The sequence below is a fragment of the Aegilops tauschii genome, chromosome 5 (genome assembly GCF_002575655.3).
Source record: "Aegilops tauschii subsp. strangulata cultivar AL8/78 chromosome 5, Aet v6.0, whole genome shotgun sequence".
NCBI classification, from domain to species: domain Eukaryota; kingdom Viridiplantae; phylum Streptophyta; class Magnoliopsida; order Poales; family Poaceae; genus Aegilops; species Aegilops tauschii.
Window position 1 is genome coordinate 509,497,116 of NC_053039.3, and position 72,089 is coordinate 509,569,204.

At 45.2% G+C, this 72,089-nt stretch overlaps 3 protein-coding genes and 1 pseudogene across 6 annotated transcripts; 2 read left to right on the plus strand and 2 right to left on the minus strand.

Moving 5' to 3' along the window:
- The first annotated feature begins 16,681 nt into the window (after window positions 1–16,681).
- On the plus strand, window positions 16,682–18,588 carry LOC109746672 (uncharacterized). The gene has a single exon (XM_020305783.4). It carries the CDS (start codon window positions 17,050–17,052, stop codon window positions 18,307–18,309), a length of 1,260 nt encoding a protein of 419 aa, XP_020161372.1. The 5' UTR covers window positions 16,682–17,049; the 3' UTR covers window positions 18,310–18,588.
- A 295-nt stretch (window positions 18,589–18,883) lies between these two features.
- Window positions 18,884–23,979, plus strand: LOC109746665 (alcohol dehydrogenase 3-like; annotated as a pseudogene).
- Window positions 23,980–24,211: 232 nt separating this feature from the next.
- On the minus strand, window positions 24,212–28,697 carry LOC109746677 (uncharacterized). 4 transcript variants are annotated; one of them, XM_045229247.2, is made up of 8 exons: window positions 27,288–28,697; window positions 26,684–26,751; window positions 26,554–26,603; window positions 26,298–26,394; window positions 26,149–26,226; window positions 25,899–26,063; window positions 25,441–25,618; window positions 24,212–25,133 (listed from the first exon to the last, which is right to left on the minus strand). In XM_045229247.2, the coding sequence occupies exons 1-2, from the start codon at window positions 28,544–28,546 to the stop codon at window positions 26,745–26,747; spliced, it is 1,266 nt and encodes a 421-aa protein (XP_045085182.1). In that variant the 5' UTR covers window positions 28,547–28,697; the 3' UTR covers window positions 24,212–25,133; window positions 25,441–25,618; window positions 25,899–26,063; window positions 26,149–26,226; window positions 26,298–26,394; window positions 26,554–26,603; window positions 26,684–26,744. The 4 variants fall into 4 exon arrangements, with proteins under 4 accessions (XP_045085182.1, XP_040246939.1, XP_073354409.1 ...); XM_040391005.3 differs by having other exon boundaries at window positions 24,212–25,148; XM_073498308.1 differs by having other exon boundaries at window positions 24,212–24,514; window positions 24,713–25,618.
- Window positions 28,698–39,900: 11,203 nt separating this feature from the next.
- On the minus strand, window positions 39,901–41,094 carry LOC109746646 (uncharacterized). The gene has a single exon (XM_020305761.1). The coding sequence runs from the start codon at window positions 41,092–41,094 to the stop codon at window positions 39,901–39,903; it is 1,194 nt and encodes a 397-aa protein (XP_020161350.1).
- Between the last annotated feature and the right edge of the window lie 30,995 nt (window positions 41,095–72,089).

Here is a 72,089-nt window from a genome sequence, read left to right on the forward strand (position 1 = left end):
CATCGGCGGAGGCACAATACGGACATGCCTACAAGCACTCCCATAGCCTCCTTTTCTTTTCTAACTATTTTTTATCTTTTAACACAGGTGGCTCAAAGGCTGGTCATCTCACGGACTCTTTCAGAGTTCGGCTTCGTACACTTACCCAAAGGCTATTCCTGTTAAGGAGTCCTTTTACCGAGGCAAGGCGGCGTAGACATGCGACAGGAGGTCCAAATAATTTTAGACCGCACTCTCTATTTCGAGCCTGTAGAGTGCCTTTTCCCTCAGCCTTCGACCCCCGGCATGTCAAAAAGCCTGGGTTGTGGCGTTATTATCTGTAAAATGGCGATTGGCATATCAATCAGGTTCCAGTGAACATAATCCGTATTCAGCACTCGCTTTTTTCTAAAGAACTGAATTTTGCTTCTTCGGTTGTTTCACAGATGCACCTCGGCACAAATTGTCAGGGGCTCGATATGGGAACAAATGAGTTGCCGACAAGTCCGAACAGCTTTATAGCACACTTCGGCGTCACGGGTTTGGCCTTATATGCATCAGCTCCGAATCATGTGTTTGGTCAATAGTTGGGTTGCCCGGCTCCTGTGCTTACTACCTTACGTTTCGCTCTATCGGCTAGGATAGTAAAGGGAGAACTACTACGATTGTGTTTCTGGTTCATCTGGTCAAGCACCTCAGTAGAGAAAGCCGGAAACTGACTGTCATGATGCGGGGAGATCTGGTCAACCACTCGATGACTTATCAGAATCTTTCGCGATTCCTTCTGTATTACATGAAGGACCGTTCTTAAGGTCACCTATGTAACGCACCGTATTGGGATAACCGCGTACATACCAGGGGCTATATCATAGACCCACCGTCAAACTCCTATGTCTAAGTGAAAGTGTTAAAGCCCTATAGTCCGATTGCCTAGTTCGCTGCATTGACACCTCCTTCACGGACCAAGACGTTGGGTCAAGAGTGATCAAGTGCTTTTCCGAACACCCCCGCATTTTATGCGAGGGGGCCGAAGCCGACGACTAGAAAACTTTCAAATTATACAAAAACGGCCGCACAGGTGGAACCAAAACTTTTAGGCAAAAGTATAAAAAACATAGCCTTAATATATCATAATATTGTTTTTACAATTTCGGTACATTCACTCAAAGATCATATCCTTCGAGCACTGACCCTCTATCAAGCGGGCACCCTCTAGGACATCTTCAAAATAATGTTCCGGTGTGTGTTTGTCCTTGCCCACGGGTGGACTCTTCGCTGCAATATCGCTGGCCTTCATCTTCGCCCAATACATCTTGACATGGGTGAAGGCCATCCGTGTACCTTCAATGCACGCTGATCGCTTCACGGCATCGATACGCGGCACCACATCAACAAGTCGCTGCACCAAACCGAAATAACTATTCGGAACTGGCTCAGTCGGCCACAGCCAAACCACGACGTCCTTCACGGCAGATCCGGACATCTTGTGGATCTCGTCCCACTGGGCCATTTGTTCATTCAACAACAGCGGACGCTTCGACGTGCTAAATTGTGACCAGAAAAGCTTCTCCGTTGCTTGCCCTTCTTGCGCTTGGAAAAACTGCGCCGCATCGAAGACACTCTTCGGCAAGTCCAAGAATGCGTCTGGAGAGCTCCACATTTGATTAAGTGGGGCATATTTCGGATCGCCAAATTTAGTCTGTAACAGAAAGGGCTTACCGGCCGCTATCTCCCCGGCTTGCCGGATCTCCTCCCAAGCCGCTCTAGACTTGGATCGTGCTTCTCTCGCCTCTTGTAAGGCCTTCTCGAGTTTGGCTACTTTGGCCTTGTTCTCCTCTTCGAGTGCTTGGCATTTCCCAGCGGCATCCTTTAGATCTCGCTCTATGGAAGATATTCTCTCCTCGCACTGGCGCCGAGCAGCCTGTTCGGCCTTTAACTACTCAGCTGCCTTCCTGGCAGCCACATTACTCATCCTGGCTTGCTCCTTGGCTCGGGCAAGCTCAGCCCGAAGGGTCTCAACCGCGGCAGCACTATCTGCAGTTATGCATGTCTCAGTATGTAATTCTCAGCTTCGTGCTCATGTTATTATACATACATATACTGACCGCCCCAAAACATACCTTGCGTCTCGTCGAGTCGCCTGTTAATAAGGGTGATGTCGTCATCTGCCACGTCAAGTTTCTGCTTCAGACCTGCAACCTCTGTAGTATGGGCAGTCGCCATGGATGTAACAGCTTGTGTTCTAATTAATTAGATTATCTCCTGGGCATTTCTTTTCGATCCTCTGATTGCCTCTCCTTGGACACCAACCAGAGTCTCAGGGGCTACTATCTATACACAGATGCATTTTGCGCGTATAGAGCACAATTGAAAATATTACACTATGTACCTCGAAGCCTCTTAGTAGGCCCATGAAGGCTTCATTCAATCCGCTTTTAGCGGACAGAATCCTCTCAACTGCCATACCCATTAAGGTACGATGTTCCTCCGGACGCATGTTGCAGCATGTCCATCAATGTATCCGGCGCCCCCGGATTCCCGGAAGCGGCTGCAGGAGTACGGACTCCCTTTGAGGGGATATGCTTACTCGACCCTAGGGTCGTCTCCAGATGTTAACCGGCTAGTCCGGGGCCTATATTGTTGGTCCCCGTTGGGGCCGCATACCCCGAACCTTGGGCGACCGAAGTTTCACCTTCGGGCGTTGTCTTCATTGTCCCCCGCACCACTTGATGATCGGGAGAGATCCTCCGGGACGACACTTCAAAGTCGTCCGCTCTATTGGGAGAGGAGGCCTGCAGAGGCGTCTCGCTTTCCATCATCTCCGGAAGCAGATCCCCCGAGGAGGAGGACTGTTGAGGAAGACTGCGCGCCGGACTGCAAATGTATATTAGATGTTACCCTTGTAACATGATAGGAATGGGATATGTTTAGGATATCCTTGTTCACTTACGATTCGGCTAAAGGCTTGCCCTTGCGGAGGAATTGTGCTACAATGTCGTCTTCCGAGCCCGAACCGCCTGACAGGGGCATTTTCCCTCGCTTAGGAGCCTTTACCTCCCAACCTTCGGAGGCGGCCCTTTTCTTACCATGAGGAGAAAGGATGTCAGCTTCTCCTTCTCTTTTCTCTTTGGAAGGGGAAGCCCTAATCTCCTCGGGCACAGCACCTGGTGTACCTTCAGAATGGATGCCACCTTTGGCCTTCCTGCTCTCCTCCTTGTCCTCTTTCACTGGCACCTCGTATGGTGCCGGGACCAGCATCCTTGTTAGCACGGATCTAGCTGAGTCTTCGGGAAGAGGGGCCGAACACCTAATTCGCTCCGCCTTCTTTATCCAACCCTAGAAGAAGATGGTTTTCTTAGTATCTTATTACGGGATGTTTAACTAAGTTGTGTTCGGGAGTCGAGTGCTTACCGAGGTATCCGGATGGTTGCAGTCGAGGCCGATGTCCTCGGTGGTGTCCGGCCACTGTTTTCGTGTCCCAAAAAATAACTTCCACATTCCTCTGTGTGTCATGCCGAAGAAGTGCTGAAGGGTTCGTGGTCCTTCTGTATTAAACTCCCACATGCGGAGGGGCCGTCGCTGGCACGGCAGGACTCGGCGGACTAGCATTACTTGAATCACGTCGATGAGATCGGTGTCCTTCTCAAGGAGACTCCGGATGCGGCTCTGTAGAGTCTGCACTTCGTCAATTGATCCCCAGTCCAACCCCTTATTGATCCATGATGCGAGTTGAATTGGAGGGCCAGATCGGAACGCAGGTGTAGCTGCCCACTTGGTACCACGGGGTTCAGTGATGTAAAACCACTCCCGCTACCATAAGTTGGAGGATTCTGTGAAGGATCCTTTTAGCCAAAGAACGTTGGTGAGCTTGCTCACCGTGGCACCACCACACTCCGCTTGCTTCCCCTCGATCACCTTCGGCTTCACATTAAAGGTCTTGAGCCATAAGTCAAAGTGTGGGGGAATACGGAGAAAGGCCTTGCACATGACGATGAACGCCGAGATGAGAAGAAAAGAGTCCGGGGCTAGATCGCGAAAATCTAGCCTGTAATAGAACATGAGCCCGCGAACAAAGGGATGGAGAGCGAACCCTAGCCCTTGGAGGAAGTGGGAGATGAATACGACCCTCTCGCCGGATCTGGGGGTAGGGATAACCTGCCCTTTAGCAGGGAGCATGTGGAGGATTTCTGCGGTCAGGTATCTTGCCGCTTGGAGCTTCGCAATATCCTCCTCTGTGACAGAAGAGGCCACCCACCAGCCTTGAAGGCTAGATCCGGACATGACTGAGAGGCTCGTAGCAATTAAAACCTGGGCACTGGAACTCGAGGTTAGAGAGGTTGAGGAAGAGGCATGTGTAGAGGAGAAAGACGGGTTTGTACCCCTTTATAAAGGCGGTGAATATCAAACGCCTCCTCATGGGCCTTAAAACTTGCCTGTTCCCAAGGAATCATGCCAACGGGACGGTTGGATTATCCACGCCCGTATTGATGAGAATCCCGTAATAAGGGGACACGATCTCTGCCTTGACAAGACGTGCCAATGGAACCGCATCTCAAAACGTGAAGCGGCAGCCCGAAAAACGGTTCGAAATAATGACCGGGTGGTGACGTGCATCACGCTACAAAAAGTTGTTAGTAGATTGGACTCGTGAAATAGTATACTCTCTGCGGTTGTGTGAGGTACTTGTTTTGCAGAGCTGGACACGCTCTTTGTGTTCGAAGGCTATTTTGGAGTATTCGGAGGAGGAACCCGCCTTGCAATGCCGAAGATAATCTGCGCACTGGACACCTCGTCATTGAAGCCTGGTTCAGGGGCTACTAAGGTAGTCCTGGATTAAGGGGTCCTCGGACGTCCGGCCTGTTGGACATGGGCTGGACTGATGGGATGTGAAGATACAAGACCGAAGACTCTCACCATGTCCGGATGGGACTCTCCTTGGCGTGGAAGGCAAGCTTGGCGTCCAGATATGAAGATTCCTTTCTCTGTAACCGACTTTGTACAACCCTAGTCCCCTATGGTGTCTATATAAACCGGAGGGTTTAGTCCATAGGGACAATCATAATCATACAGGCTACACTTCTAGGGTTTTAGCCATTACGATCTCGTGGTAGATCAACTCTTGTAATACTCATATTCATCAAGATCAATCAAGCAGGAAGCAGGGTATTACCTCCATAGAGAGGGCCCGAACCTGGGTAAACATCGTGTCCCCTGTCTCCTATTACCATCAACCTTAGACACACAGTTCGGGACCCCCTACCCGAGATCCGCCAGTTTTGACACCGACACCTTTCTAGGTCGCGCCGTCGTCCACCACCTTGGTGCTCTCGGGCGGTACGGCGTCGTCAACGCGGTCAACAAACGACAGCCATCAGAAGAGGACTGTAAGTGGAGAGGCTGACAGCTGGGTCCATGGCCGCACGCAAGGAAGTGCCTCCTTATTACGCGTAAAATAATGATTCCTCCACCTGACACCTGGGACCTACCGGAAGGGCCTCTGTATTTCGTGAAAAAAATGTTTCCCTCTTACAGCTGGGACCCACCGGCTTTATCTTCGCACGGAAGGAACTGCCTTCTTACCCCCTGACAGCTGGGACCCACCAGGTTGAATTGAAGGTAGCGTTATATGTCCGGCCACGAACGTGTACGTACATAGCAGTTGATCAGTGTCTCTGCAGCAACGTACCGTGGCTGAGTAAGGAGCGGCACGTGTTGAAGTAGAGGCGCCGACGTAGCATGCCACGCAGTCCCGTCTATATCGTGTACACGTATGTATGGCCACGCTGCAACATAGTAAATACGGCTATGTACGTACATATGGGCGAGGTCTCGAACGCCTACTCGTGCATACGTACGGCCAGGTCTCGTGTACATGGCTGGGTCGGAACGGAGAAACTGTGTCGTCGTGTTCATGGGGAGGCAACGGAATGCGTCGTGTTCATCGGGAGGCAACAGAATACGTCGTGTTCATCGGGAGCCAACCGGCTTGGACGGAACAGCTGATCGAAACGAGGCCTGGCATACCGCAGAATGGAGGAAACGGCCTTGTGTTCAACCGGCCACGGTCGAAAGGGGATCCTGTTCATCGGGAGGGGTCTGGCGTACCACAAAATGGAGGAAACAGACTTCTCTTGGACCTCCTACGGTCAAAACGGGGTCCTGTTGATCGGGAGGGGTGTGGCGTACCGCAAAACGGAGGAAACATACTTGTGTTGGAGCGCTACGGTCAAAATAGGGGTCCTGTTCATCGGGAGGGGTGTGGCATACCGCAAAACGGGACTCCACGGGATATTGTTCATCTCCACCGTTGACCTCCTCCAGCCTCCACCTGCGACTGTTCATCCACGGGCTCCTGTTCATCCAGCCTCCACCGCTCCTCCACCGGCTACTGTTCAACCAGCCCTCTCCACGGGGTCCTGTTCAACCACCCCTCCACGGGCTACTGTTCATCCAGCCCTCCACCGTCTACTATTCAACCAGCCCTCCACGGGGTCGTCCTGTTCATCCAGCCCTCCACGGGGTCATGTTCATCCACCCCCAACCGACTCGATCAATCGGGGTCCTATTCATCCAGCGGCAACGGCCTCTACTACCACAGGGTCCTGTTCATCCACCCCCCACTGGAAACTGTTCATCCAAACCCCCCCCCCCAACAACGCTCACTGTTCATCCATAGGCAGCATCGATCGGCTTCAGTTAGCAGCAGTAGCGAAGGAATCGCTCGATCAGGTTCAGTTAACAGCCATCGATCGATCGCTCGGGTTCAGTAACGCGTAGCCTGCAGTGCAATCGCTCGGGTTCAGTAGGCGAACGCCTCGCTCGGGTTCAGTTAGAGCCCAACGCCTCGCACCCACGCGCGTACGTGTACGAGAGAAACTCGCATTGCTCGGCCCCCGACCACCCACCGTACCCGGGAACTCCCCGATATTTTCCTCGCCCTCGCTTCTACCACGGGTTTTTCCGTCATGGACGGCCCAAAGAATGTCATGCAGCTGCATCTCCGGCCCGCCCAGGACGAAAAGCCCATTTTCTGTCATGATTTTTTGTCATAGAAGTAGGAGCCCACCACATCTATGATGATACCGGGGTTTGTCACAATTATCGTCATAGAAGTGTCATAAGCATGACAAAAAAATTCGTTCGGCCCAAAATGTCACGGATGTGTCTTTTTTGTAGTGATGCTTGACCACTTGGGTGATTATATGAGTAGAACTGTTAATGATCTTAAGCTTATTAGTAAACATGCTTCCATGGTTACAACTCAAGTAGAACAAAGACTTAAGGCACATGATGATTTGCTTAATGAGTTGAATAGTAAGAATAATGATAATGATGTTAGGGTTATGACTAGAGGTGGTAAAATGACCCAGGAGCCTTTGTATCCTGAAGGCCATCCTAAGAGAGTTGAGCAAGATTCTCAGAGAACTAATACTGATGCACCTAGTCCTTCTAATAAAAAGAAAAAGAAAACTGATATGACTTTGCATGCTAGTGAACCTACTATAGACACGCCTGAGAATCCCAATGATATTTCTATTTCTGATGCTGAGACACAATCTGGTGATGAACATAAACCTAGTGATAATGTTAATGATGATGTTCATGTTGATGCTCAACCTAGTAATGATAATGATGTAGAGAATGAACCTGTTGTTGATCTTGATAACCCACAATCAAAGAATCAACGTTATGATAAGAGAGACTTCGTTGCTAGGAAACATGGTAAAGAAAGAGAACCATGGGTTCAGAAACCCATGCCCTTTCCTCCTAAACCATCCAAGAAAAAGGATGATGAGGATTTTGAGTGCTTTGCTGAAATGATTAGACCTATCTTTTTGCGTATGCGTTTGACTGATATGCTTAAAATGCCTCCTTATGCTGCTAAGTATATGAAAGATATTGTTACTAATAAAAGAAAGATACTGGAAGCTGAAATTTCCACCATGCTTGCTAATTATACTTTTAAGGGTGGAATACCAAAGAAACTTGGAGATCCAGGAGTGCCAACTATACCATGCTCCATTAAAAGAAACTATGTTAAAACTGCTTTATGTGATCTTGGAGCCGGTGTTAGTGTTATGCCTTTCTCTTTATATCGTAGACTTGAATTGAATAAGTTGACACCTACTGGAATTCTTTGCAAATGGCTGATAAATCAACTGCTATACCCATCAGTATTTGTGAGGATGTGCCTGTTGTGGTTGCAAACGTTACTATCTTAACGGACTTTGTTATTCTTGATATTCCCGAGGACGACAGTATGTCAATTATCCTTGGTAGACCCTTTTTGAATACTGCAGGAGCTGTTATTGATTGCAACAAAGGCAATGTCACTTTTAATGTTAATGGTAATGAGCATAGAGTACACTTTCCGAAGAAACAACCTCAAGTTATAGTATCAATTCTATTGGAAAATTTTCAACTATTACTATTGGAGGTTTTGAATTCCCTCTTCCTACTGTCAAAAAGAAATATGATATTGTTATTGTTTGGGACATGCATATCCCCGTTGAGGTAACCTAGTGTTATTCAAAAATTCTTCGGTTTCATGTCATTCGGAAGAAGTTTGTTAATAAGACTTGATCAACCTTGTTAATGGATTCCTTTTGATGAGCAATGAGATGGATGAATTTAGAAAGCACAACTTTCTATAGCTACCTTTTACTTTCAGTTATTTAGAATAAATAAAGCAAAAATAGTATTTTCTGTTTGTTTTTTGAATAATTCATGCAATAAAAAATGTCCCGGAAATAAAAGTTCTCCAAATGCCTTGAAAATTTAGTATGATTTTTTATAGAATATTTGAGAATTTCTGGCACTAAGAACACACCAGGGGGATGCACCAGTGGACCACAAGGGTGGAGGGCGCGCCCTACCCCCTAGGGGCGCCCCCTGTCTTGTGGGTCCCCTCCACTTATTCCTGCACCCATCCACTTCGTCTTCCTCTAGAAAAAATCATCCCGTAGCTCAAACCCATGTTCTTGCTCATTTTGCTGCCATTTTTATCTCCCTGCTCAAAGCCCCATTCACAAAACTGCTTTGGGGGATCGTTCTTAGGTATGTGACTCCTCCAATGGTCCAACTAGTTTTTGTTCTAGTGCTTTATTTATTGCAAATTTTTGCTGCTGTGGTGACCTTGTTCTTGAGATTGCATGTCAAATTTATATGGTCCAAAGTAGTTTTGATGCATGATATAGCCTCTAGGCACTTGTAGGAGTAGTTGCTATCAATTTTGTTGAGTTTGGTTCACTTTTATTTTGAGTCACTAAAAATTTCATAAATTTTTCAGAGGAAGAAAAATGTCTAGGAAAATGTACCAAGGTGGTTCTTCGAGGAAGCAAGCACCGAGGCTCGCGATACGTGAGACGGACCTTGAACCACCAAGGGAAGCTCAAGTGCGGCCTTGTGAATGGCCGTCAGATGAATTCATGGTCCATGCAGGCTTCAAGGATGAATTTGATGCGTATGTACGGAATGCTGATCTTGAGGACTTCATATCAGATAAGTGCCAACAATACAATTACCTTACCGATTCCTTTGTGCGGAGGTTTGAATTTTCATCCAAGCGCAATACGCATACTGTTTTATTTGATCTTTATGATGAATCATATACCATGGACCTTGAAGATTTTAATACTGCTTGCAAAATCCCATAGTGGGGCCTTCTTAGTGAGCCTCAAAAATCTGAATACAATGATTTCCTTGCTAGCATCACTGTGGGAGAAACTAGAAATATCACACAAGCTACCATAAGGACCATTCACTTTCCTGCCATACATTATTTTGCTCTCTTTATAGGTAGATGCATTAACGGTAAGCATGAGCATAGCCACCTTTGCGTTTCAGATCTTAGTGTCCTCAAGTGTGCGGTGTTAGATGATAAGCGATATAACTTGGGGGCCATTATTGCGAGGAGGTTACACCTTAATGCTAAAGATGGAGATTTATTTGGTGGGATTTATGCAACTCGTTTAGCTAATTATCTTGGTGTATCCATAAGAGGGAATGACATTGAGTTGCCACCTGCTTTTCTAGATTATAATGCTATGGTACGCTACCACTTTCTTGAGAGGAACGAACAATCCCTCCAGTACCGATTAATCTTTGACAGACGGTGTGCCATCCATATTACCCTTCCTACTCCTGCCTTCTTTAACTTTCAGGTAAATGAGAGATATTTTATAACTAAAGAGGAGGCAAACGAGTATGAGAGAACAGCGGAGGCTGCTCGCCTCCAGGAGGCAGCTCGCCAAGCGGTAGCTGCCGCAGCACAATACGACCCCAACTATGATTTCGGATATCATCCGGACTAGTGGTGGCCCTAGACCAACTTAGGCCAAAATCCTAAGCTTGGGGGAGTACGTATTTCTCACTGACATTACACTCATGTTCACACACTCATTTCTGTCGGTGTTCCTACTTTTTCATTGTAATATCCATGTTAGTTCATTTCTTTTTCTCGCTTTCTTTTTGTGTGTTTGAAAAACTCTGAGAAAAAAATAGTTGTAGTTAGTTTACTTTCCATGCTTGCTTAGTAATAGTATTAAAGAAAACCCAAAAAGATTTCTCGTTCTTCTTTTGCTTGTTGGGAGCTTTCCTGTGTAAATAGTTTTTCTCGTTCTTGTTTTACTTCCTTCAGAAAAAAACAAAAACTCCAAAAACATTTCAGTGTGTTTCTTTGAAATTCTTTTCTTTTCTTTGTGGGTCGAGAGGAGAAGACCACGATGAAAATGTTGAGTCGCTCTCATTTGCATTATTGTTGATCTAACAAAGAGCCCATATTACCTTGTTTTCTCCTTTGAATAAATGTTTGCAGATTCCAGCTTAGTCCAATGCACATGCACTATTATTATTATCTACACCGTTCGGTCGTGCAAGTGAAAGGCAATAATGACGATATATGATGAAATGATTGAGATGAGGAAAAGCTAGTATGAACTCGACCTATCTTGTTTTTGTAAATATGATTAGTTCATCGTTCCTGATTCAGCCTATTATGAATGAAACATGTTTGCAATGACAATTAGAGATTATAGTTACTCATGCCATGCTTAATTAGCTAGGAGTTTATAATGGTTTACCTTGCATGCCAACATGCTTTTAAAATGGTTGTGATGTAGTATGATAGGATGATATCCTCTTTTTAATGATTCGAGTGGCTTGACTTGGCACATGTTCACGCATGTAGTTGAAACAAAATCAACATAGCCTCCACGATATTTAAGTTCATGGTGATTTATATCCTACTCATGCTTGCACTCAATGTTGGTTAATCTCAATGCATGTTTATGACTGTTGTCGCTCTCTAGTTGGTCGCTTCCCAGTCTTTTCGAGCCTTCACTTGTACTTAGCAAGATTACTGCTTGTGCATCCACTTCCATAAACCCAAAGTTGTTCCATATGAGTCCACCATACCTTCCTATATGCGGTATTTACCTGTCATTCCAAGTAAATTTGCATGTGCCAAACTCTAAACCTTCAAATGATAATCTGTTTTGTATGCCCGAATAACTCATGTGGCGACTGGGGGCTGTCAGTATCTTCCATGCTAGGTGGGTTATTCTCACGATGAGTGGACTCCGTTCATAATTCACGAGAAACTGGCTGGTAACCGGGATGTCCAATTCCATGCTCAAATCAAATCAAAATATAATTGCAAACAAAACTCCCCCAGGACTGTTGTTAGTTGGACGGTACCCGTTGTTTCGGACCAGCCGTGGAGTGTGCTTGTTGGTGGTGGGGGAGTATAAACTTTACCATTCTGTTTGGGAACCGCCTATAATGTATCTAGTATGGAAGATATCGAGTCTCTTGGTTGTTATGTTGACAATGAAAGCATGCCGCTCAAAATATTATTTATCTCTGTTTTAAAAACTCGAGCTCTGGCACCTCTGCAAATCCCTGCTTCCCTCTACGAAGGGCCTATCTATTTACTTTTATTGCCGAGTCATCATCCTCTTATAAAAAACACAAGTTAGATAGCACCACTGTCATTTGTATGCATTGTTATTAATTTATATTGAATATGACTGTGACTGGATCTCTTTTACCATGAATTACAATGTCTAGTCAGTCCTTGATCTTCAGGGGTGCTCTGCATTTATGTTTTGCGGTCTCAAAAAGGGCTAGCGAGATACCACCTTGTTATATCACATCATGATTGTTTTGAAAAAGTGTTGTCATCCGAGATTTATTATTATTGCTCACTAGTTGATTATGCCATTGATATGAGTAAATGTGAGACCTAAATGTTATTGTGAATATGGTTAGTTCATAAAATTGCTGAAAACTTGAAGGCTGGCTTTACATATTTGCAACAACAAGATCAAACAAAGTTTGTAAAAGCTTTTCTGTATCACTTTCAGTTTGTCAACTAAATTGCTTGAGGACAAGCAATGGAGTAAGCTTGGGGGAGTTGATACGTCTCCATCGTATCTACTTTTCCAAACTCTTTTGCCCTTGTTTTGGACTCTAATTTGCATGATTTGAATGAAACTAACCTGGACTGACGCTGTTTTTAGTATAATTGCCATGATGTTATTTTTGTGCAGAAATAAAAGTTCTCGGAATGACCTGAAACTTCACGGAGATTATTTTGCAAATAAATAAAAAATATTGGTGAAAGAATCAACCAGAGGGGACCCACACCCTATCCACAAGGGTGGAGGGCGCGCCCACCCCCCTGGGGGCGCCCTCCGGTCTTGTGGGTCCCACGAAGCTCCACCGACCTCAACTCCAACTCCATATATTCACGTTCGGGGAGAAAAAAATCAAAGAGAAGGATTCATCGCGTTTTACGATACGGAGCCACAGCCACCTCTTGTTCTTCCTCGGGAGGGCAAATCTGGAGTCCGTTTTGGGCTCCAGAGAGGGGAAATCATCGCCATCGTCATCATCAACCATCCTCCATCACCAATTTCATGATGCTCACCGCCGTGCGTGAGTAATCCCATCGTAGGTTGCTGGACGGTGATGGGTTGGATGAGATTTACCATGTAATCGAGTTAGTTTTGTTAGGGTTTGATCCCTGGTATCCAGTGTTCTAAGATTGATGTTGCTATGACTTTGCTATGCTTAATGCTTGTCACTAGGGCCCGAGTGCCATGATTTCAGATCTGAACCTATTATGTTTTCATGAATATATTTGTGTTCTTGATCCTATCTTGCAAGTTATAGTCACCTACTACGTGTTATGATCCGACAACCCCGGAGTGACAATAGTCGGGACACTTCCCGGTGATGACCGTAGTTTGAGGAGTTCATGTATTCACTAAGTGCTAATGCTTTGGTCCGGTACTCTATTAAAAGGAGGCCTTAATATCCCTTAGTTTCCAATAGGACCCCGCTGCCACGGGAGGGTAGGAGAAAAGATGTCATGCAAGTTCTTTTCCATAAGCACGTATGACTATATTCGGAATACATGCCTACATTATATTGATGAATTGGAGCTAGTTCTGTGTCACCCTATGTTATAACTGTTGCATGATGAATGCCATCCGACATAATTATCCATCATTGATCCATTGCCTACGAGCTCATTTCATATTGATCTTTGCTAAGTTACTTTTCCATTGTCACTGCTACAATTGCTACAAAACTACTGTTGTTACTTTTGCCACTGTTACCGTTACTTCCATACTACTTTGCTACTAAATATTTTGCTGCAGATATTAAGTCTTTCAGGTGTGGTTGAATTGACAACTCAGCTGCTAATACTTGAAAATATTCTTTGGCTTCCTTTGTGTCGAATCAATAAATTTGGGTTGAATACTCTACCCTCGAAAACTGTTGCGATCCCCTATATTGTGGGTTATCATTATGTTGTTGGTGCTGTTCTAGGACAAAGAGTTGATAAGAAATTAAATGTTATCCATTATGCTAGTAGAACTATAGACAGTGCTCAAAGAAATTATGCTACTGCTGAGAAAGAATTTTTAGCAGTTGTTTTTGCTTGTGATAAATTCAGATATTACATTGTTGATTCCAAAGTAATTGTTCACACTGATCAAGCTACTATAAAATATCTTATGAAAAAGAAAGATGCTAAACCTAGACTCATTAGGTGAGTTCTCTTGCTACAAGAATTTGATTTGCATATTACTGATAGGAAAGGAGCTGAGAACCTCGTAGCTGATAACTTGTCTAGGTTAGAAAATATTCTTGATGACCCACTACCTATTGATGATAGGTTTCCTGATGAAAAACTAGCTGTCATAAATGCTTCTCATAATACTCCTTGGTATGCCAACATCTTTATAAAGAAGGAGTAGATGGTATTATTAGACGTTGGCTTCGATTTTCCCCTCCTGGAGGAAAGTTTCCCCGGCGGAATCGCTCCGCTGGAGAGCAAAAGTGCTCCTGCCTAGGTTCCGCCTCGAGACGGCGGCGCTTCGTCCCGAAAGCCCTCTCCTTATTTTTTCTAGGGCAAATGGGATTATATACCAGAAGATGGGCCATAGAGGCTTGCCAGGGGCCCCACAAGCCACCATGGCGCGCCCTGGTGCCTTGTGAGCACCTGGGGGCCCTCCTCTGGTATTTCATTTCTCCACTATTTTTTATTTATTCCAAAATAATTTTCCGTGAAATTTCAGCTCATTCGGAGTAGTGCAGAATAGGTCTCTCTGACATAGCTTTTTCAAGTCCAAAATTCCATCTATCGACAATCTCCCTCTTCATGTAAATCTTGCAAATTAAGAGAGAAAAGGCATTAGAATTGCTCCACAAAGTATTATATTGATCAAAAATATTATAAATAAAAGTAGGAAAACATGATGCAAAATGGACGTATCAGACTCGTAACAACGCTAAAGACGATGGTTCTTCACTTCGATCCACCCATCATTGTCTAGTTCCAGATCCATTGAGGTTGGACGAGACTGTCCAGGGAGCGGTGTATCAGGAGCTAAACTGGCCACAGACGCCGGACGAAAGGACGTTGACGGGCGAGGGACGTTATCTGGCCGTCGGAGATCGGAGCAATCATCCGACACGTGGGGCTATGGGTGGGTGGCGTTACTGCCCCAAATTGGAACGTTGGGGAAGACAGACGCGTGCGGACGAGAGGACCGTCGCGACGTCATCTCATCAGTATTGTTTTAAATGTATATAAACAAAGTAAAAAAAACTTAACACCAATGTGACGAGCCACATGGTTACTGAGCCGGCCCAGTCCCCTGCAGGCGATGCTCAAAGAGTCGCTGCGAGGGATACATAGACGCGTCCCTCTTATGTTAGAAGCTCTCACTATGAATAAACTGCATCTTCATACCGTTCAGTATCGGCTTAGGACAATGACATACCGTATACGAATACAATTGTCCATATGTACCCCCGCCTGCCCTAAGCTAATAAAGCATCAAAATAGCAAACCATCTATGGTTAAATAGTTAGTAGGACAGTGGTATCCTCAGCCCAACAGGATTCAAGTCCTAGATTTGGCATTGATGCTGGCATTATTCCTGGATTTTTCGACCTTTCGACGATGTTCGTTCAGTGCGAGGAGATGTTTTTGTCGACTGTGAGGCACCTATGGCGACTTCATAAAATCTTAAAATGTTATGTCTGCTCAGTCTCTCGGAGGTGCTCGTAGGGGTAGAGTATGCGTGTGTGCGTTCATAGGGATGAGTATATGCTCGTGTATGTGAGCGACTTTGATTGTACTGTGTTAAAAAAGCATCACAATACACCCGTTCACATCAGGTTGCGACTCCACGCAAATAAAATGTCCACTTCTACGCACTCATTTTAGTACTAGACTTGCCTTTTTTTAGTAGATGCGTCAAGCTACACAATGGATGTGCATCCTGCTCCATCCACACAATAGTTTTTTTTTAACATTCCACGCAATAGAGGCAACTCTAAACCATATCTTGGGGGAAGTTGCTTGGATTTTTTCCTTTGTTATCTGTAGCCCCATAGGTGCTCAGTTTTGTACTGTGTTTTTTCTTCATCTTTATTTCATCATAGTTTTTGCAGATCAAGAACAAAACCCCTCTTGATATTCAACCAGGGTAGGTTTTTGGGTGGTTGATCAGCGGAGAGGGTTGTACAATATTAAGGAGGAGAGGGGGCGGGTTTTTTTTTGGGGAGGGGGGGGGGGGGGTTGCTTACCTTGATTCAAGATGCCATGGATGGGGAAGCTTTGCCTGGTTCTTCAGGTCTGAATAGGAGGAAGAAGGAGAAGGAAGGAGGAGGAAGAAGGTCCAGGCGTGGGCTTGCTCGTCAAGAAAGACAGAGAGGGTCGCGGCGTGAGAGGAGGGAGAGGGGGACCAGACGCGGGGGGGGGGGGGGGGGGGAGACGCTGGCCAGAATGCGTCAGCGCTGGGAACGGACCAGCAGGCGCGCGAGTACCAGGCGTGGGCGTGGGTGGAGGGCGTGCGCGCGGATGTTTCCTTTTTCGGTTGTTCTGGTCACGCGGGACTGCTCCTTTCTTTTTTAAGAGAGCGCTTGCTCCCGCGAATGGGCGCCCGGATATCGGCTAATCACCTCCATTTTATGTTGTATACTGGTCGTTCTACGTCCAGTTGTCTATTCATTATACTTGTCTTTGCGTCCTTAATATTAATCAGATCTAAGATGTCTTTGATGTCTTTATTAAAAAGAAGAAAAAACATTTTTATGTTCTTTTGACACACGCTCCCGTGCGGCGGAGAGAGGAAGCGAAAGCGAGTGCGCCGGGGGATTGGATGATTTGCCCCACTTTACATGGGGTTGGATGATTTGCCGCCTCCTCCCTCCGGCCCCCGTCCGACCTCCCCGCCGCCACCCATCCCGCCCCAGGACGACGCCATCCCGCTCCCGTACACCTCCTCTCCCGCACGAGCACCAACCGACACCGCCTCCGCCGCCAATCTCCGCTCCCGCACACACTGCCGCCGTCGCTCTCCGCTTCAGCATCCACCGCCGCCAGCCTATCCACCCATCATCTACAGAAAAGGGGAAAGAAAAAGGAAATCCCATTCCCATTCCCATCCACCGCCGCCGCCTCTGATCTGATCTGCGCCCCCCCACGCCGGACTAACCCTAATCCCGTCGGTTTCTGCCGGCGGCGCAGTGGGAGGACAAGCAGTGATGGCGGGGACCTCCGGAGCCCAGATCTCCTCCCGGCGGGCGGCTGACCGACCGAGGGCCCTCCCCGATCCGCGCCGCCCCTGCCCTTCCTCCAACATCCGATCCCACGCCCAATCAGCTGGACGCAAGCGAAAATACTCGGTGGCCATCGACGTGGATCCCGTCCGTGACTGGGCGAACATCGGGGACGGGCCAGCCGGCCTGATCGCCGAGCTTGCCCTCGCCAGCGACGTGGCCGACTATATCCGCTTCCGCGCCGTGTGCCAGCCGTGGCGGCGGTGCTCGCCGGACCCGTGCGCCGGTGGCCTGGACGGCCGCTTCCTCCCCCGCAAGTGGATCATGCTTGACAAGGCGCTTGCCGGGCCCCGCCGCCATCGCTTCCTTAACGTGTCTACAGGCGAGTGCATACGCCTGGACCTCCCGGAGCTCGCGGAGCACACGTTGCTCGCGCTCACCCCAGAAGGCCTCCTCCTCCTGCTCGTCGAGCCCACCCTGGTCGTCCGCCTGCTTAACCCACTCACGCGGCAGCTCACCGACCTTCCGCCGGTGACCGCGCTCCTGAGACCAGAGCAGCATCGGTCCAGGCAATGCGGCTCTCAGATAGGACAAACAATCAATGTCTCTGGCGTGGGTCTTGTTGCCGACGCCTCCATGGTGGCAGTCAATTTCTCTGATCCCAGGGGGCTTGTCGCCGCTAAGCCCGGCGATGAGAGTTGGACCATGGTCGACAAGGAATACATGAATTCGGGTTTGCCTTTTGCGGGGCGCTTCTACTGCGCCAACTACAGGGGCGTCATGGTGCTGACGACCAGCTTGGATCAGCAGCCGCCCCGGCTCCGGTTGGTCGCTGACCAGAGCGACTCATTTGATTTCTCCCGGATGGCGGACAGCCTTCACCTGGTGGACAATGCCGGGGAATTGATGCTGGTGCACCGGGCGCTAAGCCTGGACGGCGAGTATGCCAGGAGTTATGATGCTTACAGAGTGGATTTGGAAGCTGGGGTCCTGGCCCCAGCTAAGGGCTTCAACGGGCGCGCCGTGTTCATGGGCATGTTCCGCTCAATTTCTGTACCAGCTGAGGCTGCTTACCCCTCTGTCGCTGCTGATAGCATCTACCTGGGACACGATTGTGATCGCCAGATTCAGGGGTACAATATCGCGGATGGAAGCAGATGCAGTCTGATTGAGGCAGTATATCCGCGTAGTATTGTGGATTGTCTCCGCTGCTGCATCCAGGGAGTCGGCAAGCAACTTGCTTGAGCCTCAGGACGAATGATGGGTGTTTGACGAATGCCGGGTGTTACTCTTTGCTATGATTCTGTTTCTCCGGCGGGTGTGGTGTTTGCGGTGATTCTGGTCTTGGCCTACTGCTGGTGTGGTGTCTGCCGTGATTCTGGTCTTGGCCTACTGCTGGGTGTGGTGTCTGCCGTGATTCTGGTCCTGGTCTTATGCATCAGTTACTGTGTATCAGACAGCATTATCATATGTACCTCAAATAATATAAACGCTTATCAAACAAAAATTGTTACTTGTTTTCTATTTCTGATATTTACATATGATGTGGCAGTATACTGATGAAACAAAATTATCTGCATCTTCCTACTTTCTAGTACATCCTTGATGTTTTGTATAGACAGCTGCCCCTTCTCCTTACATGATATATACTTCTAATCTGACCTTTGTACATTCCTTCCATGATATATAATGATAATGTAAGTTCTATCTGATTTTTGGTACCATTACATGACTCACAACAGTCATACAAGTGTACCAGTAATTATTTTCCTTATAAGGTGATCAAATAATAAGTTGTAAATCCTGTTAGATCAAGGACTCTGTCCATTGACCAAGACTGTCATATATTTTGACTTTGTTCTGATCCTGACCAGCAAGGGATCATGCTTCAACTTGAATCTCCAGGAGTTCACTCCAGGGTTAAGACCTATCAAAGCTCCATTCAAGATAGCATCCAACAAATTAGTCACATAACTCATGTAATCATGACAGTTTGTTATAAATTGGTAGGATAAAGTCCAATAAAATCAAGCGAGCCATGAGCATTATAGTACTAGCAGTGTAGCACGATTTTCTTTATATGATTCCCATCATTCTTAGCCCATGTTTGATTCTCAATCAATTTCTTTAGGTACATTAATTACATTGAAAGAACGTATACATCACTAATCCATTTTTAGTTGTTCGATACCTGAAGCATAGAGTGATTATTATTATTATTGTTCCAAAAATAGTAATAGTTGTACAATGATGATTTAGCAGCTTGATTCTTATGGAGTAACTACTACTTGACTCCATGCCTTGGCAACCCATATATAGCTTACAGAATTTATTTGGCCTCTCCACATTTGCAGGTTCCTGAGTTGTTTCATGTTCGATTTTCTTGTGTGTGATCCATGATGCAAATGCAGGTTATGTTTCATGTGTATAGGGACTACAACAGCTACTACATTGAAAGTAATTTCAATTGCTTACCTTGTTGTCAATTACTGATGACGCTGGACTAGAATTAGTGCCCAGAATTATTTGGCACTTCTACGAGGACCTATGTATGAACAATGTTTCTTACATGCCAGGTCCAAAATGATCAATTAAGCTCAATTTGCTTGTTTGAACTAACATTTATCCTTTTGTTTACTTTATTATGTGGCCTCAGATTTTCAGGCTGGCCAGGCTCAAGAGTCACCGCTCCCAAGGCCATTCATTTACCATAAACAGTTATTGGAACCGGGAGAGCTAAGCATACCAGTGGGGTGAATCATGATGTCTCTTGTAGTAAATCAGGAGAAGCTTTGAATTATAGAAGGAGAAACCTATCTGCGGTAGACACGAAAGATTTCTTTGATTTAATTTGGTAAACTTCATTTCTGGATGTTATGATGTTTTATGCCTACATCATGTCCCGAGTATGAAAAATATAATTACCTATTAGTTACAGCTTACATATTTTCTTTCTTCACATTGCCTTCCTTTTTTACCTTGACCATCATGTAGTATGTTGTTTGCAAACCTCTTCGAAATGTTACCAATCTAATTAATCATAGTTCAATATTGCAGAAATATTTAGTAGTACATAACTACATATCAGTATCGCAAACTAAAATCAGTACAGTGTTTTTTAAGCCAAATAATGTTTTGCCATACATAATGCATAACGTAGAAACTAAAAGTTCCATTGGGGGTCCAAGTACCCAATCCTAATTCGTGCAATCAACATTTTTCTATGATTTGCAAAGTAATATGGTCTATATTGATGTGGCCTTGTGCGTTTCTTTTTTGATGCGTCAACAGATAAGAAACACTACTATTTTGCGAGGCTTGCGTTTTCACGAACTTTGTTAAGTCGTTTTTATTGAGATTTTGAGGAACTGCTTTGTCAATTTATTTTTGCGGTTATCCTAGTTAGAGATATCTTATGTTTGCATATGTGATCTCATCCCTTGAGCTATACATGGAAGCATTGAAACAATGTGGGATGATAAATCAACCAAGAACAAGGTATGCGCGTATAGATCAAATGAGATTTTGTTCTTAATTTATGTGCTGATGAGTTTCTGTGTGATGCAACAGCCTCAAAGCTGTTTCTAGAGATTCGAAATAAATCACTTATAGAAAAGGGAAAAAGGAAGGATGGTGAGTCATTTATCTCAAGATATTACTGTTTGTTGTACGCCTAGACAACTACTCTGAAGCGGGAAGTTTATGTTGCGGTTTAAGGGGATCAAGCTCTGTGTAGTTACTCTGTCTATAGTTCTTGCATAAAGTGCATGAAACCCAAGGAGGACAAAAGCTCCTGAGATTGTTTGAGTTGTCACTCTTAGATCCATTCCATTTCATTGTGTTCTTTGGCATGATTTTTTTGTTTGCCGTAAGTTGCTTGTGATTATTGTGAATTTATAGTGATTAGTGATATTTCAGAGAGTTTTCTGTTACCATATTTGCAAGCTGATGTTACTTCTGACTTTTGATCCCTATTTCTAGAACAAACCACCTTTAGGAAGCTCATGTTTTGGAAGCTCTTAATGAAACATACATGCGTGACATTCTTCGGCGCAACAAAGCGCGCGCTAAAGACTTGTAGTAAAACTGAAATCCGGTGGCCAGGAATCCACCATACATGCACTGATCCGGCAGATGCAGAGAACCATGAGCTATTTCAGCTGCCTACTATAGTATTCTAGCAAAATTAACGACGATGCGTCAGGTCGTGGACCGTTGCAAAATGAGGACCCAGTTGGTTTTCTGGGTCACCCCGGTTTTGGTCACCAAGTCAGCCCTCTCTGGCCTCATCGCTGTTTTTTCTTTTTACCCACTTGCACTCCAAGCTGCCCTTAGTTCCTCAAGCGCCAGGAGTACACATATACAGGTCTCAGCCTCAGCTTCGTTCCTCACCAAAATCTACAATCAACGAACTGCAAAGCAGAAACGGCAACAGATATCCACCTTCCTCTTAGAGTTCTTGGAGCCAGCAACCGACGGGGACAGGGATGGCGGCCGCCGGGAAGGTGATCAAGTGCAGAGGTCTGTTCCTGAAACAGTACTAGTTAGTTTCATCTGATTTTGGTTTCATGTGAAGAAGCCCTGGAATTGTTGAATGGAGATCAACTAGGTCTGGTTCGTGCATGATCGCAGCGGCGGTGGCATGGGAGGCCGGGAAGCCTGTACGATCAAGGAGGTGGAGGTGGCGCCGCCACAGGCCATGGGGATGTGAGTCAAGATCCTCTACACTGTCCTCTGCCACACTGACGTCTACTTCTGGGAAGCCAAGGTATCCACACAGAGTTTTGTGTGTTCCCAATGGTGTAATTGTGATGCATCTCAGTGGCTAATTAACTTGGTGATGTTCTGCTTGGATTTGTGCAGGGCCAAACTCCGGTTTTCCCTAGGATCTTAGGCCATGAAGCTGGAGGGTATGCATCCTCTCTCTTTCAGTTTTGTTGCTTGGAGGAATCTTGAATCTTAAATCATTATTTATTCACACTGGCTTCTAAATTATAGTCATCCATAAATTAGATTGCTACCTACATACATCAAGTGTCCATATTTTATTGCCATGGGATAAAAATTATGAAGAATCATGAGATAACATCATCCATGACACAAACTCACACTATGAAGTGCTTTGGACAATCATATGGTTTTGGACTAGTTAATTTTCCTATGTTCTGTAAGCTGCTGATCTCCTCGTTATATCTTTACCACATTTATAATTTTCCAAAATAAAACAATCAGTACATAACTACTTTATTCATTTTGTAACGTTTTATGAGTGGCTAATTTCCTTGGTAGTTGTCCTTTTCTGCATTTTATTGAAATAGTATTATGTTTGCTTTTCGTAGTTTATCTTTTCTGCCAACTCTTTTTACTAACTTGCTTCTTGTTGCCGCATTGTTGAGAGCGTTGGAGAGGGTGTTACTGAGCTCGTGTTGGGTGACCATGTCCTCCCTGTGTTCACCAGCGAGTGCGAGTGTGCCCACTGTAAATCAAAGGAGAGCAACCTTTGTGACCTCCTCAGGATCAACGTGGATCGTGGCGTGATGATCGGTGATGGGGAGTCTCGCTTCACCATTAATGGGAAACCGATCTTCCACTTCGTTGGGACCTCCACCTTCAGTGAGTACACCGTGATCCATGTCGGGTGCCTCGCAAAGATCAACCCCGAGGCGCCCCTTGACAAAGTTTGTGTTCTCAGCTGTGGCATCTCAACTGGTAAGAGATGGCTCCTCATGTCATTGTTTCCAAATGAATCACAATGTTCAAGGTGCCTCCATTAGTTGCTGAATTGTTATTTTTCTGCAGGACTTGGTGCTACTCTCAATGTCGCGAAACCGAAAAAGGGTGACGACCCAAGACGTTTTTGTTCTACGCCATGTTTTTGCAGGCTGAAGAGAATTATGTGCTACAACCAAGACTAATTACCGTGTGCTTCTGTCTCACATGATCAAGCCATGGAAGGGGCCAAGATGGCTTGGGTAGTCAAGGATCATTGGTGTGGATTTGAACCCTGCAAAATACGAACAAGGTACGGTCTGCCTCAGGGAAAACAAGTACTATATCTTAATAAATATTTTTGGATGGAACACTGAACATCATGTACATTATTTTTCAGCTAAGAAATTTGGATGCACCGACTTTGTGAACCCAAAGGACCACACCAAGCCCGTGCAAGAGGTCTGTTCATGTCCCCCAGTGCACATTTTCCCCTTTGTTCATTCTTTATGACATGCACAAGCCTGTGCCAAAAAAACTTACTGTTAAATGTTGCTCTCCAGGTGCTTGTCGAGATGACCAATGGCGGAGTTGACCGTGTGGTTGAGTGCACTGGCCACATCGACGCCATGATCGCCGCCTTCGAATGTGTCCATGATGTATGTACCTCTCAGTATACCTACATGTAATCTGTAGTCCAATGATAATTAGTTGTAAACTCTTTTAGACTTCAGACTGAATGTTGAAATCTGGTGGATGCAGGGGTGGGGCGTGGCGGTGCTGGTGGGTGTCCCGCACAAGGAGGCGGTGTTCCACCCGATGAACTTCGTCAATGAAAGGACCCTGAAGGGCACCTTCGGCAACTACAAACCACACACCGACCACCGGGAAGTCGTCGAGATGTACATGAGGAAGGAGCTGGAGCTGGAAAAGTTCATCACGCACAGCGTGCCCTTCTCCCAGATCAACATGGCGTTCGACCTCATGCTCAAGGGGGAGGGCCTGCGCTGCGTCATGAGGATGACGAGCAAATCGCCTCTTAGTCGTCATGTGTCTTGCCGTTTTAAGATTTGGAGCTGGAGAAGTTGCCGCCTGACGAGGAATCAGAGCTGTCTGTCCGTAACATTTTGGAACCATTGATTTAGACTGTTTTACTCGCATAAAAGCACATTATTATGATGATATCAAGCAGTATGTTATATCTAAGGACAACTTCACAAAAGGCTTTTTTGAAGGAACTAAAAAATAAATTCTTGCCACCAAGTGTCTGCACAACATCTTGACAGCCCTTTTGTCAGCAAAGATGGCTGGGATAGTGCGGAGTGATTCTAGGTGACAACAAAGGTGAGTGATCTTTGCATGAAGAATAAAACCGACGTGTAGCGACTCAACTTGCACGCCATACTCAAAAGAGTTTTACGGTAGGGACAAATGAACATTAACGGTCGCTCCAACTTGATCTAATGGGCTATATCTTTGAATACTGGTAGGCAACAGGAGTACCCCAGGAAATAAAGGTACAATAAAAATCCCGGATGTAAGATACCCACAAGGCCACAACGACCATGCAATAGATAGCCTTTTTTTTGGAAAAAACTTTCAATCTATTCATCAACTGTCATGGCAGTACAAAGAACATTAAAAGTAACATAAATTACAACCAAGTCTGTAGACCTTCTATCCAACAACGACTACAATCACTGGAGCGAGCTGACGGTGTTCCTCATCGGAGCCAGGCAAACTTCATTGTAGTATACAGTTGGAAAGTCGTCAAGTCGTCGTGTTAAGGCCCCACATGACCAACATGACCAGCACGCCAACAGTAACCGTCACCGATGAAGAGAAGATTAGATTGGAAGGATCCAACATATAAACACACAAACTTAGACGAACGAAGAAAAATACAGCCTGAATCCGGCGAGATACACCGGAGACACACCTTCACATGCCCTCCGACGATGCTACATGCACCACGGGGCGAGGGCTAGGGAGGGAGAACCTTCTTCCTTCTTCAAGGAGCCGCCACCCTCCATCACCCTCTGACCCTTACCACACCTTTATCAAACATTCGCTTCTTTCAAAGTACCTCTTTAAGAGGTTAAGCGCCATTCACTGATGTGCTCACACTTCAGAAAAACAGTTGCTGTTTTTTCATATTTCACACCCGTGAATACTAATACAGGACAGCTTTACTTGTACGCTCCAATATACAGTATCTAACTATGTGAGGCTAATATTTTCGTACATAGTTTTCTTAAAGGCCAACAGTGCAACCACATCTAAATTTCAGTTTGAAACATACCTCGATGTCTTACCGCACGAGGTCCAAACACCACTAAGTGTTTACTGGGAAGCTGCAACTGAATAGGGGGAAGCTGAAATTTGAATCTATATTTTAAATGACAAAAGAGGTAGAAACCTATACATACACTAAAACAGCAATTGCAGTAGTGTAATGGTAGGCGTGCTTTACAGCAGTTCGTGGGGAACACAGGTTCAACCTCCAACATAATAGTTTTACATTTTCTTCACATGGAACTAGTAGTGATGCTTCTAGGAGTCAAACCCGTGATATATACTGAATACGGCAGTTAATTATATAGTTAATACCTCCAATTCAAATTAACTCGGAATTTTTCAGACAGCAAGGGTGGCAGAAAGCTTTACCGGAGGGGGTCAGTAAACGTGGTTAGTATCGGTGATCGTAGTAAATCGGACGGTAACCAAATCCTTGGTTGCCACTGCCTGAGTGCGCACCATAGTAATATGAGTTACCGGCAGGGTATTGCTGTGAATTCCCATGGTGTCTGGCTCCACGCCAGTTGTTGAAGTATGGATGGGGTGCCTGCAAACAGAAACTTCTAATTAATTTAACTGTAGGTAACAGGACAAAACTGGTAGTACAACGTAGCGAAGATAAATAATTCCAACTTTGAATGACAATAAATTAAATTTAAACTTTTTTATTTGAATATTTTAGTTCTGTTTGAAATTCTTATCATATTTACAAACATGGTGCCCATGATTTCTTGAATCTTCTAATCAACACAACGAGATTGTCTTCTCTATAGCTGCAGGTCAAATGATGACAGGGGATCGTATCATAAGCTTCACAATTTTCTTACCACATGAGGTCCAAATGCCCTGCTAGGTGCCATCTGCTGCTCCGGTAGTAGTGGCTGCTGCCACAACAATTGATAGTTGCCGTAGCTATGTATGTTAGGGGCAGGGGCCGACAGTGCATACACAGGGTTGCAGGGTCCAGTGAACTTGTTGAAACATTGTGGTAGCTGCAGTGGCACATTCTAATTAATGTTGCTGTATGATGATTAAAAATGGACACGTGGGAAACAGGGCATATGAAATACAGCATACCGGATTGTTTTGAGGGGGGCATGATGAGTACCCACCGTAACCAGGCCCCTCCCACCTGTTGAAGCATCGTTGTGGAGGCTGGAAATGACACAACGTATTAATCTTGGTCTTTGACACATAGGAAACGAAACATACTGGATTCAGCATACCATATTGTTTTGATCAGGACAGGCTTGTGAGCTATGAACATTCCGTACAGTACTGTGAGCTAAATTTTGTGCATGGTTGGCTTTCTCAGCCAATAGCCTGCGGAACAACAAAACCAGTTATATGGAAGACCTCCAATATGAACAAAAACTAATTAGAATAGCATTCAGAACATTGACAGGTTTTGAAGTTTAGAACAGATCATCGTTGCAACGATCTTCAAAGAACAGAGTTCTCATAACAGAGTAAGAAACCTGCCTTGGACGTTTGTTTTCAGATTCATAGGAATCAGGCTCACTGACACAGACCTATGGACACAAGAGAGGAAACTTTAGCGGGTGGGAATTTTTTTAACTATGAAAACTAGAACATGATAGAAAATACTTACAGCTGTATTATTTGGCTCATTCGAAGAGCTGCTTGTCTGTGCTGTCTGAATTGCTGAGACTTTAATGCCTACAAAAGACAGATAAACTCATAAGCAATGCCATAGTCATAAACAGGGATTCAGTAGTGCTCAAGCTATTTTATTCTTTCATTTTTGCAGACTCGGATGGAGTGCAAATTAGCACACAGCTTGTAAATATCCGCACGCCCATGCATAGAACAATTTGAATTTCTTTGATAAGCAGTAGTGCAGCATTAATTTCTATCTGCACTGTAAGTTGATAAAATCTAGCTGCCCAGCACAGATTAGGATTGGATTCTACAGTGTAAGTATGAATCAGCAGGGAGTAGACCCTTACGCAAAAAAAACAATTTATACAAGATTAACATGTAGCCATAAAGACAAGGTAGAAAAACCAGATAGCCCTATTTCTCACAGTAGAAATCACAGAGAGTATCATATGTAGCTCTAAACACCCTAACAAAGATATGCACAGCGTGGAGCATAAAAGGGTAGCAGCAAGTAAGATAATTCGCCAACCAAATTGTGCGTAGCACTGAAAGGGTCACAAGCATGTTGATAACAAGAACAGATGAACAATTACCAGGAGTCATTTTTAGATGGTTCACCAATGCACACGGAAGGAACATTTGACACGAAGGAGAATATTTTCCAAAAGGGTGCGCCCCAGGTGCTTCCACTTTCAGTGTTCAGGGTGGGGCAAGCCGAGTGCATGTTCTTGAAAGCCAAGCTCCCGGCGGATTCATTCCTTTGGCCAGAGAGTAAGCCCGAAAACGCCGAGTCATCGACCAAAATGTCATCAGCATCAACAATGACTCCCTTGAGCCAACAGTCAGACCCAATCTCCCTAGTCCATGTCATGGCACTCCAACCATTCATTGTGCGCAGTGTCTTGGGCTTGTTGTCCACATGTTTGCGCTTGTAGAGCATGATCAAGTCAGAATCATAGAGCACAGTCTTGTTCCTGGGGTCAGACGGCTTTTCAGGAGGAACCTCTACAATCTCTGTTACAGTGACGCGGTGTTCCATCTCAACAAACTTGATCAGACCATCGACATAGGCGACATCCCGAATACGCCTGACGCCAGCTCCCGGGATTAACTGCTTCAAAATTTGTTCTCTGTTTCTAGGCAATGGCTCAGGCAATGGGATGTAGCGCGTGTGAAGGGGTTCTCGTTCTTGAAGTACGTCACACACCAGCATGCCGCACAGCAAATCGACCCACACCAGCACGCCATCTCGGAGCAGCATCACCTTGTCCTGTGTAATCGTAAGGACCCCAGGACATGGATTGAGCAGCTCCTTGGTCCTCCATGCTCTGTCCTCAGACGAGTAGATGTGAAGTCGGTAATCCTTCAAGGTCGCCGTGTCACAGAGCGCAATCAGGAGATAATGGTCGCCGTCCCCGCGGGGCACGATCCCAAACTCGCAGGCTCCGTGCAGCCTATCATCATCAGGAAGCGGGACGCTTTCGAGGGACGGGGACCTGGGGTCGCCCTTGTAGATGAAGTATTCAAAGTCGCCGTCGCCGGAAGCGAAGAAGGTGCGGATGACGACGAATCGGCCCTCCGCGCCGACCAGGTGAGGCTGAACTTGCAAGTCGGCGGCGTCCTCGGAGTCGGAGTCGGAGGTGGGGGGCTTGGAGCAGTGGAACGTGTAGAAGGACACCGCCGGCGGGTCGGCGATCCAGAAGGTGACCTCCACGGTGTGGTCGACCCTCGATTTGGCTGTGGCCGTGGTGTGGTTCCTGCTGGCGGCGACGTACGCCTCCTGGGCGAGGAGAATCGACGCCGGCCAGGGGGAGGCGTCGCCGGGGGAATCGACCGAGGCGCGGCCCGCCATCGATCCGGACGCCGTCTGAGTTTAGGATTTCGGCCGGGGGTGCTGGGGATTGAAGGAGGCGCTCCAGGATTTGGGGGTTAGGGTTACCTCTCCACTCCTCTCCGTTTCCTTCACGAGCAACTTGTAGTAATCGAAACGAAGGAGAATACAGGGGCGATTTGAATTGAGCATCTGCTGCAGAGCTCTTTTTTCCCAATAAAAAAACAGATATTGAAAAAGTTATGCCAAAAACCATCATAATCTGCGAGAAACTATTGCGGAGCCCCAATATTAACAGCTTAATTTCCCCACTATTTTCAGCTTGGATGACATGATTGATATTGTTATGTGTACATGCTAAATTATTTTCAAAACTTTCGAACACTTGTGGTGCGATTTTAGACCTTCAGTGCACCGATAGCACCACAAGGCTGGGTTTACTGGATACGTTACCAACCCTCACCACTGGCCTCACTTCATTAACCGAAGAACAATGGTATGTACTCAGCACTCACCAAGCTATAAGTGACTCTCCACCTTGCTTTGCATGGATCACCACCGAGAACCTTCGGTCCTCTAAATCCTGAGTGCCGGCTGAGATGAGTGAAAACAAATTTGAAGTTACACGTTTTTGTTCTTCTTTTCTTGCTATTATATGGATGATAAGTCAAGATCTCTATGATTCTAGTTTGTTATGTTTTTATTTAGGTTCTTGCCATCGAGAAACAATTGGAGTTCTAAGAAGGTATGGTGTCCTTCCCTGTAAATTGTGCTTGCTTTTAGGTTGTTCACATGGATCAAGATTTGTTATACTAGGTTTCCCCTCCTTTTAGGCACTTATCTCATTGGTGGCATTTTGGGAGAAATGCCAAGATTTTAGTCTTGAGATGAATTTGTATATACATGGCTTTACCAAACCTCCGCTGAGTGTTTTGGCATGATTCATATTGAAAGGCTTCAGCCTTGGAAAATGCTAGGTGGATTTTCTCATGGCATGTTGCCTATTACTGAGGTATGCAATGGACATGACAAAAATAGAGTGCTAGTGTAGGATAAGAAGACGCATATTTCTTTTGGGGAAAATTGATATGTATAGTAGATGTTGATAAATAACCAATTTAACATAGATCATCTGCATTTTCTGGCGTGCCCAGCTGGTTGCTGGATGTGAAAACGCTCGATCACCTATTTCTTCTTCTTCTTTTTAGGAAAGGGAGAGCTTCATTTATATCAATAAACCCATGTTACAATCAGGAGCAGTTACATGTTTCAAAACTTGTGGCACATCAGCTAACAGAAAGAAATACTCATTCACTCTAGCATAGGTAGCAACTCATGCGCGGCTACATTGCTCTCCCTATGAACTTTGGAAACAGAATAAGCTCCAAACTCCTTGATCATATTCTTAGAGTTCTCATAGCAAGCCCACCAGCTGGCCCTGCTAACATTACTATCATTCACATCGCCCACTACAGCGATGCAATCGGTCTCCATGTGCACTTTGTTCAAATTTAGTTTACGAGCCTAGTTGAGGCCAAAAGATAGGGCCAGGACTTCAGCTTCCTCTGCATCCAAGCATCCATGAAAATGGAAACCCGCTGAGAAGACAATATCACAAAAACAATCCCTACCAACCGTTCCCAGCGCAGCCAATCCTGTGGCTGCAATGAAAGAACCGTCGACATTGATCTTTATGTGATTATCAGGCGGCTTAGTCCAGCCAACCACATCAACATGGGAAGGCAGGCTAGCATATTGAACTTCATGCAACTTTTGCTTCCCCTTAACATCATTTGCAACCGGATTTGGGAGGGATAAACACTCCCAGTAATTTCTCAAGAACATCACTGAGTCTCGTATAGTAGCCTTGCCTTTGTTGTGAATGACATCATCTCTCAGGTGCCAAGCCCTCCACAAAAATAGCATAATTTTTTCCTTCATCTCACCAGGGAAACTACTCAAGCTCTGCAAAAGCCAATCCAGGGAGAAGGGCATGATTGACTTGTCTTCCGAAAATTTCCATAATTTACTCATTTCCTCTCGAAGAGCTCTCTCTTTTGTACATACAATAGTAGCATGATGTGCGTTTTCAACATCAACTCCACATAAGTTGCATATACCATCCAATTCAAGAGTCCTCTTGTGCTTGTTGTCCTTCGTAGGGAGAGAATCAGTGGCAGCCCTCCAGGTGAAGATACAGACTTTATGTGGTACCTTTGCTTTCAAAACTAGATTCCATAAGCTCTCCCTATCATTACTGGGATTTTTTTAGGATCCTTTGCTAGATCCACCCTGCAAAGAAACTCCAAACTGATAAGCACTCCTAACCGTGAATGTACCATTCTTCTCATAATTCCAAGCCAGAATGTCTACAATTGATTTTGGGGAAGTTTGATCATGTATATTTCTTCCGCTTCAAAATTATAGAACAACTTGTCTAGCTATGATCAGCTTGTTCCACTCATTAGATTGAGGAAGCAACAATTGGTTTACCCATCTTAGCTGGCATCTTCATGGATTGTATGGAAAAAACCGGACTGCCGAGGTCTCGAGCACCTATTTCACTTGAAGGACTGGTATGGAGAATAACATATACTACAAGATTATCTGTTTCATCTTTGTATATCAGAATACTAATTATTAGGTAGCACCAAAGTATGATGTATGTATTGAGCCATGCTGAAAGGAGATGCTTAAATGCTAGATTGATTTGGGAAGTGAAAAGTGTAACGCTCAAGGTTGTGGAATATAAATCTTTGGTGCATCATGGGCACATAGGACATGTGGGTCCCGGTTGTAAGATGGTGTTCGCTGTTTCAGTTACTTGGATCAAGTTATTTGGCATGCGTGTAGACTATCATGTGTCATGTGTCACATATAGAGCCCCATCACGGCTCACACTCGCATCGCCGAATGATGGCAAATTAAATATCATACTTGTAGGAACGCAACATCCACAACTGTCCACCACTCCTGCACTTACAAGTAAATCCCAGTCCAATATAAAGACAACGAACAAGCTAGCCACACTAATAGCCTACAAAATAAAGGGCGTAACACACTTCGTCCAACAAACATCAGCAATACAACATCTAAGAAAAGTACACAGCTGACGCAATAGTGAAAATCGGCGCAGCGAAGCGTGCGTCAACTTCTAGTGCCAGTTGATGGAGAAGATGGTGTCATTCTGGACCGAGAATGAAGTTAGACGGTTGTGGGTTGCTGGATACAATGGAGTGCATTGATTGTGGTGCATGGACATTTCATGATGTGAGAGACATGCCTGTGCTCCGTCATGAATACTGAAGGTATTCTTTTAGAATTGATGATTAGTTCCATCTGGTAGGTTTAGAAGTGGTTTCCTTATTTTGGTTCTTGTAAGACTGTGATTTTCTAGTAATGAAAATCGGAGAGGCGATCTCTCTTTTATCAAAAAAAGAGAGAGAGTTCCATCAGGTATGATTTCACTAGTAGAAAAGGGGGCTTTTGTCCCGGTTGGTAAGGGCCTTTAGTCCCGGTTCAAAGGGTCGTTACTAATGCCTCCCCCCTTTAGTCCCGGTTCTCACACGAACCGGGACTAAAGGCCATCCACGTGGACGCAGACTGGAGCTCCACCTTTAGTCCCCCGGTTGGTGTTACCAACCGAGACTAAAGGAAATTTTACGATATTTTTTTTTGAAATTTTTTTTTGCGATTTTTTTTAATTTTTTTTTATTTTCAAATTTCTGAATTATTTTAACCTCTAATCTCTAATCATCACCCCTCATCACTGCTCAATTTATCCTCTAATCTCTAATCACCCCTCATCATTTCAAATCATCTAACTTCCTGGACGGTCACCCATCCTCTCACTACTCCAGCCTGAGCACGCTTAACTTCCGGGTTCTATTCTCCCTCGTTTCCAAGTCTGCACATGTTGTTTTCCTGACAATAGTAAGATGTCAATCCTATTAACCCTCAGGAATTTAGCTTGAGCATGAAGTGACACATTTCACTGTTTGAGTTTGAAACTATTGTTTTAAAAAACAATAATTATTTAGTAACACTAATATTTCTGGAATAATTAGTTTGACCAGATTTGACCACAGTTTGACCAGATTTGACCAAAATTCAAAACAACTGAAATAATTATTTAGTAACACTAATATTCTAGAATAATTAGTTTGACCATTGTTTGACCACAGTTTGACCACAATTTGAATTTTTTTGCCTCTCCAGATCTTAAAAGCCCCGTATCTTTTTTTCTGTTAGGTTTTTGAGGATTTTGAAAATGTTTAACGGGGTTCCTATAAGAAAACTAGACCACATATCACATGGGAAACTTTTCAAGTATTTTGAATTTTTTTGCCTCTCCACACAAATTTGAATTCAAAGAAAACTTTTCGAGTAGATGATTTTTCATATAAAAAACTTTTTCATCCGAGTTCGTATGCAAAAGTTATGCCCATTTTAAAAAATTCCAGAGAGATTTTGCAAATAAAGTCGAAATTCATATTTGTTAATTTTCCCAACAACTAGACCACATATCACATGGGAAACTTATTTTATTTTATTTTTTTTGACACTTCCATCATTTTCTTTTGTTTTTTCTAAAACTGAAAAGGCGGTCCAAGGGGGGGGGGGTAGAGTTTGAAAATGGGACCTTTAGTACCGGTTCGTGCCATGAACCGGTACTAATGCCTCAAAGCCCATTAGTATCGGTTGGTGGCACCAACCGGGACTAAAGTCTAACCCTTAGTCCCGGTTGGTGCCACCAACCGGGACTAATGGGCATCGCACCCTTTAGTCCCGGTTTGTGGCACCAACCAGGACTAAAGGGCCCAGGTGAACCGGGACTAATGCCTTAGCCGCACGAACCGGGATAAATGCTCACATTAGTCCCGGTTCGTGACTGAATCGGGACTAATGTGAAAACTGCCCTGTGACCAAAGCCCTGTTTTCTACTAGTGTTTCAAGAAATTCCTTTGCATCTTTTTTGACATGCCTAAACTTTGTGTCTCAAAGTGTTCTTTCAAGCATATATGTTGTTAACATATACCAATAATCATGCAATCTTCATGAACCTTTTTCAAATAATTTCGATGATGATAGATATTTGTAAACAACTACTCCAGTGCCCCTAAAAAAACAACTATTCTAGTGGCCCAATATCGTTATTTTCTTGATAAATTTTATTAGAAAGTAAGCAACTACCCCAGTGATGGGGAAACACAATACTAATAAGATTATATGCTGGGGGTTTAATTAAGGACCCTGATAAGTGTCACACGTGTGGTACGGACACATGTCAAATCAAAACATTTTTATGACAAGTTTAGTGACGCGAGGATGACAACTTTTTTTTTTGGATCACAAGTTTCAGTTTTTTTGGGGGTTTGTTTTTTGTTTTTGGATGGCAACTTTAGTTGTAAAAAACGTCAGGGCCGCGTCTTCATGCCGCATGTATGACACTTACTGTTTGGGCTAATTAATATGTGGTATGGCATAATTCTTTGAGCTGAAAACTTCTATCTAAGGAAGGATAATGCTTGGATTTGCTATCTTTCGACCGTTGGATGAAGCATATCCAACGACTAACTATAGAGACATGCATCCTGGACGTAGTAGAGCTATGCGTCCTTTCTTCCTATCAGGTATAGTTGACGCGGCAAAGCTAATTCACGGGGAAATTTTTTACGGGATCAACGGAGTGGCTGAGGTGGGGATTTGGGATTGGAAGTTGGGGATGAGGCGGGGCCCACCCCACTGAAAATCAGGGGGAGAGAGATTGGTTTTTTTTAGAGAAAAGGCATAAAGCCCGACTTTAAATTAATGAAGCCATCAACTGGCTAGGATACAACAGTGCTGATACAAAGGCGAAAGCTTGAAGAAAAACTGAAAGATAAAAGGCGGCGTGCACACACATTACAGAGCTAAGCAGAGCAATGGCGAGCAGGGCAGCACCATAGCGAAAACAGGATCAAGCTGCCGGAGAACTCTACGCAAGCTAGAACAGCGGAGCAACTATAATCAGTAGACTACACAAGTGAAGGCCGAGAGGACCCGGGCTGCGTGGATAAAAGCATGGCTCCAGATCTGGCCGCCCCGAGCCTTGCCGGAGGGGAGAACCAATCGCCCCTACATCTGAACCGTGCCACAACACGCAGACGCCATCCACCGGCCGGTTGCCCAGAGTTGAACAAGATGAAGAGCCGCTGAAGGATTGCAGGGGGGCCACCACGCCACCACCATAGCCGCCATCCCGGAGAGCAGAGCAACGCCGCCGCCACCAAGCACCTTGCCGCGAGACCACAACCTCACTCTCCCTTGAACGACACCTCCAAGGAGGACCGAGACGCCACATCGCCACCGCCGTTCGGTCAGCAAGGCCAAGGCTTTCGCCCGGGATCGTGGTTGAGGAGGAAGGAGGTGACGAAGAAGCCCGACACGCCCTCAGGAGGGAGATCGACGCCAGAGCGCCGCCGTCGTCGGGGTCAACGGGAGGTCGACCAGGGGTTTCCCCCGTTCTAGGATGGCCACCACCCACCCTCATGTGCCAGATCTGGCGGCCCGGAGGAGCAGCGCCCAGATTGGCGAGGGAGGACCACAGCAAAGGAGAGGAGACCGGGAAGCAAGCCAACTGAGGCCAGCGGCGCAGCCTGCAGCAGCGACGAGCCTCCACCGCCCCACCGCCGCCCACACGGCCAGTGGGGACGGCCAGCACCGGTGGCGCCATCCGTCGGACGACATCGACGCCGCCCTCGCCAATCAGGGCCGCCACCCTGAGATCCAACGCCCCCTGCAGCGTAGAGCCTCGCCGCCACCTTCACCGGCAGCCGCGCCGGCGAGCGCCTTGGGTGGCGGCGGGGCGGGGAGGGGGGAGGGAGGGGGACGGCGAGGCTAGGGTTAGGTCGCTCTTGTGTCGCCCGTGAGGGGAGACGCGAGAGCCGCGGGGGGGGGGGGAGTCTCGTCCTCGACAAACTGTGTGAATTGAGAAGTTTTTGTCAGAATTCACAGGAGTGGCTGATATTGTAGACTATTGGAAATATTAGCACTTTTCCGATTAGACTTATCCACGAGTAAATAGTAAGCATGGCATAAAAGGTATGCATCTCATAGCGATACCTAAGCATACTAGCACGTACAGAACATAGAATCGAACCTTCTATGAGCAGCACATATACGACTAGCATAAGTACGAGTAAACGAGGGATGAACAGATCATACCCTCCGGTTGGCCAGGCCAACGCAGCGGCGGCAGCAGCAACCTCGGCGTCGTCCGTGGCCTTCTTCTTAGCGGCGGCATCGTCGGCCATGGTGTCGATGCAGAGGAAGTAGTGGAAGCAGTGGCGGACGGAATTGGGGACGGATCGGGAGCAGTCGTGTCGAGACGCTCCCCAAAAACCTTATTGCCGTTCTCCCGGGCAGGATCTCGAACGACAGGGTTCCGGAGGCACCTGCTCTCCCGACCAACCGTGCACCCGGTCGTCGGGACGGGATCGCCGGAGGCAGCACAGAGTGAGGAACAGTAGATGACGGCTAGGTCACGCGAGAGGGAGTGAGTGAACCGAACTAGGTTAGTTCACTGGCCAGAGCCTTCTTATATAGTCCGTAAGGAAGAAAGTCGTGGGCCTTGCGGAGGCCCACGGCCGAGTCGGCCCACTCCCGGCAAGGGAGTCGACGAATCCCGGCAAGGGTGTCGACGAATGCCAGCAAAGCAAGTCAGCCCACAGTCCAATGTCTCGGACAGTGGCCCACCTGTTAGCGACTCGTTAATTAATGCCCGATTAATTAATTCATTCCAGAGCGGCAAAAATAAGTTTCGGCTCGGCTCATTCCCGCAACACGCGACGCGCGCGCGTCGACGAGGCAAGGCGGGCGGCGGAGGAGATCCTAATGGTCGACAACCATAAGGACGATCAGTGATCTCCCATGTCCCGTTAGCCAAGATGGAATCCATCTCACTACGGACCACATCCTTCCAGTAGTCAGCATTCGGAGATGCATAAGCTTCTGAAATGGAGCTGGGAGTATCATCATCCATGAGGTACACGAGGAAATCATCACCAAAGGAATCGTCCATGATCCAACATAGACTATAGATGAAATAGCAAGCCAAGGGGTGCGTCTCGAAGAGAGATTAGTTAGTTGGAAAGATTAAGTAAAGCTCCGTAATCGTCCATGCATTGTAGGATTTTCGATAGTTGACGTGGGAGCTAATGTTGGGTTCGTCGTGCCATGATGCGTTTGGACCAAGTGACGATCTGCCAAGTGCAAGTCGTCGCTTGTTTGTGTTCCCCGGCTTACATGTACGATTTTGACGATACGTGGGAGCAAAACATGTTATACTGCATGTCGCAAACCTGCAGTTCAATTTGCTATTGGTTCCTGTTCGAAAGGCCTGTATGCACGAGTCATCTGCACGCGTTTCGTACGTACAACGACTAATCTAGCTAGAGGGAAATGTTCATGACCAACTGATTGTCGATCGAGCAAAGACTGTCTACAATATTTGAGGTACATGTGCTTATAACGCGGTTTGATACAAAGTAAGTGATGGAGTATATAAGACAATAACAGACACACGTAACCTGGCTACCTGGCTCACGAGCGCCCGTTCGGGCCAGCGAGCGCCCTCCTCAAAAGGAAAGTTTTACCGCACGCCACGTCAGGACAGTCTAGAAAATGAAAAACCTCCCGCGCCAGCTCTCACCTGCATTTATTAGGGGATCAAAAACTTTAAAAACTTGTAACTTTTGATTAGAATGTCAAAATTCAAATCCGTTTTCACCGGTGGGTTTCTCGCGACGAGTTCTTCAGAACTAGATCCCATATGAGTAGGTTTCGAAGAACTTTTTTTTCCAAGCAACTTTGTATGCTACAGAGGCAACTTTAGTGTTATAGAAAAGCAACTCCTTTTTCCTAGTATGACTACCTATCAACGGAGGATCCTTTTAAGTCGGTTACCATGACTATCAATTGACTAGTTTCACCTCTAAATCGCCTAACATAAAGACAACTCCAACGTGGATCACCAAAACGCCCCCAAATATCGGAATCGACCTCTCTAGACACTTTTAGCCATCCAATGAGTCCAACTACTATCAGGCATGTAAAAAAGGTTTGCTGCCCCATATGAGTTCCTTGCAGTAAAAAATAGCATGCATCCCCTATGCAAAAGTAAAAAACATGCAACAACTTTGCTATGATTTCAGGCAACTCTTACAAAATTTGAAGCAACTAGTGTCATGCATTAAAAGAGGGGTTGCTGCCCCATAAGCTCCTTGCAGTAACATCATGCAACCCTTATGCAAAAAAAAAAAGAACCACAAAAACAACTAGTAGAGACAACATATATAGGTATGTTCCACCCGCTCCCCTCTACGGTCGCACCAAGGGATCCCACCCGAGGAGGGGAAAATCTCGACTCCCCCTCTATGACCCAAACTTAATTACATGTACTAAAACATTTAGATATTTTTCAAAAAAATGTTCTTGATAAAATATTTCTGTTAGTGAGGATTGGGCAACTGGATATATGGTTTTAGGCAAACTATTTGTTGATTGTGGGCAACTGGATACTTTGTTTTAGGCAATTGTATGGTTGACTGTGGGCAACTGGATACTTTTTTAGGGCAACTTTGGGTGTGAAGGAGGCAACTATCGTGCTATAGAGAAGCAACTTCTTCTCTTTGGCCTAGTAGGACTTCCTATTAGGTTTGTTGGCGTAAAAACAAGAAAAATCAGACAAAACATAATGCCCCTTTAGTGCTACATACAAAACAACTTCACTACACTATGTGTACCTGTGAATTTTACTAACATTATCCCAACTTGCCTATCATGCATGGTTGTTCATTTGCCTATTGTTTGATAGTTAGTTGCCTACAATTGATGTGCAGTTGCCTATAAATATTGTAAATTGCCTACCAATTGATGCCTAGTTTCTTACTATTGGTAATTAGTTGTCTATCATTGCTTCTCGGTTGCCTAACTTTGCAAAAATAGTTTCCTACAATATTGTGAAGTGGTTTACCATTGTTTTTCTAAGTTGCATGCAAACACTCTAAAAGTTGCCAAAATTGAGCACCAAGTTGCCTATCGTAGTTAGCAATAGCAGATACAAGAGTATCAATGGTAGATGAATTCATAGTATTATAGTCAGTTTAGAATCAACAATATGCAACTTAGAAGTACTAGTGAGGAAGCTAGGAGAATATGCAACTTACAAGTACCTGTGAGGAAGTTAGGAGAATGTTAGAGAAAATTAATTAGGAGAAAGTGTAGTGAAGTTGCCTATTTTTTGCACTAAAGTTGTCTCTCGTAGAAAGAAAGTTGCTTATAAAGGTGATACGATGTTGTCTACCTCTGTTCAAGGTTATTCTCTATTACTAGTTAGTTGCTCATTGTTGGTACTTAGTTACTTTAAATTGGAGTGAAGTTGCTTCTGTTTAGCACTAAAGTTGTCTCATCTAGCGTCCAAGTTGCTTTCTGAAAGAAAGAAAAATCATCAAAACGTATTCATGTGGGTATAGTTTTGAAGAGCTCATCAGGATCTGGCTAGCCAACATCCGTGTGCTTAATAGCGTTGGGGGTAGACTCCCCTAGAAAAGGAAAACACACAGATCTCATACCACCCATCCCCACATAGTTCAAAATTTGAAATCATGATAGATGACTTAAATCCCACAAGAACTTTTCGATATTGTAGGCAACTTAGGTCCCTTGATGGACAACTTTCATAGTATTGTAAGAAATTGAGGATCACTCGTAGGCAACTTCATAGTGAAAGGGCAACCTGGTTTCTGCGGTAGACAACTTATAAGCCATGTTAGAGTTTCCACTCTACGGTAAGAAATTTTCACAGTATGATAGGCAACTAAACAATCCACAACTTATTTTCCAATGTATGCAACTTAGAAATCATGGTGACCCCCCTATTACACTGTTGCACACAACTAACTAGGTGGCTACTAGGCGAAGTTAGTTATACACACGGTGCAATTCATCTAGCAGCAGAGTTGCTCATGTTTAACACTAATGTTGCTTCATCTAGCATCAAAGTTGCTTTCGAAAAAAAATCATCAAAACATATTCATATGAGATCTAGTTTTGAAGAGCTCGTCGCGAGGAACCCTGCAGTGAGAACGGTTCTGCGTTCTGACACTCGGTTTAAAAGTTGTAGCTTTTTGAAAATTTAAAACATAATAAATAGACGACGTTGGCACATGCATGCGCTTTACACTACCCAGTGGATAACGCGTTTATTACAGACAGCAAACTAGTTTTGTCATCTAGCGCGTGTGCTCGCCGCGTCCATCCGGCGCAGCTGCACTGTGAAGTATTTAGGAAAAAACATCACAACAGACACCACCCAACAGTAGCCATGCATGAGCTCAGACAAGTTCCTCGCGGACGCCCTGGATGCAGTAACGCAAACAGTCCACGATGCTACTCGGGCATACCGACCTGTCAAGGGTCGGATTGCATTTGCTTCCATCCACAATGCTGTACTCGTGAGCCCGGCCATCCCAATCGCGCCCCTGGTAGATAGTATCAGCAGTGAGCGAGGGAAAAGCGGCGTCAGCTGATACGGAGATCGCACGGCTCATGCCCATGAACACGGCGCGCCCGTTGAAGCTCTTGGTCGGGACTAGGACCCCAGCTTCCAGATCCACTCTATAAACATTGTACTCCCTGTGAAACTCATCGTCCTTGAATCGTAGCGCCCGGTGCACCATCAACAGATCCCCGCCATTGTCTACGAGGTGAAGGCTATGCGCCATTGGGCAGAAGTGGAACAGCTCGCTCCAGTCAACGACCGTCTCGAGTCGTGGCGGCTGCTGGCCTTCTGAGCCCATCTTCAGCACCATGACCACCCCGCAGGGGACAGAGTAGACGCGGCCTCCGAAAGACAGAGTCGAACATATGTAATTTTTGTCGACCACGGTCCAGCTCTCGTCGCCGGGCTTAGCAACGGCGAGCACCATGGGACTGTAGAAGCTGACTGCCACCGACACCGTGGAGGCGTCGGCGACAAGGCCCACGCTAGACACCCTAAAACATCCTTTCATTCCTATCTCAAAGCCGAGGTGCCAAGCTCGATGATCCTCAGGGCTCAGAAGCGCGGTCATTGGCGGGAGATTGATAAGCTGGTGCGTGAGCGGGTTAAGCAAGCGAACCACCAGGGTTGGCTCGGCGAGCAGCAGGAGGAGGCCCTCGGGGGTGAGCGTGAGCAGCGTATGCTGGGCGAGCTGCGGGAGGTCCATTCGGATGCACTCGCCGGTGGACAAGTTGAGAAAGCGATGGCGACGGGGGCCGGCAGCGGCAGGTGCCTTGTCTAGCATGATCCACTGGCGGGGCAGGAAACGGACGTCCAAGCCGCTGGCGCGCGGGTCCGGCGAGCACCGCCGCCACGGTTGGCACACGGTGCGGAAGCGGATGTAGTCGGCCACGTCGCTGGCGAGGGCGAGCTCGGCGATCAGGCCGGCCGGCCCGTCCCCGAGGCCCGCCCAGTCTCTTGTCGCGCAGGTTCGTGGGAGATCGCCAGGGCGCCGCGGCCGGTTTGCGCGGCGCCTGCACGGGATCATGGTTCGGGAGTCCAACATCCGATCGGTTGCCGCCGTTTATTTGCGGGCCGGGTACATATGGAGAGTCGTGTTCGTATCATGTGCAGTATCACAGCGCCGTTCGTAAGGCTTCAACCGGCACTAAAGAGTGGAGACTAAAGGCCCCCCTCTTTACTACCGGTTCGGCACGAACCGGCGCTAAAGTGCCACCACGTGGCACGAGCCAGGCCCAGATGCTGGTAGACCATTAGTACCGGTTGGTAGCACCAACCGGTACTAAATGTTTGGGGAGGTTTTGGTTTTAATTTTTATTTTTCCATTAATTCCGTGTTTTTCATTTAATTCTTTTTTGTTTGCTGGTATATTACGATACTACATATTGTACACGTTATGCATATATATAAATAGATTTTCTCGTAGAACCGATCATATATATATATAATCGAATGTCTCACAACCATCATTAATTATTCACACATACACATGTATATATATATAATTTCTTCGACATGTTGCCTTGGTGCCTTCGGAGCACGATGACAAGTGGTTCATGGGGGCGGTAGCGGGTAATAGTATTCTCCTTTGGGATCTATGACCTGGTCGAGCAAAAATCCCGCTATTTTCTCTTGAAGTACTCGTATGCGCTCTGTTGGTAGGAGCTGGTCCTGCACCTCTTTGAACTGTTAAGAAGGAGATCAATATGCATGTGTATTAGTTGTGTGATTAGATATCGACAATCATGTAAAATTTGTGAATAGTGTTCTAGCAAACGTACCCAGTCCTGTCTATCAGATCTGCTCTTTTCGGACGCCATCATGTGAATGTTCTCGCAAACGTAGTATGCACAAACTTCAGTTCCCGGAGCCTGCTTCAGGGCCTTTACGAGAATAGAATTTAATCAGATAATTATTAATCAAGCATGTTAATTAATTAATGGTATTGAAACAAGAATTAAAGAGATGGTAGCTAGCTAGCTAGTACTACTTAATTACTTACCTTGGGTCGATACCAACATAGCTTTTGTCGCCATTTTCCTGGAGTCACCTTGATGTACTTTGCCCAAGCCCTGCCCGCCGGCAAATAAAAATTAATAAAGGGGTTATTAAAAATAGTTCATATCAGGAAATGACGAACTAAATAGGCCGAGATATAGTTAATAATGATTGAAATTACCTGTTGACTATCCCCTTCATGATGCTGTAGTCACTTTCTTTTTTAAGTAGTGAGTCCAGTACTTCAACTTTTCCTTCGTCAACTTTAATGTCTAACAAGATCCAGTGGAAGCTGCATGCGCATACGTTTGCATGTATAAATTAAGCGGGCATGTGCATAATACTAATCAACTATAACCCTAAACCCTATACACTTATTAACATCTAGCTAGTAAGCAAAAACAGAATTTGTAGTACAAGACAGTGTGACTCACTCGAAGTTGTAAGGAAGTAGTATATCTTCATTGCTATTGAGGCGCTTCAAGAACTCTACCATGTTTTTCTCTACATCTTGTCTACACCATTCCAATTTCCATGTGTATTCATTAACGATATTTGGGTTAATGAACCCAATGCCATAGCGTCCAACTTTTTTCATTTCATACATCTTCATCCTGCATAATACCACAGAGAAGAATATATAGTGAGGATATATAATTACAGGTAATTAATGATCAAGCAATGAGCACTAGAGCTAGCTTGAGACTTAAATTACAGAAAGAAATCACTTACAGACAATAGCAACTGACGATAGATTTGTCGAGTGCATCTTGATTGAATAACTGAAATAGTTTTGAATACTCAACGAACAGAGCTTTCTTATTGAAGTAATGATCTTCCCCGACTTGCACCATGAGGGACTCTCGATTGGAAATCTTGGTAATTTTCATGTACCAATCATGCAATTCATACATTCTCGTTGGGAGGTTCTTGACCTCCTCGGGCTCGACCAAAGGTTGGCCCCGGACATATTTCCGTTTTATTTCCTCCTCTCTAAGCGGAGACATGGGCTCGATATCGAGGAGTTGTCCAACAGTGATGTTGAGCATTTCAGCCTGCATTATATGCTCCTCGGTTATTACCACATCGCCCAGCTCGGGAACGTAAACGGTTTGCCCACAATAATATTGGGTGCGCGTACTCTCATGTGTTGTTGGCACAACAAGCGGGGGGGTCGATTGCGCCGCCTGTTCTCCCAGCTGGGGAACGGTTTTCCCGCATTTTTTGATAGCTGCTTGTTGGCTCGAGCTCGAGCTCGCTTCTTTCTGTAGTCGTGCTCGATGTGCCTTCCTGATTTGGCGCTCATAGTCTGAGTCAACAGGCATGGGAGCTGGTGGTCTAGCCATACGAATGAAGTGGTCAATCTTTTCCTCAGGCACCTTCTCCCTCGGCGGCGTTGCCAGTTTCGGTTGAAAATGAGCGTTCACTTCGGCCCGCACTATTGCATCATTTTGCTCCTCGGTCATGTCGTAAGGCCTCTGAGGAAGAGGAGCGAGGCTGCTTGGACCATATTTATATCGCTTGTCTCCGCCTGTACTTTCTGTACTACCTCGACTCGTACCGCTACGCACCATAGCTGCGGCGTGTCTCTTCTGCGATTGCTTAGGCGGCAGAGACGGCTGACGTGGCTTAGTTGCAGCAGGAGGAGTGGCCTGACGCTGTGCCGGACTTGAAGCAGGAGGTGTGGCCTGACACGGTGTCGGACTTGAAGCAGGAGGTGTGGCCTAACGCTGTGCCGGACTTGAAGCAGGAGGTGTGGCCTGACACGGTGTCAGACTTGAAACAGGAGGAGTGGCCTGACGCTGTGCCGGACTTGAAGTAGGAGTCTGCTCACGCGTTCATGGACTTGGAGGAGCGGGAGTCTGCTGACACGGTGGCGGACTTCGAGGAGGAGTCGGCAGACGCGGTGTCGGTGGACTTCAAAAGATGATGCAATCCTTTCTCCATAGGATGATACGATGTATGGCCTCTCTCAGTGTGTGCTCGTCGTCACCTCCAGGAATGTCAAGATCTAGCCCCGAATATGGGTCCACCACCTCATCAACCAAGACACGAGCATAGCCCTCTGGAATCGGGGCGCAATGGAAGGTTGCTTCGGGGGTAATTGTAAAAGCAACGGCGTCTGCCACCTTCATAGATATGTTTTCCATTTTGAAGTGTAGCTCACAGTTAGTGTTCTCTATGATGTCATCCACAGGGTATGTATCCAGCAGTGCGTCGCCCGGGGCGGAACCAACGCTGCTTCTCGGCATGGATGGGACGGTGCTATCCAATGCTGGATGATCATCCGCTTGCTGCTGCCGTTGCTGAGACCCCCTTTCCTGGCTAAGTGAGTCGATCTGCTGCTGCTGCTGCTAGAATTTGAGTGCCAAGTCCGCGTGCCTTGCTTCTAGGCCTTGAAGGCGTTCCGCGTTCTGCTTCCTCTGCTCCTCCTCCAGCTTCCTCTTCTTCTCCTCCTCCATCTTCTTTCTTGCACGGGTCCTGTAGTCGTCGTTCCATTCCGAAAACCCCTCATACCAGGGAATAACGCCCTTGCCTTGTTCTTCCCGGGTGTCCAGGATTTCCCAGGGCGCGCGTAAGCTCGTCGTTCTCTCTGTTGGGCGTGAACACCCCCTTTCGAGCATCTTCTATTGCGTCAAGTAACTTTTGTTCTGCTCCTTTTAGACTTGCCTTCTTCGAAACCAGGCCTGTCTTCGGGTCCAACGCCCCCCCATGCGCATAGAACCAAGTTCTGCACCTGGGGGGCCAGCTCCTAGTAACCGGAGTGACCCCTGCATCCTCCATCTCTTGCTCAGACTTATCCCACTTAGGCATTGCCACCGCGTAGCCACCTGGACCCAGCCTATGGAACTGCGTCTTTTTTGCGGCATTGGCCTTGTTTTTTCTCGACCGTTCCTTAGATAATTCTGATTCCTTGAATTTCACGAAAGCGGGCCAGTGTTCTCTTTGCTTCTCCAGTGTTCCCTTGAATTCTGGAGTCTTCCTTTCTGCAGCGAGGTAGTTGGCCCATACAGTTTTCTTGTGGGTGTTGAATGCAATTGCCATCTTCTTAAGAGCAGCGTCCTTGACTTTCTGCACATCTGCATCAGTGAAATAATCTGGTAGGGTGAAATGTTCCATTAGAGATTCCCAAAGCTTTTGTTTTGCTCTGTCGTCGACCCAAGTAACATCTGGGCGTTTAGTTTTTGGCTCTTTCCATTCTTGAATGGAGATCGGGAGTTGGTCCTTCACAAGAACTCCGCACTGACGAACGAACTTGTTCGCAATGTTCTTAGGCGTGAGGGGTTCGCCACTAGCTTTGATGGAATCGATGTTGTACTTTACACCCTCCTTCAACTTTTTTCCCGGGCCGCGCTTTGTCCTGCTGTCTGTCGAAGCAGATTTGCTCGATCCGGAGGGCTGAAAGAAGAAAGATCGATTCGTTAATATATCTTCAAATAAAAAAACATGTGATGATCACTAGATGCCTGCTTATATAAATATACCTCACCGGTAGTCTTTGTTATTTCAAGATCAACATTGTATTCGTCATCATAATCATTGTCTGCGTCATCATAATCATAATCATAGTTCATGACTTCATCAGCTCGGTCGTCGAGATCGAATATCTTATCATCACCCTCCCCGGTATTGTTCAGATATTGGGAGCCGTCATTTGCTTCATTCAGATCATCTGGCCTGCTAGGGCTGCGTATGATCTCGAATAGGGCCTCTTCTCCCTCTCTGCCGGTATTGTCCGCCATAGCTTTTATTTAACTAATACAGAAGAAATATGAAACAATTTAGTATTCAAATTACAATGCATGGATGCAATCAATAAGGAAAAACTGAATCATATAGTACATAATATGCATCGTCTCAAATAATATATAATCTTGAATACATCATCTCGAATAATATATAATCTCGAATACATCACTGGCTAGGTAGCTAATAAAGATCGAATACTATAGAAGAATCTAGGCCACTCGCGGCTCCTGGGGCGCGGGAGGTGGACACCCAAAGACAAGGAACCATCACAAGACCATATCTCCGGTCATCTGCCCAAAGAACCTGCCAGGTATTGGAGAACCTGACGTCCATAGCAGCCATGTAGCGATGGATGTGCTCGTCCTCCTCCTTGACACGACGACGCACCACCTCCGGTGGGGCCAGCTCCCTCTGCACCGAATGTGGCCCACGCGAACGCCACCAAAGGAGATCAGGGTCGACGACGGGACCCGAGGCCGGGTTCCTCACCAAGCGGCGCGCCCCTCCAGGTAGCACCTCCCAGTGCTAGCCCGGCGGAGGCCCAATCCCGGACATGGGTCAGCCGGACGTCGTCGCGAACGGGTCGACGGCGAGGATGCGGGCCGGGCATCGTCGATAACAAATACTATATGCCCGCAAAAAGTAACATTTTTAAATGATTGGATTGTGATAACTAAAATTCTATATGCAAATTCTAACAATTTGACATTAATCTAATTCATCTAACTAAAACTAATTCTAAAATTTCTAACATTTCTATATATATATAACTAACATTTCTAATATTTCTATAACTAAAAAACAGAAAAATTGCTAACATTTCTATAAATATTTCTATAACTTAAAAACAGCAAAATTTATAACATTTCTATATAACTAACATTTCTATAACATTTCTAATATTTCTATAACTAAAAAACATAAAAATTTCTAACATTTCTATAACTAAAAAACAGAAAAATTTCTATAACTAACAAACTAAAAAACAATGTGTGTGTGTGTGTGGACATGGCGGCCGGAGCAGGAGCTCACCGGCGAGGCGAGGCGACGGGGGGCGGCGACGGGCGGCGACGACGGGGATGGGGACGGGGCGGTGACGACGGGGACGGGGACGGGCCGGGCGGGGACGACGGGACGATGGGGCGGGGCGCGGCGACGGCGGGGACGGGGACGGGGCGGCGACGGGGACGGCCGGGGCGGCGACGTGGGCGTCGACGAGGGGCGGCGACGGGGGGCGGCGGGCGACGGGGCAGAGGAGAAGAAGCAGATGAGAAACTGAATTTTTGGAAGTGTTTTCTTATATAGGATGGGCCTTTAGTACCGGTTGGAGCGACCAACCGGTACTAAAGGTTAATTTTGGCCAGGCCAAGCGGCGGGAAGCGCCCACCTTTAGTACCGGGTGGTGGCTCCAACCGGTACTAAAGACCCTCCCTTTAATACCGGTCTGAGCCACCACCCGGCACTAAAGGTGGTGCGCTGGCGCAGGTGCGGTGCGTCATGTTTAGTCCCACCTCGCTAGCCGAGGGGCGTCCGCACTGGTTTATAAGCCCCAGTGCGGTAGCTCTCTCGAGCTCCTCTCCAAAGCAGGCGTACTGGGCCTAAATGTTCTATGCTGCCCTGTGGGCCTACTGGGCCTTTGCGGGCCTGCATCCTGGCCCAACAATAGGTTGAGTTTCTAGTCGTATGCAGGCCGCTGTGGCGTAGTAGGCAGGCTTTTTTATTTTCTTATTTTTTTGCTTTATTTATTTTTGAGTTGTTTTTTGCTGTATTTAGAGTTTCTTTGTGAATATTTTTGCTTTAGGTACAAAAAATTACAAACTTTCTATTAGTGCCGGTAGTTTACAAATTTGAATAGTTTACATTTTGAATTATTTGAAATTTGTGTGAATCACTAGTTTGTGAATAACTTAACTTTGAAAATAGATTTTCAGTGATTCTTTTTTCTTATGTTTAATATTAGTGTGTTTTATCATTATATTCAATTTGGTAATGCTTAGGTTATTTAAAAAATGAAATGCCTTTGTAACGGATGAGTTTTCGTCCGAAACCCTGATACTTCGAAAGGGATTGTCCATTTTATACACGAAGTGCATCCAGTTTTTGCGGTAACCCTCTCTACTTTTTTGCACATGCTATGTGGGTGAAATTATGATACCATGCCAACTTTCAACCTTTTCTGAGTTCATTTGAAATGCTTTTCAATTTCAGGGTCATTTAGCTGAAAAAATCAGTAAATGCATGAAAGAATTTGTTTGCACATAAAATTTCTTCGCGTTTCAAATGCCAAAACACATAACTACCCTAACTACTACAGAGATTCCCTCCTGGGTGTGAAACACAGAAGAAAGTGATGATAGTGAAGCCGATCACATACCTGATCTTTTGGTGTGAAACTTTTTCTTCGCGTATGTCCCTTTGCGCCGTAGCCATGGAAAATCTTCATCATTTAACTGGATGCTCGGGTCAATATTCACTGTGAATGGAGCAATTTCATCAAACTTTTCATAATCTTCTGACATGTCTGTCTTGTCATCCACTCCCACGATGTTTCTCTTCCCAGAAAGAACTATGTGGCGCTTTGGCTCATCGTATGATGCATTCGCTTCCTTATCTTTTCTTTTTCTCGGCTTGGTAGACATATCCTTCACATAGAAAACCTGTGCCACATCATTAGCTAGGACGAATGGTTCGTCTGCATACGCAAGATTGTTGAGATCCACTGTTGTCATTCCATACTGCGGGTCTTCCGTTACCCCATACCGTGTCATATTGACCCATTTGCACCGAAACAAAGGGACCTTCAAACCACGTCCATAGTCAAGTTCCCATATCTCCTCTATGTAACCATAATATGTTTCCTTTCCCGTCTTGGTTGTTGCATCAAAGCGGACACCACTGTTTTGGTTGGTGCTCTTCTTATCTTGGGCGATCATGTAAAATGTATTACCATTTATCTCGTACCCTTTGAAAGTCATTATATTCAAAGATGGTAACTGGGACAGCGAGTACAGGTCATCTTCAATAGAGGCGTCATGCATGGTACGTGTCTGCAACCAGCCGGCGAAACTCCTGGTTTGTTCACGTGTAATCCAGTCATCAGATCGCTCCGGGTGTTTGGAGCGTAGAAAATTCTTGTGTTCGTCCATATACGGAGCCACCAAGGCGGAATTCTGTATAACTGTGTAGTGTGCTTCAGTGAGAGAATGTCCGTCCATACATATTTTTTGATTCCCTCCTAGCGTGCCTTTTCCATCCAGTCTGCCCTTATGCCGCGATTCAGGAACACCAATCGGCTTAAGGTCAGGAATAAAGTCAATACAAAACTCAATGACCTCCTCATTTTCATGGCCCTTGGAGATGCTTCCTTCCGGCCTAGCACGGTTATGAACATATTTCTTTAAGACTCCCATGAACCTCTCAAAGGGGAACATATTGTGTAGAAATACAGGACCCAAAACGTTAATCTCTTCGCATAGGTGAACTAGGACGTGCGTCATGATGTTGAAGAAGGATGGTGGGAACACCAACTCGAAACTGACAAGACATTGCACCAAATCATTCTCTAACCTTGGTATGATTTCTGGATCGATTACCTTCTGAGAGATTGCATTGAGGAATGCACATAGCTTCACAATGGCTAATCGAACGTTATCCGGTAGAAGCCCCCTCAATGCAACTGGAAGCAGTTGCGTCATAATCACGTGGCAGTCATGAGACTTTAGGTTCTGGAACTTTTTCTCTGCCATGTTTATTATTCCCTTTATATTCGACGAGAAGCCAGACGGTACCTTAATACTGAGCAGGCATTCAAAGAAGATTTCCTTCTCTTCTTTGGTAAGAGCGTAGCTGGCATGACCCTGATGTATGCCGTCTTTTCCATGCATACGTTGCTGGTCCTCCCGTGCCTCAGGTGTATCTTCTGTCTTCCCATACACGCCCAAGAAGCCAAGCAGGGTCACGCAAAGATTCTTCGTCACGTGCAGCACGTCGATTGCAGAGCGGACCTCTAGATCTTTCCAATAGGGCAGGTCCCAAAATATAGATTTCTTCTTCCACATGGGTGCGCGTCCGTCAGCGTCATTCGGAACAGGTTGTCCGCCAGGACCCTTTCCAAAGACTACCTTCAAATCCTTGACCATATCATGTACATCAGCACCAGTACGGTGGCGAGGCTTCGTCCGGTGATCCGCCTCACCTTTGAAATGCTTGCCTTTCTTTCTTATGGGATGCCTGCTCGGAAGAAATCGACGATGTCCCAGGTACACATTCTTCCTACAATTGTCCAAATATATACTGTCGGTATCATCCAAACAGTGCGTGCATGCGCGGTATCCCTTGTTTGTCCGTCCTGAAAGGTTACTGAGAGCAGGCCAATCATTGATGCTCACGAACAGCAAGGCCTTTAGGTCAAATTCTTCCCCCATGTGCTCATCCCACGCACGTACACCTGTTCCATTCCACAGCTGTAAGAGTTCTTCAACTAATGGCCTTAGGTACACATCAATGTCGTTGCCGGGTTGCTTAGGGCCTTGGATGAGCACTGGCATCATAATGAACTCCCGCTTCATGCACAACCAAGGAGGAAGGTTATACAAACATAGAGTCACAGGCCAGGTGCTATGGTTGCTGCTCTACTCCCCAAAAGGATTAATGCCATCTGCGCTTAGACCAAACCATACGTTCCTTGCGTCATCTGCAAACTCCTTCCCGTACTTTCTCTCAATTTTTCTCCACTGCGACCCGTCAGCGGGTACTCTCAACTTTCCGTCTTTCTTACGGTCTTCTCTGTGCCATCGCATCGCCTTGGCATGCTCTTTGTTTTGGAACAAACATTTTAACCGTGGTATTATAGGAGCATACCACATCACCTTGGCAGGAATCTTCTTCCTGGGGCGCTCGCCCTCGACATCACCAGGGTCATCGCGCCTGATCTTATAGCGCAATGCACCGCATACCGGGCAAGCGTTCAAATCCTCGTACTCACCGCGGTAGAGGATGCAGTCATTAGGGCATGCATGTATCTTCTGCACCTCTAACCCTAGAGGGCAGACAGCCTTCTTTGCTTCGTACGTACTCTCGGGCAATTTGTTGTCCTTTGGAAGCATATTCTTTATCATTACCAGCAACTTTCCAAATCCCTTGTCAGATACACCATTCTCTGCCTCCCATTGCAGCAATTCCAGTGTGGTGCCCAACTTTTTCTTGTCAGCTTCGCAATTCGGGTACAACAATTTCTTGTGATCCTCTAACATGCGCTGCAACTTCTTCTTCTCCAAATCACTTGCGCAGTTTCTCTTTGCATCGGCAATGGCCCGACCTAGATCATCAGCGGGCTCATCTGATGCCTCTTCTTCAGCTTCTTCCCGCATTGCCAGCTCAGCTTCTTCCCCCATTGTTGTATCATTGTATTCAGGGAACCCATGGCCAGGATAGCTGTCGTCGTCCTCTTCTTCTTCATTGTCTTCCATCATAACCCCTCTTTCTCCGTGCTTGGTCCAAACATTATAGTGGGGCATGAAACCGGACTTAAACAGGTGGACGTGAATGGTTCTTGACGTAGAGTAATTGTGATCATTCTTACAGACTAAACATGGACAAGGCATAAAACCATCCGCTCGCTTGTTTGCCTTAGCCGCAAGCAGAAAAGTTTGCATGCCATTAATGAACTCGGGAGAGCATCGGTCATCGTACATCCATTGTCGGCTCATCTTCATTACACAACACCGAATAGACCAAATTAATACAAGTTCATACATAAAGTTCATACAAGACTTAAATGCAACAAACAAATAACTCTCTAACTCAAGAATTTAAATGCAACAACAAATGCGATCAAGATCGCAACTAAGTTAACAATTGATCCAACAGCATAATGATACCAAGCCTCACTATCAGTGGCATATTTTCTAATCTTTCTAATCTTCAAGCGCATTTTCTCCATCTTGATCTTGTGATCATCGACGACATCGGCAACATGCAACTCCAATTCCATCTTCTCCCCCTCAATTCTTTTCAATTTTTCTTTCAAATACTCGTTTTCTCTTTCAACTAAATTTAACCTCTCGACAATAGGGTCGGTTAGAATTTCCGGTTCACAAACCTCCTAGACAAAATATCTATGTCAACTTGATGGGCATAATTTGTCATAAACACGAAATGCAACAACTAGTTTTAAAAGAGAATATACCACATCCGAATCGTAACAAGGACGAGGGCCGACGGGGACGGATATCAAATCCATGGTACTATGTATAACAAACAACGTACGGGTAAGATAATTATACGAGTAACTATATATCCAAATCACACAAACATCAATTTGGTAATGTAAAACATTCATGAACAAGAGGCTCACCACAAGGTGGTGCCAGCGACGGAACGGTGCGGGCGATCGACTGTGGTTACGACAGAGATTTAGAAGGCACTATGTAAACCACACCTACATATGCAAACTAAGTGTTAGTTTTGACCACAAATTGCATATAAATCAAATACTAGCACATATATTTTCTACCAAATTACTAAACTCATAAATTAATCACTATACAAAGCATTGCAAGAGCTAATCTAGCAATGAGAGATGAAAGGACAAAGTTGCTAACCTTTGTGATCATTTGAATGGATGGGGGCCTTCAAATCTTGACAAATTTTGGGCAAAATGTGTGATGAGCTCGAGAGGAAGAGGGGAAGAACAGAGAGGAGAGGGGAAAGGGGAAGAACAGAGCGAGCTCGGGTGGACGAAGGGTTTATGTAGGACGACCTTTAGCACCGGTTCGTGCCATGAACCGGTACTAAAGGTGCTGGAGGGGCCCCGGACTGACAACATCCTGCCACCACTCACTTTAGTACCGGTCCGTGGCACGAACCGGTGCTAAAGGTCGGCCACGAACCGGTACTAATGAAAGCGGCTGGCTAGCCGTTGGAACCGGCACTAATGCACACATTACTGCCGGCTCAAAAGCAAACCGGCACTAATGTGCTTGACATTTGACCCTTTTTCTACTAGTGTATGGTTTGTTTGGTCTTGTTTTCGTCGTCCGAAGCCGATACGTACCGGTGCTGAAGGTGGTGATGATCTGGCCACATACGAAGGCTGCCTCTGTTTGGCACGACTCTGGACGAAAGCTACCAAATGTCTGGATGATGATGAGCATACTAATAAATAAACAAATTGTACTATCTATAAGTATAACTAGAATATATGCCCGTGCGTTGCAACGGAAAAAATTGATGTTTTGTGCAAGCATAATGTCCCACATCACCAGGTTCACTATAAAGAACATGCTGCAACGCAACATTCTTCTACAAAATAAACATAAAAAAATACGTTGCAATTTAGCCCTGTTCATTTTTTTTTGTCGGGCATAATCTCCCACTGATTCTATTTAAATATAATCCTTTTTTAATAGCATTTAAGTATAATCCTTTCATTAATTACCATGACGTCCTCATCCGTTTTAGTCGGGAATCAAATGCTTCCTTTTCTAGTTTAGTAGCCCAACACATTGAAGCTACAAATCCTTGCTTTTAATTATCCTACCTTTTTACCTCAAATAATTCATGTAGAATTTATTAGATCACAATCTTTCTTTTAGTTATTCCATTGGTTTACCCATAATTCTTTCTTTAATTAGTCACATCCATTTAAATATTCTATTTAAGCCCACAATCCTTCCTTTATTAGCTCATTCACTTAATTAGCTCGCCCTAAACATGATGACTGCCACTCGTATATTTAGAGCGAGTTGGGATTAGTAAATGTGAAAGGCGCATAGGTTGTTGGTTGTTATATCGAAGAGCTAGACAGGAGGTCCTGTGTTTAATTCCCAAAATGTTGATTTATTTTGACCCAATTAATTTTCGCGGTGTATAAGAAAGTCCATAAAAGGCGCATCAACATACAAGTATCTGGCCCAGATCGCTTAGCGTGTGTAAACCAAACGAAAAGAACTAAACCAAACCAAGAATATCTATTCCTTTTAATAGTAGGTATAGACTAGCAAAAGGGTCTATGCAAGTTGCAACGGAAAAAATATATCAAAATCTCCAATGGCCATGACCACATTTTGCCGCATCACCGAAATACACTATCACTCTCAATTACAGGAAATCATGAAAAAAATTGAAACCATGAACATTTTTTAAAACTCGTGAACATATTTGAAATCATGAACATTTCTCAAATTCATGAATACTTTTACAAATTTTTGAACATTTTCTTAAATCAAGAACATTTTTTGAATTCATAAACATTTTATACTATTTGCAAATATTTTTTTAAAACCGTGAACATTTTTCTAAACAATTTTCTTGAATCGGTGAACATTTCTAGAATCGACGAACATTTTTTGGGAAATTGGTGGAACGATTTTTAAAATTGGCAAACATTTTTTAAATTTAACAAACATTTTTTTGAAATGTGTGATCATTTTTTGAATCAACAAACATTCTATGAGTGAATAAACTATTTTGTAAGTTACGAACAGTTCTTGAATTGTTAGGATATTTTTCCATTCATGAACATTTTTTGAATTACAAAATGGTGTTCAATTTCATTAATATTTTTTAATACACGAACTTTTAAAAAAATCATGAACATTTTTTTTATTTTCAGAACATTAGCTTTCAAATTTTCAAACATTTTTTTGGATAACCAAACTTTTTTTACAAAATCGTGAACATTTTTTGAATCCAGAAACATTTTATGATTATTAAACAGTTTATTTCAAAATTTACTCTGTTTAATTTTTAGAACTTTTTTGATGCGCAAATTATTTAAAGTTGAAAAATAGAAAACAGAAAAGAAAAAGAAAAAATAAACCTAACTCACATATATTGAACTTATTATTGAACCTAACTCGCCACACATTTGCAAAAAGTACAATTATACTCTATAAGGACATTTCTAATGCTGACATCAAGATCAGACACGGTATCTCTTTGCGGATCGGTGGGGACCAGTCCGCGGACAGTGGTTCAAGAGCTGGCCACTCAACCGTGCTCACATCACGCGGACGACACCATTTTGGTGATGCCGGCCTGTCCTGATCAAGCTGCCCGAATGAAGATCATTTTAGAGGACTATGCAGCCTCGGTTGGATTGAAAATCAATTTTCACAAGTCCACCTTGATTCCTATCACCATTCACCCGCAACACGCTATGGAGTTGGCACAGATTTTTGGTTGCTCGGTTGGCTCGCTCCCGTTCACATACCTTGGCCTCCCCATGGGCACGACGAGGCCAACTTGAAGGAAATATGCCCTAGAGGCAATAATAAAGTTGTTATTTATATTTCCTTATATCATGATAAATGTTTATTATTCATGCTAGAATTGTATTAACCGGAAACTTAGTACATGTGTGAATACATAGACAAATAGAGTGTCCCTAGTATACCTCTACTTGACTAGCTCGTTAATCAAAGATGGTTAAGTTTCCTAGCCATAGACACGTGTTGTCATTTGATGAACGGGATCACATCATTAGAGAATGATGTGATGGACAAGACCCATTCGTTAGTTTAGCATTATGATCATTACAGTTTCATTGCTACTGCTTTCTTCATGACTTAGACATGTTCCTCAAACTATGAGATTATGCAACTCCCGAATACCGGAGGAACACTTTGTGTGCTACCAAACGTCACAACGTAACTGGGTGATTATAAAGGTGCCCTACAGGTGTCTCCAATGGTGTTTGTAGAGTTGGTATAGATTGGGATTAGGATTTGTCACTCCGATTGTCGGAGAGGTATCTCTGGGCCCTCTAGGTAATGCACATCACTATAAGCCTTGCAAGCAATGTGACTAATGAGTTAGTTACGGGATGATGCATTACGGAACAAGTAAAGAGACTTGCCGGTAACGAGATTGAACTAGGTATTGAGATATCGACGATCGAATCTCAGGCAAGTAACATACCGATGACAAAGGGAACAATGTATGTTGTTATGCGATTTCACCGATAAAGATCTTCGTAGAATATGTAGGAACCAATATGAGCATCCAAGTTCCGCTATTGGTTATTGACCGGAGACATGTCTCGGTCATGTCTACATAGTTCTTGAACCCGTAGGGTCCGCACGCTTAACGTTCGGTGATGATCGCTATTATGAGTTTATGTGTTTTGATGTACCGAAGGTAGTTCGGAGTCCCGGATGTGATCACGGACATGACGAGGAGTCTCGAAATGGTCGAGACATCAAGATTGATATATTGGACGGCTATATTCTGACACCGGAAGTGTTCCGGATGATTTCGGAGAAAACCGGAGTGCCGGAGGGTTACCGGAACCCCCTGGGAGAACTAATGGGCCGCTGGGCCTTAGTGGAGAGAGAGAGGGCTGTCCAGGGAAGGCCGCGCGCCTCCTCCCCCTCTGGTCCGAATTGGACTAGGGAAGGGGGGGCGGCGCCCCCCTTTACTTCTCCCTCTCCTCCTTCCTTTCCCCCTCCTAGTAGGAGTAGGAAAGGGGAGTCCTACTACTAGGAGGAGGTCTCCTCCTCTCCTGGCGCGCCCCAAGGGCCGGCCAGCCTTCCCCCTTGCTCCTTTATATACGGGGGGAGGGGGCACCCTAGAACACACAAGTTGATCATTGATCTCTTAGCCGTGTGCGGTGCCCCCCTCCACCATAATCCACCTCGTTCATATCATTGCAGTGCTTAGGCAAAGCCCTGCGCCGGTAGCTTCATCATCACCGTCATCACGCCGTCGTGTTGACGAAGCTCTCCCTCGACACTCTGCTAGATCGTGAGTTCGTGGGACGTCACCGAGCTGAACGTGTGCAGATCGCGGAGGTGCCGTACTTTCGGTGCTAGGATCGGTCGATCTTGAAGACGTATGACTACATCAACCGCGTTGTCATAATGCTTTCGCTTACGGTCTACGAGGGTACGTAGACAACATTCTCCCCTCTCGTTGCTATGCATCACCATGATCTTGCGTGTGCGTAGGATATTTTTTGAAATTACTACGTTCCCCAACAGTGGCATCAGAGCCAGGTTTATGCGTAGATGTTATATGCATGAGTAGAACACAAGTGAGTTGTGGGCGATACTAGTCATACTGCTTACCAGCATGTCATACTTTGATTCAGCGGTATTGTTGGATGAAGCGGGCCGAAACGACATTACGCGTACGCTTACGCGAGACTGGTTCTACCGACGTGCTTCGCACACAGGTGGCTGGCGGGTGTTAGTTTCTCCAACTTTAGTTGAATCGAGTGTGACTACGGCTGGTCCTTGTTGAAGGTTAAAACAACACATACTTGACGAAAAATCGTTGTGGTTTTGATGCGTAGGTAAGAACGGTTCTTGCTCAGCCCGTAGCAGCCACGTAAAACTTGCAACAACAAAGTAGAGGACGTCAAACTTGTTTTTGCAGGGCATGTTGTGATGTGATATGGTCAAGACATGATGCTAAATTTTATTGTATGAAATGATCATGTTTTGTAACACAGTTATCGGCACCTGGCAGGAGCCATATGGTTGCCGCTTTATTGTATGAAATGCAATCACCATGTAATTGCTTTACTTTATCACTAAGCGGTAGCGATAGTCGTAGAAGCAATAGTTGGCGAGACGACAACGATGCTACGATGGAGATCAAGGTGTCGCGCCGGTGACGATGGTGATCATGATGGTGCTTTGGAGATAGAGATCAAAGGCACAAGATGATGATGGCCATATCATATCACTTATATTGATTGCATATGATGTTTATCCTTTATGCATCTTATTTTGCTTAGTTCGACGGTAGCATTATAAGATGATCTCTCACTAAATTTCAAGGTATAAGTGTTCTCCCTGAGTATGCACCGTTGCGACAGTTCTTCGTGCTGAGACACCACGTGATGATAGGGTGTGATAAGCTCTACGTTCACATAAAACGGGTGCAAGCCAGTTTTGCAGACGCAGAATACTCGGGTTAAACTTGACGAGCCTAGCATATGCAGATATGGCCTCGGAACACTGGAGACCGAAAGGTCGAGCGTGAATCATATAGTAGATATGATCAACATAGTGATGTTCACCATTGAAAACTACTCCATCTCACGTGATGATCGGACATGGTTTAGTTGATTTGGATCACATGATCATTTAGATGACTAGAGGGATGTCTATCTAAGTGGGAGTTCTTAAGTAATATGATTAATTGAACTTTAATATATCACGAACTTAGTCGTGATAGTTTTTGCATATCTATGTTGTAGATCAATAGCTCACGTTTAGCTCCCCTGTTTTATTTTTGATATGTTCCTAGAGAAAGCTAAGTTGAAAGATGTTAGTAGCACTGATGCGGATTGGATCTGTGATCTGAGGATTATCCTCATTGCTGCACAAGAAGAATTATGTCCTTGATGCGCTAGGTGACAGACCGATTGCAGGAGGAGATGCAGACGTTATGAACGTTTGGCAAGCTCGATATGATGACTACTTGATAGTTTAATGCACCATGCTTTATGGCTTAGAATCGGGGCTTCAAAGACGTTTTGAACGCCACAGAGCATATGAGATGTTCCAAGAGTTGAAATTAGTATTTCAGACTCATGCCCATGTCAAAAGGTATGAGACCTTTGACAAGTACTTTGCCTACAAGATGGAGGAGAATAGCTCAACTAGTGAGCATGTGCTCAGATTGTCTGGGTACTACAATTGCTTGAATCAAGTGGGAGTTAATCTTCCAGATAAGATAGTAATTGACAAAGTTCTCTAGTCACTACCTCCAAGTTACTAGAACTTCGTGATGAACTATAATATGCAAGGGATGACGAAAGTAATTCCCAAGCTCTTCGTGATGCTGAAATCGACGAAGGTAGAAATCAAGAAAGAGAATCAAGTGTTGATGGTTAACAAGACCACTAGTTTCAAGAAAAGGGCAAAGGGATAGAAGGGGAACTTCAAGAAGAACGGCAAGCAAGTTGCTACTCAAGTGAAGAAGCCCAAGTCTGGACCTAAGCCTGAGACTGAGTGCTTCTACTGCAATGGAAATGGTCACTGGAAGTGGAACTGCCCTAGATACTTGGCGGATAAGAAGGATGGCAAAGTGAACAAAGGTATATTTGATATACATGTTATTGATGTGCACTTTACTAGTGTTTATAGCAAACCCCTCAGTATTTGATACTGGCTCAGTTGCTAAGATTAGTAAGTCGAAATGGGAATTGCAGAATGAACAGAGACTAGTTAAGGGTGAAGTGACGATGTGTGTTGGAAATGGTTCCAAGATTGATATGATCATCATCGCACACTCCCTATACTTTCGGGATTAGTGTTGAACCTAAATAAATGTTATTTGGTGTTTGCGTTGAGAATGAATATGATTTGATCATGTTTATTGCAATACGGTTATTCATTTAAAGTCAGAGAATAATTGTTGTTCTGTTTACATGAATAAAACCTTCGATGGTCATACACCCAATGAAAATAGTTTGTTGGATCTCGATCGTGTTGATACACATATTCATAATATTGATGCCAAAAGATGCAAAGTTGATAATGATAGTGCAACATATTTGTGGCACTGCCGTGTAGGTCATATTGGTGTAAAGCGCATGAAGAAACTCCATGCTGATGGGCTTTTGTAATCACTTGATTATGAATCACTTGATGCTTGCGAACCATGCCTCATGGGAAAGATGACTAAGACTCCGTTCTCCGGAACAATGGAGCGAGCCACTGACTTATTGGAAATAATACATACTGATATATGCGGTCCGATAAGTGTTGAGGCTCGCGGCGGGTATCGTTATTTTCTAACCTTCACAGATGATTTGAGCAGATATGGGTATATCTACTTGATGAAACACAAGTATGAAACATTTGAAAAGTTCAAAGAATTTCAGAGTAAAGTGGAGAATCATCATAACAAGAAAATAAAGTTTTCTACAATTTGATCGCGAAGATGAATATTTGAGTTACGAGTTTGGCCTTCAATTAAAACAATGTGGAATAGTTCACAAACTCATGCCACCCGGAACACCACAGCGTAATGGTGTGTCCGAACGTCATAACCGTACTTTATTGGATATAGTGCAATCTATGATGTCTCTTACTGATTTACCAGTATCGTTTTTGGGGTTATGCATTAGAGACAACTACATTCACGTTAAATAGGGCACCATCTAAATCCGTTGAGATGACACCATATGAACTATGGTTTGGCGAGAAACCTAAGCCGTCGTTTCTTAAAGTTTGGGGTTGTGATGCTTATGTGAAAAAGTTTCACCTGATAAGCTCGAACCCAAATCGAAGAAATGCGTCTTCATAGGATACCCAAAGGAAACTGTTGGGTACACCTTCTATCACAGATCTGAAGGCAAGATATTCGTTGCTAATAATGGATCCTTTCTAGAGAAGGAGTTTCTCTCGAAAGAAGTGAGTGGGAGGAAAGTAGAACTTGATGAGGTAATTGTACCTTCTCCCGAATTGGAAAGTAGTTCATCACAGAAATCAGTTCTAGTGAGTCCTACACCAATTAATGAGGAAGCTAATGATGATGATCATGAAACTTCAGATCAAGTTACTACCAAACCTCGTAGGTCAACCAGAGTACGGTCCGCACCATAGTGGTACGGTAATCCTGTTCTGGAAGTCATGTTACTGGACCATGATGAACCTATACGAACTATGAGGAAGCGATGATGAGCCCAGATTCCGCGAAATGGCTTGATGCCATAAAATCTGAGATAGGATCCATGTATGAGAACAAAGTGTCGACTTTGGTTGACTTGCCCGATGATCGGTAAGCCATGGAGAATAAATGGATCTTCAAGAGGAAGACGGGCGCTAATAGTAGTGTTACTATCTACAAAGCTCGAATTGTCGCAAAAGGTTTTCGACAAGTTCAAGATGTTGACTACAACGAGATTTTCTCACTCGTAGCGATGCTTAAGTCTGTCGAAATCATGTTAGCAATTGCCACATTTTATGAAATCTGGCAAATGGATGTCAAAACTGTATTCCTTAATGGATTTCTTAAAGAAGAGTTGTATATGATGCAACAAGAAGGTTTTGTCGATCCTAAAGATGTTAACAAAGTGTGCAAATCTCAAGCGATCCATCCATGGACCGGTGCAAGCATCTTGGAGTTGGAATATACGCTTTGATGAGTTGATCAAAGCATATAGTTTTATACAGACTTGCGGTGAAGCCTGTATTTACAAGAAAGTGAGTGGGAGCACTACAGCCTTTCTGATAAGTATATGTGAGTGACATATTGTTGATCGGAAATGATGTAGAATTTTCTGGAAAGCATAAAGGAGTGTTTGAAAGGATTTTTTCAAAGAAAGACCTCGATGAAGCTACTTACATATTGAGCATCAAGATCTATAGAGATAGATCAAAACGCTTGATAAGTGTTTTCAATGAGTGCATACCTTGACAAGATTTGGAAGTAGTTCAAAATGGAACAGTCAAAGAAGGAGTTCTTGTCTGTATTGCAAGGTGTGAAACTGAGTAAAGACTCAAAACCCGACCACAGCAGAAAATAGAAAGAGAATGAAAGTCATTCCCTATGCCTCAGCCATAGGTTCTATAAAGTATGCCATGCTATGTACCAGACCTATTGTATACCCTGCCCTGTGTTTGGCAAGGGAGTACAATAGTGATATAGGAGTAGATCACTGGACATTGGTCAAAATTATCCTTAGAGGACTAAGGAAATATTTCTCGGTTATGGAGGTGATAAAGAGTTCGTCGTAAAGAGTTACGTCGATGCAAGCTTTGACACCGATCTGGATGACTCTGAGTCTCGAGCAGGATACATATTGAAAGTGGGAGCATTTAGCTAGAGTAGCTCCATGCAGAGTATTGTAGACATAGAAATTTGCAAAATACATATGGATCTGAATGTTGCAGACCCGTAGACTAAAAGTTTCTCTCACAGGCAAAACATGATCATACCTTATTACTCTTGGGTGTTAATCACATAGCAATGTGAACTAGATTATTGACTTTAGTAAACCTTTTGAGTGTTGGTCACATGACGATGTGAACTATGGGTGTTAATCACATAAAGATGTGAACTATTGGTGTTAAATCACATGGCGATGTGAACTAGATTATTGACTCTAGTGCAAGTGGGAGACTGAAGGAAATATGCCCTAGAGGAAATAATAAAGTTGTTATTTATATTTCCTTATATCATGATAAATGTTTATTATTCATGCTAGAATTGTATTAACCGGAAACTTAGTACATGTGTGAATACATAGACAAACAGAGTGTCCCTAGTATGCCTCTACTTGACTAGCTCGTTAATCAAAGATGGTTAAGTTTCCTAGTCATAGACATGTGTTGTCATTTGATGAACGGGATCACATCATTAGAGAATGATGTGATGGCCAAGACCCATTCGTTAGCTTAGCATTATGGTTACAGTTTCATTGCTACTGCTTTCTTCATGACTTAGACATGTTCCTCAGACTATGACATTATGCAACTCCCGAATACCGGGGGAACACTTTGTGTGCTACCAAACATCACAATGTAACTGGGTGATTATAAAGGTGCTCTACAGGTGTCTCCAATGGTGTTTGTTGAGTTGGCATAGATCGAGATTAAGATTTGTCACTCCGATTGTCGGAGAGGTATCTCTGGGCCCTCTAGGTAATGCACATCACTATAAGCCTTGCAAGCAATGTGACTAATGAGTTAGTTACGGGATGATGCATTACGGAACGAGTAAAGAGACTTGCCGGTAACGAGATTGAACTAGGTATTGAGATACCGACGATCGAATCTCGGGCAAGTAACATACCGATGACAAAGGGAACAACGTATGTTGTTATGCGGTTTAACCGATAAAGATCTTCGTAGAATATGTAGGAACCAATATGAGCATCCAGGTTCCTCTATTGGTTATTGACCGGAGACGTGTCTCGGTCATGTCTACATAGTTCTCGAACCCGTAGGGTCCACACGTTTAACGTTCGGTGATAATCGGTATTATGAGTTTATGTGTTTTGATGTACCGAAGGTAGTTCAGAGTCCCGGATGTGATCATGGACATGACGAGGAGTCTCTAAATGGTCGAGATATAAAGATTGATATATTGGACGGCTATATTCGGGCACCGGAAGTGTTCCGAGTGATTTCGGAGAAAACCGGAGTGCCGGAGGGTTACCGGAACCCCCCGGGAGAACTAATGGGCCACATGGTGTTGGAAATATGCCCTAGAGGCAATAATAAATAGGTTATTATTATATTTCCTTGTTCATGATAATCGTTTATTATCCATGCTAGAATTGTATTGATAGGAAACTCAGATACATGTGTGGATACATAGACAACACCATGTCCCTAGTAAGCCTCTAGTTGACTAGCTCGTTGATCAATAGATGGTTACGGTTTCCTGACCATGGACATTGGATGTCGTTGATAACGGGATCACATCATTAGGAGAATGATGTGATGGACAAGACCCAATCCTAAGCCTAGCACAAGATCGTGTCGTTCGTTTGCTAGAGCTTTTCCAATGTCAAGTATCTTTTCCTTAGACCATGAGATCGTGTAACTCCCGGATACCGTAGGAGTGCTTTGGGTGTACCAAACATCACAACGTAACTGGGTGACTATAAAGGTACACTACGGGTATCTCTGAAAGTGTCTGTTGGGTTGACACGGATCGAGACTGGGATTTGTCACCCCGTGTAAACGGAGAGGTATCTCTGGGCCCACTCGGTAGGACATCATCATAATGTGCACAATGTGACCAAGGAGTTGATCACGGGATGATGTGAGTTACGGAACGAGTAAAGAGACTTGCCGGTAACGAGATTGAACAAGGTATAGGGATACCGACGATCGAATCTCGGGCAAGTAACATATCGATAGACAAAGGGAATTGAATACGGGATTGATTGAATCCCCGACATCGTGGTTCATACGATGAGATCATCGTGGAACATGTGGGAGCCAACATGGGTATCCAGATCCCGTTGTTGGTTATTGACCGGAGAACGTCTCGGTCATGTCTGCATGGTTCCCGAACCCGTAGGGTCTACACACTTAAGGTTCGATGACGCTAGGGTTATAGGGAAAGTATGTACGTGGTTACCGAATGTTGTTCGGAGTCCCAGATGAGATCCCGGATGTCACGAGGAGTTCCGGAATGGTCCGGAGGTAAAGATTTATATATGGGAAGTCCTGTTTTGGTCATCGGAAAGGTTTCGGGTGATATCGGTAATGTACCGGGACCACCGGGAGGGCTCCGGGGGTCCACCAAGTGGGGCCACCAGCCCCAGAAGGCAGCGTGGGCCAAGTGTGGGAGGGGACCAGCCCCAGGTGGGCTGGTGCGCCCCCCACCAAGGCCCAAGGCGCATGGGAGAGTGGGAGGGGGCAAACCCTAGGTCCAGATGGGCCTTAAGGCCCACCTAGTGGCGCCCCCCCTCTCCTCCCCTTGGCCGCCCCCCTAGATGGGATCTAGGGCTGGCCGCCACCCCTTAGGGTGGGAACCCTAGAGGGGGCGCAGCCCCCTTCCCCCCCTATATATAGTTGAGGTTTGGGGCTGCCCAAGACACGAGAACGTCTCTCTTTCGGCGCTGCCCTACCCCTCTCCCTCCTCCTCCTCTCCAGCGGTGCTTGGCGAAGCCCTCCAGGATTGCCACGCTCCTCCACCACCACCACGCCATCGTGCTGCTGCTGGCCGGAGTCTTCCTCAACCTCTCCCTCTCTCCTTGCTGGATCAAGGCGTGGGAGACGTCACCGGCCTGCACGTGTGTTGAACGTGGAGGCACCGTTCTTCGGTGCTCAGATCGGAATCAACCGCGATCTGAATCGCTACGAGTACGACTCCTTCATCCGCGTTCTTGCAACGCTTCCACATCGCGATCTACAATGGTATGTAGATGCACTCCCCTTCCCCTCGTTGCTAGATTACTCCATAGATTGATCTTGGTGATGCGTAGAAAATTTTGAATTTCTGCTACGTTCCCCAACAGTGGCATCATGAGCTAGGTCTATGCATAGTTTCTATGCACGAGTAGAACACAAAGCAGTTGTGGGCGTAGATGTTGCCAATTCTTCTTGCCGCTACTAGTCTTATCTTCTTTCGGCGGCATTGTGGGATGAAGCGGCCTGGACCGACCTTACACGTACGCTTACGTGAGACAGGTTCCACCGACTGACATGCACTAGTTGCATAAGGTGGCTAGCGGGTGTCTGTCTCTCCCACTTTAGTCGGAACGGATTCGATGAAAAGGGTCCTTATGAAGGGTAAATAGAAATTGGCATATCACGTTGTGGTTTTACGTAGGTAAGAAACGTTCTTGCTAGAAACCTATACAAGCCACGTAAAAACTTGCAACAACAATTAGAGGACGTCTAACTTGTTTTTGCAGCATGTGCTATGTGATGTGATATGGCCAGAAGATGTGATGAATGATATATGTGATGTATGAGATTGATCATATTCTTGTAATAGGAATCACGACTTGCATGTCGATGAGTATGACAACCGGCAGGAGCCATAGGAGTTGTCTTTATTTTTGTATGACCTGCGTGTCATTGAATAACGCCATGTAAATTACTTTACTTTATTGCTAAGCGCGTTAGCCATAGAAGTAGAAGTAATCGTTGGCGTGACAACTTCATGAAGACACAATGATGGAGATCATGGTGTCATGCCGGTGACAAAGATGATCATGGTGCCCCGAAGATGGAGATCAAAGGAGCAAAATGATATTGGCCATATCATGTCACTATTTGATTGCATGTGATGTTTATCATGTTATGCATCTTATTTGCTTAGAACGACGGTAGTAAGTAAGATGATCCCTTATAATAATTTCAAGAAAGTGTTCCCCCTAACCGTGCACCGTTGCGAAGGTTCGTTGTTTCGAAGCACCACATGATGATCGGGTGTGATAGATTCTAACGTTCGAATACAACGGGTGTTGACGAGCCTAGCATGTATAGACATGGCCTCGGAACACATGCAAAACACTTAGGTTGACTTGACGAGCCTAGCATGTACAGACATGGCCTCGGAACACAAGAGACCGAAAGGTCGAGCATGAGTCGTATAGAAGATACGATCAACATGGAGATGTTCACCGATGATGACTAGTCCGTCTCACGTGATGATCGGACACGGCCTAGTTTGACTCGGATCATGTATCACTTAGATGACTAGAGGGATGTCTATCTGAGTGGGAGTTCATTAATCAGATGAACTTAATTATCATGAACATAGTCAGAAGGTCTTTGCAAATCATGTCATAGCTTGCGCTTTAGTTCTACTGGTTAAGATATGTTCCTAGAGAAAATTTAGTTGAAAGTTGGTAGTAGCAATTATGCGGACTGGGTCCGTAAACTGATGATTGTCCTCATTGCTGCACAGAAGGCTTATGTCCTTAATGCACCGCTCGGTGTGCTGAACCTCAGCGTCGTTTGTAGATGTTGCGAAACATCTGACATACACGTTTTGATGACTACGTGATAGTTCAGTGCGTATTGCTAACGGTTTAAAATTGTGGCACCAAAGACGGTTTTGAAACGTCGCAGAACATATGAGATGTTCCGAAGACCGAAATTGGGATTTCAGACTAGTGCCCACGTCAAGAGGTATGAGACCTCTGACAAGTTTCTTAAGCCGACAAACTAAGGGAGAAAAGCTCAATCGTTGAGCATGTGCTCAGATTGTCTGAGTACCACAATCGCTTGAATCGAGTGGGAGTTAATCTCCCAGATGAGATAGTGATGGTTCTCCATAGTCACTGCCACCAAGCTAGTAGAGCTTCGTGATGAACTATAACATATCAGGGATAGTTATGATGATCCTTGAGCTATTCGCGATGTTTGACACCGCGAAAGTAGAAATCAAGAAGGAGAATCAATTGTTGATGGTTAGTAAAACCACTAGTTTAAGAAGGGCAAGGGCAAAAAGGGATACTTCATGAAACAACAAGTCATTTGCTGCTCTAGTGAAGAATCCCAAGGTTGAACCCAAACCCGAGACTAAGTGCTTCTGTAATGAGGGGAACGGTCACTGAAGCAGTACTACCCTAGATACTTGGTAGATGAGAAGGCAGACAAGGTCGACAGAAGTATATTGGATATACATTATATGAATGTGTACTTTACTAGTATTCCTAGCAGCACCAGTGTATTAGATACCGGTTCGGTTGCTAAGTGTTAGTAACTCGAAATAAAAGCTGCGGAATGAACGGAGACTAGCTAAAGGTGAGATGACGATATGTGTTGGAAGTGTTTCCAAGGTTGATGTGATCAAGCATCGCATGCTCCCTCTACCATCGAGATTTGGTGTTTGCGTTGAGCATGATTGGATTATGTTTATCGCAATACGGTTATTCATTTAAGGAGAATAATGGTTACTCTGTTTATTTGAATAATACCTTCAATGGTCTTGCACCTAAAATGAATCTCGATCGTAGTAATACACATGTTCATGCCAAAAGATATAAAATAGTAATGATAGTTCCACATACTTGTGGCACTGCCATTTGAGTCATATTGGTATAGAACGCATGAAGAAGCTCCATGTAGATGGATCTTTGGACTCAGTCGTTTTTGAAAAGATTGAGACATGCGAACCATGTCTATTGGTATATATGCATGAAGAAACTCCATGCAGATGGATCGTTTGGACTCACTTGATTTTGAATCACTTGAGACATGCAAATCATACCACATGGGCAAGATGACTGAAAGGCCTCGTTTTCAGTAAGATGGAACAAGAGAGCAACTTGTTGGAAGTAATACATTTGATGTGTGCAGTCCAATGAGTGCTGAGGCATGCAGTGGATATCATTATGTTCTTACTTCATAGATGATTTGAGTAGATGCTGAGTGTATTTACTTGATGAAACACAAGTCTGAATTATTGAAAGGTTCAAGTAATTTCAGAGTGAAGTTGAAGATCGTCGTGACAAGAGGATAAAATATCTATGATGTGATCATAGAGATGAGTATCTGAGTTACGAGTTTGGCACACAATGAAGACATTGTGGAAAGTGTTTCACAATTAATACCGCCTGGAACACCATAGTGTGATGGTGTGTCCGAACATCATAACTGCACCCTATTGGATATGGTGCATACCATGATGTCTCTTATCGAATTACCACTATCGTTTATGGGTTAGGCATTAGAGACAACCGCATTCACTTTAAAAGGGGCACCACGCAATTCCGTTGAGACGACACCGTTTAGAGAAACCTAAGTTGTCGTTTCTTAAAAGTTTGCGGTTGCGATGCTTATTTGAAAAAGTTTCAGGCTGATAAGCTCGAACCCAAAGCGGATAAATGCATCTTCATAAGAATACCCAAAACAGTTGGGTATACCTCCTATTTCGGATCTGGAAGCAAAAGTAATTGCTTCTAGAAACGAGTCCTTTCTCGAGGAAAAGTTTCTCTCAAAAGAATTGAGTGGGAGGATGGTGGAGACTTGATAAGGTTATTGAACCGTCACTTCAACTAGTGTGTAGCAGGGCACAAGAAGTTGTTCCTGTGGCACCTATACCAATTGAAGTGGAAGCTTATGATAGTGATCATGAAACTTCGGATCAAGTCACCACCAAACCTCGTAGGACGACGAGGATGCGTGCTACTTCAGAGTAGTACGTGATCCTGTCTGAGATATCATGTTGTTGGACAATACTGAACCTACGAGCTATGGAGAGGCGATGGTGGGCCCATATTCCGACAAATGGTTAGAAGCCATGAAATCCGAGATAAATGGATCTTTGAGAAGAAGATGGACGTGGACGGTAATGTTACCGTCTATGAAGCTCGACTTGTGGCAAAGAGTATTTCCACAAGTTCAAGGAGTTGACTACGATGAGATTTTCTCATCCGTCGGAATCATGTTAGCATTAGCTGCATTTATGAAATCTGGCAAATGGATGTCAAAACAAGTTTCCCTACTAGATTTCGTAAGGAAAGGTTGTATGTGATACAATCAGAAAGGTTTTGTCGATCCTAAGGATGCTAAAAGGTATGCTAGCTCCAGATCCTTCCATGGACTAGAGCAAGCATCTCGGAGTCAGAATATACGCTTTGATGGAGTGATCAAAGTTTTTGGGTTTATACAAAGTTTGTTAGAAACTTGTATTTACAATAAAGTGAGTGGGAGCGCTACAACATTTCTGATAAGTATATGTGAATGACATATTGTTGATCCGAAATGATGTAAAATTTCTGGAAAGCATAAAGGGTTGTTTGAAAGGAGTTTTTCAAAGGAAGACCTGGATAAAAGCTGCTTACATATTGGGCATCAAGATCTATAGAGATAGATCAAGAAGCCCGATGATACTTTCAAAGAACGCACACCTTGACATGATTTTGAAAGAGTTCAAAATAGATCAGCAAAGAAGGAGTTCTTGGCTGTGTTACAAGGTGTGAGTATTGAGTAAGACTCAAGACCTGACCACAACAGAAGAGAGAGAAAGGACGAAGGTCGTCCCCTATGCTTTGGACGTAGGCTCTACAGTATGCTATGCTGTGTACCGCACATGAAGTGTGCCTTGCCATGAGTTGGTCAAGGGGTACAATAGTGATCCGGGAATGGATCACATGGCAGCGGTCGAACTTATCCTTAGTATCTAGTGGACTAAGGAATTTTCTCGATTATGGAGGTGAAAAGGAGTTCGTCGTAAAGGGTTACGTCGATGCGAACTTTGACACTAATCCGGATGACTCTAAGTAGTAAACCGGATTCGTATAGTAGAGCAGATACTTGAAATGGCTCCAAGTAGCGCGTGGTAGCATCCACAAGATGACATAGATATTCGTAAAGCACACACGGATCTGAAAGGTTCAGACCCGTTGACTAATAACCTCTCTCACAAGCATAACATGATCAAACCAGAACTCATTGAGTGGTAATCACATAGTGATGTGAACTAGATTGTTGACTCTAGTAAACTCTTTGGATGTTGGTCACATGGTGATGTGACCTATGAGTGTTAATCACATGGTGATGTGGACTAGATTATTGACTCTAGTGCAAGTGGGAGACTGTTGGAAATATGCCCTAGAGGCAATAATAAATAGGTTATTATTATATTTCCTTGTTCATGATAATCGTTTATTATCCATGCTAGAATTGTATTGATAGGAAACTCAGATACATGTGTGGATACATAGACAACACCATGTCCCTAGTAAGCCTCTAGTTGACTAGCTCGTTGATCAATAGATGGTTACGGTTTCCTGACCATGGACATTGGATGTCGTTGATAACGGGATCACATCATTAGGAGAATGATGTGATGGACAAGACCCAATCCTAAGCCTAGCACAAGATCGTGTAGTTCGTTTGCTAGAGCTTTTCCAATGTCAAGTATCTTTTCCTTAGACCATGAGATCGTGTAACTCCCGGATACCGTAGGAGTGCTTTGGGTGTACCAAACGTCACAACGTAACTGGGTGACTATAAAGGTACACTACGGGTATCTCTGAAAGTGTCTGTTGGGTTGACACGGATCGAGACTGGGATTTGTCACTCCGTGTAAACGGAGAGGTATCTCTGGGCCCACTTGGTAGGACATCATCATAATGTGCACAATGTGACCAAGGAGTTGATCATGGGATGATGTGAGTTACGGAACGAGTAAAGAGACTTGCCGGTAACGAGATTGAACAAGGTATAGGGATACCGACGATCGAATCTCGGGCAAGTAACATATCGATAGACAAAGGGAATTGAATACGGGATTGATTGAATCCCCGACATCGTGGTTCATCCGATGAGATCATCGTGGAACATGTGGGAGCCAACATGGGTATCCAGATCCCGCTGTTGGTTATTGACCGGAGAACGTCTCGGTCATGTCTGCATGGTTCCCGAACCCGTAGGGTCTACACACTTAAGGTTCGATGACGCTAGGGTTATAGGGAAAGTATGTATGTGGTTACCGAATGTTGTTCGGAGTCCCGGATGAGATCCCAGATGTCACGAGGAGTTCCGGAATGGTCCGGAGGTAAAGATTTATATATGGGAAGTCCTGTTTTGGTCACCGAAAAGGTTTCGGGTGATATCGGTAATGTACCGGGACCACCGGGAGGGCTCCGGGGGTCCACCAAGTGGGGCCACCAGCCCCAGAAGGCTGTGTGGGCCAAGTGTGGGAGGGGACCAGCCCCAGGTGGTCTGGTGCGCCCCCCCACCAAGGCCCAAGGCGCATGGGAGAGTGGGAGGGGGCAAACCCTAGGTCCAGATGGGCCTTAAGGCCCACCTAGTGGCGCCCCCCCTCTCCTCCCCTTGGGCGCCCCCCTAGATGGGATCTAGGGCTGGCCGCCACCCCTTAGGGTGGGAACCCTAGAGGGGGCGCAGCCCCCTTCCCCCCTATATATAGTTGAGGTTTGGGCTGCCCAAGACACGAGAACGTCTCTCTTTCGGCGCTGCCCTACCCCTCTCCCTCCTCCTCCTCTCCCGCGGTGCTTGGCGAAGCCCTGCAGGATTGCCACGCTCCTCCACCACCACCACGCCATCGTGCTGCTGCTGGACGGAGTCTTCCTCAACCTCTCCCTCTCTCCTTGCTGGATCAAGGCGTGGGAGACGTCACCGGGCTGCACGTGTGTTGAACGCGGAGGCACCGTTCTTCGGTGCTCAGATCGGAATCAACCGCGATCTGAATCGCTACGAGTACGACTCCTTCATCCGCGTTCTTGCAACGCTTCCGCATTGCGATCTACAATGGTATGTAGATGCACTCCCCTTCCCCTCGTTGCTAGATTACTCCATAGATTGATCTTGGTGATGCGTAGAAAATTTTGAATTTCTGCTACGTTCCCCAACACATGGGCCTTAGTGGAGAGAGAAAGAGGGCCGGCCAGGGCAGGCCGCGCGCCCCTCCCCCTCTGGTCCGAATTGGACTAGGGAAGGGGGGCGGCACCTCCCTTTCCTTCTCCCTCTCCTCCTTCCTTTCCCCCCTCCTAGTAGGAGTAGGAAAGAGGAGTCCTACTCCTACTAGGAGGAGGAATCCTCCTCTCCTGGTGCGCCCCAAGGGCCGGCCGGCCTCCTCCCTTGCTCCTTTATATACGGGGGCAGGGGGGCACCCTAGAACACACAATTTGATCATTGATCTCTTAGCTGTGTGCGGTGCCCCCCTCCACCATAATCCACCTCGGTCATATCGTTGCAGTGCTTAGGCAAAGCCCTGCGCCGGTATGTAAGTGCATCTAGTGCCCCTTTGTAATTTTGGTGTATTGAAGACTTATAGGTTAAGAGACTGATGCGTTTGCGAGTGTACACAGGTATATAAGTCTATGAGGAGTTTGATATTTACAGAGAAAGTCGACCCCTAAAAATGAAGTTC

Excerpts from the sequence above, each read along its gene's own strand:
- LOC109746672 (XM_020305783.4), top strand. The coding sequence starts at position 17,050 with ATGGCGGGGACCTCCGGAGCCCAGATCTCCTCCCGGCGGGCGGCTGAC.
- LOC109746677 (XM_045229247.2), bottom strand. The coding sequence starts at position 28,546 with ATGGCGGGCCGCGCCTCGGTCGATTCCCCCGGCGACGCCTCCCCCTGG.
- LOC109746646 (XM_020305761.1), bottom strand. The coding sequence starts at position 41,094 with ATGATCCCGTGCAGGCGCCGCGCAAACCGGCCGCGGCGCCCTGGCGAT.